Raw genomic sequence first — 72,089 nt, forward strand, 5'->3', positions numbered from 1 at the left:
TTGTAAACTTATAAAACACACATGAGTGATTCGTAGTTATATTTTGCTTACGAAGTATTAAATCAGCCGTATTTTATGCTTAAACTGCTGTTTTCGGTATATATTCTATATATGGTAATACAGAGGCGGGGCGTATATTATGACGTCATAACTCATTATCCCTTAATTAGCATATCAAAACGATGTGTTGCCTTATCTGTCCTGCGTGCTTCATTAAAAAAGGAAGCAAATATAATTCATACTACCAATACATATCTTCAAAAAAGTGGAGGAGCTTTTTTTTTATAAAATCAATCTATTCTGTTAAGATCAATTCATTTCTAAGCAGGTATATCTTCTTGGGTAAGGTTTCACAATTAAAGGTTTAGATTCAAGGTTAAGGTTCTCTAACATTAACTTATTCTGATACCAAAAGGTATACCTGTCCGCAATAACATTACTAACATTACAACTTACGCTTGACAATTTTTAAAATCTTAAATGTTGAAACAATCATTGATCGACAAACGTATCATCAAGCTTTAGCCCCCCCCCCCCCCACTCCCAAACAGAAACAATACATGGATGAATTGCTAGGGTAAGATAAGATTAAATGGTAAGGACAGCCCCAATTGTAAGGTTAAGGTATAGGTTTATGGTTAAGAATACTGATTTTGTTTAATATATATTTTGCTTTGTAGAAAAGACATGCCAATAACATGTCGAATCTTTATGAAGTAAAGTTATCATTATGTACAGTAATGTATGTATAAAATATTGTGGAAAGCACCCTGTAATACGACCATTTTATTCTGCTTGGCTTAATTTATTCAAAAAGAAGAACATAGTTTTTGGCAAATCTCCCTCTCTCTGTCTCTCTCCTGAAAGTTTGACGCCTTTGGTAAGTATGACCTATTGTTACAAAAAAATAACAATAAAATATCCATTGTAAATGACTAGATGAATGAATACGAACTACCAATTTGTAACTAACTCTCTCTCTCAAGATTAAGAAATAAAAACACCTATTGTAAATTACTAGCTAACTGGGTTTAACGTGTTATCTTACACGTTAACCTAAACTGTAATCAACCCATGAACAACACGTTTATCTTGAACCTTCAACCTTATTGTGCGTTCTTGCAAACATTGTCGACTTTCATCGACACCTTCAAAAACATGCTGTCATTGTCTTCCCAGATATTTTCTTTCACGCCTTCTTCGAAAATCATTTCTTTTATGTGTTCATCTTCGCTAGCCAAGGGTGACGATCCACGGTGTTTCTCTATTCACCCTTGGCAGATTTAGTAGCTTTAACCGCGCCGTCTATCGGTTTGTAAAGAGTTACCTGCCTTAGCTTTAATAATTTTTATCCAATGAAAATTCGTCTTACTCGATAAACATGGCGGCCTCTACGAAACGTGTTAACGAGAAGCTGAAATTTGCAGTCGGTTCCATTTAGACTATATGACAGAGACGCAGAATAGAAGTATACTATCGCTTCAACAAGGACGTGACGTGTTTCTGAGTACGAGAACTGGTAGTGGATAATCGCTGACTTACGAATGTTTCCCACTTGTATACCCAAATACATGCGTGTTAGTTATTGCACCTCGAATTAATATTATGACCGAACAGTGTAATAAAATTAACAAAGCTCGGTTTTAAGGCAACATTCATTGGAAGAGATGCTATGGAAAACACTGAAATAGAACGTGGATCATATGACTTTGTGTATGGAAGCCCGGAGATGCTCCTAGCCAGTACGAAGTGGCGTGAGATGTTGAAATCAACGATATACCAGGAAAAATTAAAGCTGATCGCAGTAGACGAGGTGCATACAGTTTTACAATGGTACATTTATGAATTATTTATTTAATACTGCAATAACACAGTATTAAAAAATTGATATGAGATTTAAACTGTTGGATGTCTACATCTAAGTATAGTACATTGGTAAAGCTAAACAATTGACCACATTTCTGGAGGGAACGCCTCATAGAACACTTGAAAAAACTCAGTTTTCTAGTTCCTACAAGTCTTTTATATTTTAAAATGACATGATCTTGTAGTACATAATTTTAGGTGCTAGTGCTCAGTTTTAAAGATTACAATATAACATGATTAATATTATGAACACACCAATAACATATTAATTATCTTACTTACTATAAAGTTATTTTCTTTCCCTTTAAGTAATTATTAGATCTCTGAGAGTTTGCTTTAGACGTTCTCCATGTACATTGTACATGGTATTAATGTAGTAATGTTGTATACTCAAAGACAATATTGCAGTAAACAAATTGAGACTGATTCTGTTAAGAAACATCCCAATATCTATGTATACATCACATGTTAATCTAATACTTATTGTTGATTTTTATTTCCAGGGGTGAAGGTACTGATCAAGAGGAACCATTTAGAGAATGGTTTTCACAGATTGGACAATTGAGGTCGTTATATCCTGAAGTACCACTTGTTGCTCTAACAGCAACTTCCGGGCCCTCAAATAGGAGAAAGATGATGAAAATGTTGTGTTTTCGTGCAGGATGTGAAATTATCACAGAAAGCCCCGACCGACAAAATATCAAGATATCATCTCTTCAAATAAATGACAATATTGAATCTACATTCATGTGGTTGCTGGATGACTTGATAAAATCGTAAGAAAAGCTTCCAAGACACATTATATTTTGTGAAACAATATCCACAGTTTCTAAAGTGTATGCTACTTTTTACAAGTTCTTTAATAAAAAAAAAGAACACTTTGAAATGTATCATAGCAAGACACCAGACAACAAAAAAGATGAAATTCGAATGGATATGGCCGAAGATGGACATATTCGAATACTAATCTGCACAAACTCTGCCGGAATGGGTGTGAACTTTCATGGGGCAAATAACATCATACATTATGGATTGCCAAGGGAAATGGACACATTTGTACAACAGATGGGACGCGGAGGACGGGATGGATCATTAGCCAATGAACTTGTCCTTTACAAGGCACATAAGGGTCACTTGAAAAATGAGGAGTCTGACCTTGTCAAATTATGTAAAGATAATGCAGAATGTAGACGCAAGTTATTATGTGAAGGATATGTTCACAAAGCAGCAATCATAATTCCATTACACAACTGTTGTGATATTTGTGAGCGAAAATGTGAATGTGGTCATGCAGAATGCCCAAGAACACACCCTGCATTCAACCAACGTTCCAAGGATGCTGATTCAGATGAAGAAGATATGAAAAGACAAACCAGTGAAAGTGAGAAATCACTGTTGCACCATAAACTCAATCTGCTTAAATATGAGCTTTCAGATTTTCATTCAACACAGATGATAACAGATATGATCTGTGGACTGACAGATGAGGTGATTGACAACATTGTGAAATACTGTGACACATTATTTAGTCCTGATGATGTCATGCGAAATTTCCCATATGGAACTATGGCATTGCAATTAAAATATGTTCAATTATATCAGATGTCTTTGGGGATACAGATATGTATACAATTAATGAAAGTGAGGACGATTTTTAATATGTTGCAAAAGTGTACTTCCTACAATATATTTTTTTCAACTTGTTAATGAATTGTTCTTGATGATTATTTGATTTTCTATAATACATTTGAAATAAACTTTGTCAATTTCAGTGATTTGCTTTTATTAATGGTCCTCTCATAAAAACATGAAATGCAGATACCAACAATACTACTTTCAACATCAGTGCACAAAATTCTCGTTACAATATACACTTGTACTCATAGGCCATTCTCGGGGTGAGAAGACAGAGACAGTTTGCCATGAATCGAAATAACCACAGTTGATATTTGGTATGATTTCCCGCCCTTGATAACAGCATTTGAAATTTTGAATTGCTGAGAACTCTATCGCCATCCCCCATTTTGTAAGCATCATTTGTATCGCGTAATAGGAGGGTGCATTTCATAAAAGATGCATGATATATCGCAACATGGTCAAATTTGGATGACGAGTCGTCAGGTTCTTCCAGATCAGCCATTCCATGTTCCTTTTGCAAGTGTTTTTTCATGCCATTCAGTGTTTTGTACTTCTTATTACAAGGTTGGCAAATGAATTTGTTCAGGTGATTGTCGTACATAGAATTTATGTGGTTGACTTGTGCATCTAGTGCCTGAGCCTTCATAGAGATAACATTCAATCCTACAAAAAAAAGAGTGGTTTGTTATCAAGACAAATGTCACTTGAGAAATTAAAATTTCATAAAATATATGATTTATAAACTATAAGTAGGGACATAACTAATCATGTATTACCATCAGATAATTTAATGTATCTATCCAAAATCCCTCGTGCAATGGAGTAAATGAACTGTCGTTGTTCTTCATTAGGAAGAGCCTCAAACAATGGCTGTCTGAATTTAGAAGCTTCCTCAACATCTTTTATCTCCAAATACTTCAGTGCTGCTGCAACTAAATGTGCGTGAAGGCAGTCTTCCACGAAAGCAAAGTATGATCTGCAATTTGTTTTAAATTGTAATGAACACAAAGGAGCATTTATGTAGATACATACTGTATACACATGTACTATAAATGTACAGTATTTAGGTGCATATGGCTAATAATAAGTCAACTAATATATATATATATATATATATATATATATATATATATATATATATATATATATATATATATATATATATATATATCTGATTTAGGCATTGAGGAGACCATACCCTAAAATGTAGTTTAGGGAGACAATATACAAAATTTTTATATGTGCATATTTTTTATTGCAAATAGTCATTTAGAGGTCTTCAAGATTCAAATAACTTTACATGTGTTTTAATTTTTCAATATATCTTGTCCTTAAAAAAATACAGCAAAAATGGTCTCCATAATATTTTGTTACTCTCTCATAAGGCTTAAGGAGACCGTGCATATATTTTCATATATATTTTTTATGGCTTAAGTAGACCATTCTTTTTTCCCATAATTTTCATGATTTGCAAGTGCTCTATCATTTTTTATCGCCACGCAACATAGAATTAAGATATAATGCAAGGTCACTGTGTACATGTGCATGTATATGTAAGCTTTGTTAATATCTCACATAGTTGATGGTGTGGACTTTTAATATTCATAGATGGTCATTTAGAGGTCTGTGGAATGGCAATAATCTCACATCGGTTTTAATTTTTCATTACTATTAGCCCTTAAAAATATACTATATTGTCCCTCTAATATTTTGCTACTGTCTTATGCGGCTATGGGATACCGGTAATACATTTTTATTAATATTACTTAATTAGGGTTTAGGTAGACCATTCTTTTTTTACCATAACATTCGTGATTTGCAAGCCCTTTAATTTTCACTGTCCGGTTTTTTTTCGCATGTCACGAAATTTGCGAAAATGGGGAAAATATGTAGCATTTTAAAGGACCTGGTTCACTTCCCTTAAAAATTGGCCCTCTTTCAAATTAGCTAATTTTTTTACAATATCAACTCAAGAACGTGTAGAATAAGAATTTATCAAAATAAATTTAGTCAGACATTTAGTCACCCCACACAAGGTTGTTGAATATAGCATGGTTACGCTATCGTTACGTCGCATATTTGCAACGTCATGACGTCACATATCTTTAAGACCTGGGCAATTTAAGAAAGTGGAATGTTATATTAATCCATACTTAATTTGAAATAGATTCATTTTGTTTCCAAATTAACAGTTCACAGTTTCATTTTTTTATTTCAACAATTTAAATTTTAAAGACTTATCAGCCAAAAAGTCGGGATAAGTATCCAGAACTAACAAAAGAATCAAAATAACACAGACCTCCATCAAATCTTTTCTATCAAGTCAACAACAGTTTGTTGGGATTATTTTTATTAATATTTAAACAAGTTAGATTTAACAATTTTCAAGACTCATTATCAAAAAACATTATTCCATATTATATTGATTCTCTTTTTAGAAAAATACAGCTATAAATGGAATCTTTGTTAAAGCACAAATGACATTTTTATTTCATCAAAGAACTTCTTTTGGGGTTTTTTCCGTCGAGAACAACAGAAGTTTTCTTGTGGTTGATGGATGTTCAACTGCCAACAGAAAGCTTTGGAACTTATGGCGCATGTTTGGTTCAAGTCATTAAAACATTTGAGAGACATTCTTACTAAAATACTAGTTACACATGCAAGTCAAACTTCACAAAATTCTTGATATATATCAATGAGTTTAAGTACTTTTATTTCAAATAAGCCCAAATCAAGATCAGATAGACAATATATTTACATGCCTATATGTTTTTTTGAACATGCTCAAAAGAAAAACCAGTACCTATGCCAAAAAGCATTTTAAAGTTTGATTTATATTATACTGTATACAGTCTTTTTTTCAATGCAATACATGAGCCAAATAAATATGAATTAAATTCGTACCTCTGGTCAAGATATGAGGTTTGATAGACAAACAGTTGGTCTACATGTATATGTTGCTCTGAAGTCAACAATGTAATACCATGAAATCTAAAAGTGATTATCCTTTAAATATTTCCAACAAAATGCGGAATGAAAATGAAAGGCTAGGCCCTATGAAGTGTTTAATTTTCTCAGCGCATGTAACATATCCAATGTACCTTTTAAGGTACAATTCTGAGTAAACTGGCACATATCACTACAAAATGTGTGATCATGGTGATAGCAAAGATAAATTAAACATACTTCATCTCCCCAAAAACATATTCAATAAAGATGATCAAATCATTTGTAATTTCTAACCAATTGTAAAATGATTTAATGAACATGCTTACAAAAAAGCTGTCTTGTTGAATTTTAAAAAGTCTAAATAAATTCATATTATTCGATTTCTTCACTGTCTAGCAAAACTACTATGAGGAAACAACCTTGGGGGATGAAATAATTATTTTATGCATAAAACTGAGGATTAAACAAGATACAGTGTATCAAGAAAATTATCACTGTACAAATAAATTATACAATAAACTATACAAAGAAAGTTTATACTACTACAATTTTTTTCTCTGTAACACACACAACATTAATTGAAAAAAAAATCATACCTCCATGAAAAATGACAATAACAAACTGTCAGAATGTTAACAAAATTAATTTGGTAATTAAACAGTTTACTTTCAAGAGTAATACCATAATTATAGTGCAATTCCAATTTAAGTACATGTACTGGGTAACTGAATCAGATATTTTGAGTACATGAATTACACAAAAAATATTAATTGACATTGATTAAACTTATAGCATATCTATACATATGGTTGGCCACTTTCCGCCTTTGACATAAAACCACCCTAGCTAATTTACTTGAAAAAAAACTGTTGTTTACATCTGGGGCAGATTATTTCTGCATGCATCCAACATTAAACTCACACAAAAGTTTTCATGTAAATCCGCTTCCCTAAATGAATTAAGGTTAATATTAATTCAGTCTACTTAAACAAAATAGACTGCAGAATATTATAACAATAACTGAATAGATCATAATAAAAATTGAGGCAATTGGCAATGCAGGTAGCATGTATATACATGTACGGTACACATTTATATCTATGAAGAACAGGCAGTCTATTGTTCATTCAAGCACTCTGAGGAATCATCCTCTGATTCTGATTCATCAATTGCATCTGGAATAACAGCTGCATCATCAATGAACTTGCTCCAGTCCCTTACAGATCTTAAGGACTCCATGTCACGTCCTAAACCAATATACCATAAAACTGCGGCAATGTGGGCACACATACCCACTACTCTTGCCCCAGCACGACATCTACAATACCATCCAATCACGCTTCCCTCATCATATCGTATCCAAAGAAGGTAAGACTTTGAGGAAATATGCCGGCTCCTAATCCTGACTCTTATCAAGGACGGGTCTTCTTTATGAACCATGATATCACATCCATTCCCAAAGTGTTCCTCTGCGTAACTACTAGCAATGGGCCACAGGTCAACTCTCGAAGTTGATCTTCATCAAGACGAGGAAAATCCTGAAGCTCGTCAGGGTGTTTCCAGATCGCTGAGCGGGTATCCAGTTTCCTTTCTTCTACTTCCTCTTTTAGTTGATTGATTTGTCTGGACAGGTACTGCATCTTAGCTGCTACAAGAGAGTCTTCCTCAGTGCAACCTAAAGATAATTCATGAAATGTAATATACATGTACATGTAACAAAAAACTAAGAGACCCAAGGATCTAACAGCGTGGGTCCTAACAGACACTGAATATAGCATACTCTACAATTGATACACACAATTAAAGATGAAACAAAATAAACTGATAGGTGATATATGTTTATACCCAAAACCAAGTAAAATCGGATGATCAGGGATAAACAAAATACTGTAATACACTCACATTTATTCACTAGCATCATGTACACTTAACAATATTATACTTGTTAAATATAAAGAAGTTCCATTATTCATGCCTATCATTTTCAAAGCATATTTACATACCAGTTGACAAAGGTGGAAAGTACTTGTTTGATATTCCACACACAATCTTGATGAAGTCACTAATGAATGGCACTTGGGACGAAGGAAGGACACGGTAAAAAAACTTCCACCTCTTTATCCTCGCATTAGCAGATTCTACCACCCAGCGTATCTGTAACATAAATAATATAAGAGATCAACTCTATGTGAATATACTAATATATATATAGCAACTCTCTCTTTCTCTCTCTCTTGCTCTGTCTCTTCTCTCTCTCTCTCTCTCTCTCTCTCTCTCTCTCTCTCTCTCTCCTGATTCTTTCTTATTAAATTAGAATAATGCTGTATATAGCATACCTTACCTTGGTCACTAAACGGCTTGTATTTGCATCTGCTGTTGACATTTGCTTTTCACCTTTCTTCATAAATGCAGGCATGGCAGATACTAATCCAAGGTCTTCAAGTAATGTCAGAGAATCCCGAAAGCCTCTGTCTACAACAAACACATCTCTCTCTTCGATCCACTTCAACACATCTTCTTAGTTAGTCTTCATGATGTGGCTCAAGATTGCAGCATCATTGTTCTTCGCTACATATGGTCCAAGAACAGAGAGGTAATAGCCACTAGTTGTTACAACAATCATTGGCTTCACCAATGGACGACCCTTATGCATGCTATATGATTTCCTTTGAAAGGCAAAGTTCATACTTTTTTGTATATAAATATATGTGCCGTCTAAAACAAGAATGGCTTGGGTGCCAGTACCACCAAAAAGAGACTCTGCTAATGGCCTGGTATGCTTATTTATAACATCCTCTCTGGAGATGTGCTGAAACCCAACATTGTTTGGTACAAATGTCTCCATCAGTGTTCTCCTCACTACCGAGATTGCGCGACGAATGCTTGACTTTGAAACATTTAATAGTGTTGACAGCATTTCATTGGACAGACCACATCTCATCTTAAGAAGAAAAATTCCAAGGCTGGTTCTAACACTGCGAGTGGATGTGTTCTTTACCTTTCCATCTACAGCTGATAGCAGATCATCAAAGGAGACTTTATTTATTCCAGTGAGGTTGACATACTCTTGGTCACTCAATGCATTTGGATCATCAAAGCCTATTCTTTTTCCTCCATTTAGCAGAGCAATCTCCCTTAGATACATAAGCATATCAACAATAGATGTCCTGTTAAGTGTAGATGTTTCTGAAAATGAAGAAATTTTTTCTAGTGCCTCTTCAGTGAATCTTCCATTGGGAAGATGACGTGTGCAGCATCTTGAACCTGGCGGAATCAATACTCCTTGTTGTAAAAAAAACAGAGTGACGTTCATTTGATGACACCACAACCAACTTTGGCCCAGGTTTTCTGCAGATGAAGCAGCTGGAATAACTGGAAGATGTGGAGGGCACTGTCAGGGTTACTGATGGAGGACTGTGAATGGCAGCATTCCTAGCATTAATTTGCTTCCTCTCTGGAGGAGAGAAGGGAGCTGTGTCTCTTAACTCATGCTCCAAGTTTTGTTGTTCACTTTTCCTCCGCTTAAGATGAGAATGTACCTTCACTCGACACAAACTACACAACACCTCATCCTCAGACACATCGCCTACAGTCCACTTCTGGAGAACTAGTCGTTGTGCAGCTGTCACAGTACGTCGATCTCTCTGGTTTGTTCGTTTCTTACAGCAAACACAAGGATATTCTCTTTTCCTCATATGCTATTAAATATAATAAGCAGTAAATTAATTAATTTGTGCACCACTATAATAAGCAAGTTTACCAACGTCTGTTGACAAATATGTAAGCAGATGTACTAATAATTATATAATGCATTAATTATAATTAATGATAAATATTGGCAAGATTGTATGTAACCAATGGGCCACAGCAACTCAGTTGGTCATGCAATTTAATTGGCTTGCTGTATTTTTGATACTTTTTCTTCTTATATTCTTATATTTTTTTTCTTCAATAAAAGCCTAATTACCCTTTAGATTTTTTTTTTTTTTTACAAAAAATAATCATATTAATAATATCCTACCTTAAAGAGTTCTTTTCCCATGCCTAGGTGAAACTATTGTACTCTAGTTGTTGTGGCAGTCATATCTTTCTTAGGCCATGGTCATGTATTGAATAAACTTGAATCTACAATACCCAATATTGCCCTTTATAATTCATTATAATAATTATATAATGAACCAAATAAACAGTTTATTAGTTTTTTTTTTCATTTTCTATGTAATTTTTGATCATTGTCAAACTTTCCTTTAATTGCCTAACCTGCCAGGGGCCAAGATTAAAGCAAATTTAAGTTTAGATATATTTTTTGAAGTGTCTCATACATTAACATTACATGTACATTCACATGTTAAAATGCTCACACAATTAATATACATGACTCAATATGGGACATCATAGACAATACAATATTAAAACTTCATAATATTTTGTCTTTTCATTCGTTAATACATATAGCTATTAAAAAAATAATTTGTATCAAGTGTTCTAACAGCTACGTACCGGTATACACACGTACAGATATGACATAATATCTTTAGCAAATATATCCAGATATAATTCTAGTTTTAACAGTTTAAAGCTGTAAAATAACTTGTAACCTTAAAAACAAATTATCTATTGGACCATAAACATGAGTATATTTTTCATCACATACCAAAGTTCGTATAATAGTAGTTCCACAAATCTATTTTATAAAGTTGGCTACCTAAATTCAATACGCCAAGTAAATCTATTTATAGTAACAGGTACTTTCCAATTGTTTATAGGGAAACACACGGTGCATGTGTGAAATGCGCTATATACCTCATTATAAAAAAATATGACCAAACGTCCATTGATAAACTGTGATCAAGTCCACAAATTCACAACTGACGACGAAAATTGTCCATTATTGTTATAGGCCTACCCTAAACTGCTACTGTCGTACCAGTACTGTACGAGTGCATATCGATATACATGTACATCTGTAACCTTCAAATTGACCATTAAAAATGCATGTATATGTAAACATACTGAATAAAATGTTCTATTTAATGAGTGTATTAATTTCACAATGTAGGTGGATTAATAAATACTAGTGAAATCGCTTACATAGTGTTACAGTACCAGGAGACGATTTTAATTGTGTGCATTTTGTGTTCAAGTCGTCTCTACATGCAAATGAAGAAGAGGGACAGGTTTAGTTCTTTTTTTCATGGCAGTTTGACACTGTACAATTCTATGGATTTAAACTTACCTATAAACAAAAGTGGCAGTCATGGATTTCTCCAAATTAAACTCGGACACCTCGATCATTCGTCTGCGTTTGTCACTACGGTGACGTCATACTGTTTACACAGTGAAAGGGAAAGAACTCAAAAATTTGTTGTTTTTTTTTTAGAAATTAACATAGTGCGCAGAATTTTACCATCGTGATTTTCGGCATGGAAGTCGCTCCTATAGAGTTTTATTTTTTGGCAAAGTAAGAACTTGGTAAATCAATGCGCACACAGTAAAATGCTGAATTATACTGCCGATTTTACCAATTTTTTCCGGAAATTGTAATTCCGCCAGAGAATTTCACGTAAAAAAATCACCTTCGAGGCAATATCGGCAAAATTTTATTCTATATTTAAATAATACATATATTAAACATATATTTACGGTACAATTTATTTTTCAAGAGTGCAGTTAATTTTTTGGTAAATTTGAGGGCGTAATATCACATCAACTGAACCAAGTTCTTTGCGTCCCTACTGAAGATTATCTTCTCAATTCAATCCATTCTACATGTATCCTAATGTGTTTTAGAATTTCACATTCATAAATGAAAAAAAAAACCATTTCAAGTTCATGAACAAACTTTACTAATCATCAAAACTAATTTCAAATAGATTTCATTTATAACTTATGGACCAGGGTGTAAACATTTGTTCAATTTTGAAAGTTTAAACAATTAATCATTTCAAATTTATTATTAGAGCAATCATTTGCATTCAAAATTCAGTGTACATAACATGTCCATTATTTTGGTGAACTTGCAGTTCAATTACAACAGTTTCATTTTTTTCTGTGCAACAAAATCATGTATGTAAGGATCTGTAAATTTATGAAATCAAAATATTCATAATCTATTTTCAACCTTCATATTTCAAATTTCATACATTTCAAGAAAATAAAGTTTTTAAAATTGATTTACTTAATATTCTTCATAATTCATATATAACAATAAAAAAAGGTGATCAAAGATCACGTATTGAATGAACCATTCATTAATAAATGTTAATGAATAACATTGATAATAAGTACACATGTAAGAAATTGACAAAGTTTAAAAGTTACTCTGGGAGCAAAAATGACTGATCAAATGCATGGCATAAAAAATATTAAAGGACGAACAGGATTATGCAGCTAAAAAAAATTCCAAATTTTCAAACATAAAAACATTAGGATGTCGTCTGCAATACATATCACGTTTAGGGGCCACTTTCTTGCCTTATAAGAAACAAAGGTAGTCACAGATTACAAAGCACCGAGACGAGGCATCACCTTTATAAAGCATCACCTTTATGAGACCACCTTTATCAAATTACCTGAAAATCATAGTTAATGATCTTGGATATCTATGGATACTGTTTCGAAACAATATATTACTATATCATATGTTAAAAAATTGGATAATAATCATATGTTTATTTCATATATTAATATAAGATACACACATATAATAATAAAAATAAAATACTGTAATAAATAATAATGCAATATGATATTGTAACATATGATATGACATAGTGTCATGTTAAATACATTATTGCATTGGATCACATAATACAATATCATAATATATGATACAATGTCATATCACATAATACATCACAATTTTGTAACACATTATATTATATTGTATACTTAAGTATGATATTGTATGATATTATATCATATTTGATACATAATATGATATTGTATCATAAGATACAATATAACTTGATTCAACATTGTATCAAATCATATGATACAATATCATGTGATACAGTAATATATTATATAATACAATATCACTTTATACAATATCGTATCATATGTTACAATATTAGATACTCCAATATCAAATAATACTATTTCATGTAATAAAATAATATATTATATAAACCAATATCATTTTATACAATATCATATCATGTGATAAGATATTATATATTACAATACAATATTGTATCATATTATACCATATTAAATATGGCAATATAATATGAAACAATAGCATGTGATAAAATAGTATATAATATATTATCATTTTATACAACATTTCATCATAATAAAAAATACTTTACATTACAATATAATGATACAATATCATATCATAATGCACAAAAATATTGATACAATATCCTACTAACTTTTTATAATATAATATATGATATAACATTGTATCATATAAAACAATAGTGTATCAAATCTGACAATACTATATCATATGAATCATGTTATATCATTTAACAACAAACACATCTATCAATCAGGTTAGAGTGAGGTAGGATATTCTTTTTAAACATCCTTGATAATAGAGATCAGGATCTGAAACTGAAGCTACCTCTATGATTTATTTATATAATAGTTAAATTAACTATGCCAGCTATTGTCTATAAATCATGTGACCTGTTCCAAAATAACTAAACCTCATCCAGCATCCAAAACCTATGACTCAGATTCGGCATTCAAGCCTGCCTGATGCATCAGTATCATAAGACGCATCATCAATTCAAGTTTGGTTAAGTTAGGACCAGTAATTACTAAGATATATTTTTTTGGATCCTTGATTATGAAGATCAGGCTCTGCATCTGAAGCTACCTTTGCAATTCATTTATATTATAGTTAAATCAACTATGCAAGTTTGAAATAGTACTAAATAAATTTAATATATGACCTGTTCCAAAAACATAACCTCATCCAGCATCCGAATCCTATGGCTAAGATTCAGCATACAAGCCTTTCAGGTGCATCAGTATCTTAAGATGCATCATCCATGCAAGTTTGGATCAGTAGTAATTTAGAAATTGCTATCAAAGGCCACCTGCACCAAAAACTTTAACCTGTTCCAAAAACCTTAACCTCCAGCATCTAAAATTCATTGCCCAGATTCAGCATCCAAGTTTTTCAAGTTCATAAAAAGGTCCAGATGCATCATCCATGCAAGTTTGGTGAAGATAGGACAAGAAATAACTAAGATACAGGACCTGCAACAAAAACTTTTACCAGGTCCGGACGCCGACGCCAGCAGTATAGCATAAGTTCCGCCGAACTTCGTCTCGGTGAGCTAAAAATAAATTATCATACATGCCCTACGTCTTGTTGTTACATTACAGTTACATTACATGTAAAATGATGAGATTCATGTTTGCTTTTTCATTGATTTCATTTCATTTAATTTTTTAAATGTCCTAAGTCTTGTTGTTTTTCTCTCGTTGAAGATTTTAGATCTAATCTTTAAAAATTTGGTCCTCTCATCAAGCCGTTCGAAACTCCTGGATTTCTCTTTTACCTTGAAAAGATTTTAAAAAAAATATGAACAATCAGAATTATTATATTGTTACATATTCATGTAAAAAGGATAATACCTATGTATAGATTCAAGGCATACCATACTCTGTATGGTTTTTGCTTCCACTACTTCTTGCTGAATATTTTGATTTTCATAAATACATTCATGCTCGAACTACATTCATCCACTTATATGTCAAGATTATCTGTTTTGAAATGCCCCCTCTACCGCTTTAGGCTTCAATACACAACCCAAAATAGAAAGCCTATAGGGATTTTGCATTGCATCGGCCATGAAATAGCCTGGATGACATAATTGAAAAATTGTATGAGGTATTTCAAGTGGGTTCCGAATGGTGAAAAGATGTAAACATATCACATTATAAATCTCCATGAGAAATTTGTTTCTATTCCTGTAACGGTCACCTGAGTAGCATATAACCCATACACAAACTTGTCGAGGAGTCTCATATATGCATTTAATTAATTAGGTTTTATTCTGGAGTAGAAAAATCATAAATTAGTAATGACGGCCACCTCCCTGCCTGAAATCTTTCAAAAAGAACTGTGAAACCTACAATTTTGGCAAAAAACTTAAAAGATCGGGTCTACAAAATCATGAATTCAGTTTCCTTTCAGGTGTGTGGGAGTAAAAAGGATAATTTTTTAACATTATATGCAATAACACCTATATATCCATTTTGGCCCTGCCCTAGAGTTAAAACCCATACTCCAGGGGACATGAAAATTAAAATTTCAGTAGAGGACTTCCTGGTAAACATAATTATAGGTCAGTTTTTTATACAGATGTGTGAGAATAGAGAAGAAAATGTTATAACATTATATGCGTTAACACTATATTGCCTCCCCTCCCCCCCCTCATGTCCTGAACCCCTGACCCAGGGGCCATGAATTTTACAACTTAGGTAGAGGAGTTAGTGGACATCGTAACCATGTATTCAGTTTTTTGCCCACATGTGTGGGAGTAGAGAAGAAGATTTGTTAAGATTTAAAATATTTTACTATATGGCCATATTGGCCCCACCCTAGAGCCTGAACCCCTGAATCGGGGGTCATTAATTTCACAATTTTGGTAGAGGGCTTCATGGACTTTATAACCAGATATATATATATTTATATGGGAGTAGAAAAGAAGATTTTCTAAGATTTAATACATTTTTACTATATGGCCATATTGGCCCCACCCTAGAGCCTGAACCCCCTGACCCAGGGGTCATGAATTTCACAATATGGACATCATAATCATGCATTTAGTTTTAACAAATATATATTGGGTAGAGAAGAAGATTTTCTAAGATTAAATACATATATACTATATGGCCATACTGGCCCCATTCTAGAGCCTGAACCCCTGACCCAGGGGCCATGAATTTCACAATTTATGTAGAGGGCTTCATGGACATTATAACTATGCAACCAGTTTTTTCCTAACATGTGCAGGAATAGAGAAGAATATTTTTTAAAATTTGGCTCTTTTTTTGCAAATTTGGCCCCACATGTGGCGCCCCGTGGGTAGTAGAGCCATGAATTCTACAATTTAGATTCCACTCACCATAGAGATGCCTCACATCAAAAATGGTTATAATCAGCCCTGTAGTTTTTAAGAAGAAGTTAAAAATGTAAAATTGTTAAGGCACGATGCACGATAACGGACGAAAACGGATAGCAATAAACTCAGGTGACCTAAAAATTGCTAATTCATCAAATTGTGGATAGATAGACCAAGCAACAAAGATATATCACCTGAGCTGCTTTTAGTCTTCTTGGCTGCAACTGGGCTTGCAAGAACTTTAGTTCCATTATCATCTTCAATCTCAAAGAAGCACTCTGTAATAACAATATCATGAATATCTTACTTTGCAAATTCTAAGGACAGGCATGCATAAAACGTAATGAAAAGAGAAAACATTATGGATGGGTTTTAATTATTAAACGATGCAAATCAATGTACCATTGTCATCTTAAATAAAGAAAGAAAATTATTGAGAAAAGTTTTTATCATTTCAATAATATGACTTCTATTACCCCCCCACCACCACCACCACTACCACACACAGATTCACACAAATAAAAAAAAAGACTGATCACCTTGTGGTGTAACATCCGATGCATTTGCATTTCCACTCTCGCAGGGTTTGGACATCAAATCTTCTTCAGTCACATGTGATTCAGGTGCTGTACTTGGACCTTTAGGATTGTGCACATGTAACTCCGACACTCACCCTTTTAGATAAATTTCAAAAATGTATACAAATACAAAAATTATTTAGTGAAGAAAAAAAAAAAAGAAATACATACACAGTGATTTACCACACTAAAGCACTGCCCATATGCAAATGTGGGGGTATTTTACCCAGTTTTAAGCTTAAGTGTAAAGTTTCCCTTACATGTAAATAATCCCTTTTACAGTATTGAAAGTGGTACTCAGCAAATGTAATTAAACACTTTACATTTTCATTACTATCTGAACATTTCTTGAAAGTCAAATGGATTTGTGCACTACAGTCTCTGTCACAAGTCACAAGGAAATAACTCCATCTATACATTGTCATTCAAAAGCCAGCATTCAAAACACCTAGCTGAAATAATGTAGCCCTCTCCTGTTTTTTTTCTTTTGTTTTTTTTTTGGGGGGGGGGAGTAAACATCAGTTATAAAAACTCGGAGAGGGCTACATTGTTGCAGCTACATATGTATGACTAACCTATTATCAAACAAGGAAAACATTCACATAATAGATTGAAACAAACCTATCAAGTTGACTTCTTTCATCACAGGAACTGAGAGAGGGAAAACAATGGTATGGAACTGCAAAAGATCAAAGAATCGTTATTGCATAAATAAAGTTTAAAACAAGAAATCTTTTAAAGAAACAGTTGCCCCTTTTGTGGCTTTATCAATCATAAAATGATTACTTTCTTTCAAAAGTCAAAATTAATTATTCTTACTAGACTTTGACCCGTGCGTGCACGGGTTGACATTGCATATGATATCGGACATTTACTACATCGACGCACCGTATTGTTTACAATTACATAACCAAGCTTTAAGCCTACAATAATGCTATTAATTTCACTACACTCTGCTTAGTTATAATAATCTGACAGGAATGCCTCCCATATACCCGTAATGTAGCAGAAAATTGCAGAATCGCTCCGAATCGATTTTTGAGAAAAATAATGAAGTTGTATTGAAAATAACAGTCAAATTATTCATAACAAACCATTCTGAGGCTGTAAACACTTTTCATCTAAATATTTAATTCATATTATTGAAGGATTCAACACTTTTTGCTCGCTTCATAGTTACACACCATGTTGATATTCGGATCTCTTGGGATTTTACTCTAACACAGTGTATTTATATTTAGGAATATTATTACATATAGGAGAATTTATTACATCCATTACATTCCACTCATATCATGGAAATCAAATGCATTATCACAGCATTAGGGAGACCAGACAAACATGTTAATTGTTATACATTATAACGTTGCAACTTTGATTCTAATTCATTTACTTTGTTCAAAATGCTCACTGTTTTCTCTGAGGTTCAAGATGTCCTGTTTTTCCATTGCGTTGCGGCTAGCTCTCAATAAATCTGTGGTGGACTCTGTATAAAAGTACTAATATATTGTATTGTAAATACAAGCTTCAACATTTACTTTTTAAATCATTGCAAATTTTATTCCTTATGACTAATTAAAATAAAAATTACAAATATATTACCGGTACATCCATTACATTCCACTCATATCATGGAAATCAAATACATTATCCCAGCATTAGGGAGACCAAGCCCCAGGATCACATAATAACATTGCAACATTTAGTTTAATTCATTTACCTTGTTCAAAATACTCAGTGTTTTCTCTGTGGGTCAAGATGTCCCGTTTTCCCATTGTGTTGCAGCTAGATCTCAATGAATTTGGGGTGGACTCTGTAAAAAGTACCAATATATTGTATTGCAATTTCAAGTCTCTAAGTTTACTTCTTTATATCATTGCTAAGTTTATTCCTAATGATTAATAAAAATAAATATAACTAGACTCTTGTTGCAAAAGCAACAAAAAGGTCTTCCGTTTTGATATAGAAGTATCAATTTAACTGAAAGACATTGCTTCTCTCACATAAATAAAAAATGGATACGAAAATTATTGTGAATGATAAAAATATCAAAATTGGGTGTACTTCCTGTGACGACCGGAAGTTACGCCGGATAAAACAAAATAGTGTTAACACATGTACATACATAGGTCTATCATTCCACAAAGTTTGGTTGTTCAAGTCGTTACTGTTTTTGAGATCTCGTCGAAATCAGGTTTTTGGTCTCTGGACAGGAAACGGGCAAACGGAAGTGTTCAATGTAAATTGTATTCAATATTTCTTGTATACTTGCCTTTTGTACATTATTTTTCATTTATCTAACTAAAATATATCAAAGGAAAACAGTTAAACTGATAGACAGTCTTTTTTTCTAACTCTTCCGGTATGGACCGGAAGTGACGGAAGACAAAATGAAGCCGGTTAAACACATCTTCAATCAAATGTCTATCATCTATGAAAGTTTCATGTCTTGATCGCTTAAAGTTTCTGATATCTCGCGGGTACAAAATGTGTTTTAAAAAAGCTACCTGAGATAATTGAGATATCTCACCGGAAGTAGAAATTTTTTGTTGATATTACATCGCAGAGATTTCCTATGAATAGATTTATTCTTATATATTTATTCTATTGACAAAAAAATTGATGCGTAAAAAAAAATATTTTTTAAGTGCTTCCGGTGACGACCAGAAGTTATGACGAACAAAACAAAAGTGTTTAAACACATCTACAGCTATAGGTCTATCATCCTACAAAGTTTGAATGTTTAAGTCTTTAACGTTTCTTAGATCTCGAGGTGACAAGCTTTTTGTCGCGGGACAGGAAACGGACGACCGGAAGTGAATTTAGAACATTTTTAATTAAAATCCTCTAGATCTTTTTATTTTCTGTCATTCCTGAAAATTTTATAAAAATCCATCAAGACATCTCTGAGAAATTCACGAGAGAAAAAGGGGAAAAAAAAAAAATAATAATAACTAGACTCTTGTTGCTATAGCAACAAAAAGGTCTTCCGTTCCTCATGTATTAATCTGCACAAAATATCCAGTTATCTTGTAATAAGAAAATGGATACATGTACATTTTGTCTCTCCTCAAAGTTTTGATGTTCAAGTTTTCGTTAGTTATAATTTCTCGTTGAAAAAAGGTTTTTATCTAGGGACCGGAAACGAACAAACGGAAGTGATTTAAGAAACGGAGAGTAGATATTTTAATTCATTTACCTACGTACGTTACTGTTCATCACATTGAGTAAAATGTTTTTGAAAAAGTTAAAAGTTTTAAAAAAAGTTATATTGCTTTTGAACGTTTCAAGTATTAACCGGAAGTGACGTAGGACCCAATGAAACCCGTTAAACACATGTTCAATCAATGTCCATCATCTATATAAGTCTTGATCTATCACAGTTTCTGAGATCTTGTTGGTACTTTGTTTTTAAAAAAGAAGGCTACCTGAGATATTTGAGATGTCTCACCGGAAGTAGATCTTTTTTTTACCATGTGTAGATGACTTTTTGTATTTCTATAGCTAAATGTTACTTCAATGCTAAAAAACCAAAATATTTTTAAAAAAATCAAAATTGGGTGTACTTCCTGTGACGACCGGAAGTTACGCCGGATAAAACAAAATAGTGTTAACACATGTACATACATAGGTCTATCATCCCACTATGTTTGGTTGTTCAAGTCGTAACTGTTTTTGAGATCTCGTCGAAATAAGGTTTTTGGTTTCTGGACAGGAAACGGGCAAACGGAAGTGTTCAATCTAAATTGTATTCAATATTTCTTGTATACTTGCCATTTTTACATTATTTTTCATTTATCTAACTAAAAAATATCAAAGGAAAACAGTTAAACTGATAGACAGCTCGATTTATTTTAACTCTTCCGGTATGGACCGGAAGTGACGGAAGACAAAATAAAACCGGTTAAACACATCTTCAATCAAATGTCTATCATCCATGAAAGTTTCGTGTCTTGATCGCTTATAGTTTCTGAGATCTTGCGGGTACAAAATGTGTTTTTAAAAAGCTACCTGAGATAATTGAGATATCTCACCGGAAGTAGAATTTTTTTGTTGATATTACATCGCAGAGATTTCTTATGTATTGATTTATTCTTATATATTTACTCTATGGACAAAAAATTTGATGCGTAAAAAAATATATTTTTTAAGTGCTTCCGGTGACGACCGGAAGTTATGACGAACAAAACAAAAGTGTTTAAACACATCTACAGCTATAGGTCTATCATCCCACAAAGTTTGAATGTTTAAGTCTTTACCGTTTTTTAGATCTCGAGGTGACAAGCTTTTTGTCGCGGGACAGGAAACGGACGACCGGAAGTAAATTTAGAGTATTTTTTAAAAAAATCCTCTAGATCTTTTTATTTTATGTCATTCCTAAAAATTTTATAAAAATCCATCAAGACATCTCTGAGAAATTCACGAGAGAAAAAGGGGAAAAAAATAATAATAATAAGAAAGAAAGAAAAAACCTAACAATCACTATAAGGTCTTCCGTTGGAAACGGAAGACCTTAACTAGACACTTGTTGCAAAAGCAACAAAAAGGTCTTCCGTTTTGATATACATGTATCAATTTAACTGTAAGACATTGCTTCTCTTACATGCAAAAAAAAGTTGATATGATAATTATTGTGAATGATATATCCAGACGTTACTTACATGTAAAACAACGAGAATGAAAAAAAATCAATTTTTGAAGTACTTTCTGTGACGACCGGAAGTAACGCCGATCTAAACAAAAATGTTAACCATTTGTACAATCATAAGTCAATCTTTCCTCAAAGTTTGGTTGTTCACGGCTCTGCCAAATCTAAGATCTCTTTGAAACAATATTTTTGTCTCGGGACCGAAACGGACGAACGAAAGTGATTAATAAAAACAAAAGCTGGTATTTCTCGTACATTTGCTTAATGTACATCACTGTTTATCAGGCTAGATGAAATTCCAAGAAAGTCAGCTAAACTTGTTAAAAACAGGATTTGTTTGAACCCTTCCGGTAAGAACCGGAAGTGACAGTTGACAAAATTAAACCCGTTAAACACATCCCCAATCAAAATTCTATCAAACAATCTATGAAAGATTCGTGTCTCAATCACTTACAATGACGAAAATATTGCGGACATCAAATTTGTAAAAAGAAAAGCTACATAGAGATATTTGAGATATCTCACCGGAAGTAAAATTTATTTGCCAATTTAAAATTATATAGATGACATATGTAAGATTGTATACTGATATTTTCATTTTATGTAAAATGAATAAAACAAATTTTTGAAGTGCTTCCGGTGACGACCGGAAGCTACGCCGAACAAAACAAAACAGTGTAAACACATGTACATACATAGGTCTATCATCCCACAAAGTTTGATCGTTCAAGTCGTTACCGTTTTTGAGATCTCCAGGAATCAAGGTTTTTTGTCTCGGGACAGGAAACGGACAAACGGAAGTGCTCAATGTAAATTGTAATTAAAAAATTTTTTTTGTACTTGCCCTTTCTACTTAATTGTTCATCGACTTCACTACAAATATCAAAGGAAAACAGTTAAACTGATAAACAGCTCGATTTGTTTGAACTCTTCCTGTGTGGACCGGAAGTGACGGAAGACAAAACGAAACCGGTTAAACACATCTTCAATCAAATGTCTATCATCCATAAAAGTTTTGTGCTTTGATCGCTTATAGTTTCTGAGATCTCGTTTGTACAAAATGTGTTTCAAAAAAGCTACCTGAGATATTTGAGATATCTCACCGGAAGTAGAATTTTTTTGTTGAGTTAACATCGCATAGACAATCTATGCATAGATTTATACTTATATATTTATTTTATGGAAAAAGAATTTTATGCGAAAAAGTAGTTATTTTTGAAGTGCTTCCGGTGACGACCGGAAGTTACGACGAACAAAACAAAATAGTGTGAACACATCTACAGCTATGGGTCTATCATCCCACAAAGTTTGATCGTTCAAGTCGTTACCGTTTTTGAGATCTCGTTGATACAAGCTTTTTCAACGCGGGACAGGAAACGGACAAACGGAAGTGCTCAATCTAAATTGTATTTAATATATCTTGTAAACTTGCCCTTTGTACTTCATTTCTCATCCAGCACACTACAAATATCAATGGAAATAAGTTAAACTGATAAACAGCTCGATTTGTTTGAACTCTTCCTGTGTGGACCGGAAGTGACGGAAGACAAAATGAAACCGGTTAAACATATCTTCAATCAAATGTCTATCATTCATGAAAGTTTCATGATTTGATCATTTATAGTTTCTGGGATCTCGCGGGTACAAAATGTGTTTTAAAAAAGCTACCTGAGATAATTGAGATATCTCACCGGAAGTAGAATTTTTTTGTTGATATAACATCGCATAGATAACTTATGTATAGAATTATAGTTTTAAGTTTATTCTATGGAAAAGAAATTCAATGCGTAAAAACAATAATTTTTGAAGTGCTTCCGGTGACGACCGGAAGTTACGACGAACAAAACAAAATAGTTTAAACACATCTACAACTATAGGTCTATCATCCCACAAAGTTTGGGTGTTCAAAACTTTACTGTTTTTGAGATCTCGAGGTGACAAGCTTTTTCAATGCGGGACAGGAAACGGACGATCGGAAATGAATTTTGAAAAAATGAAAAAAACGCCTAGAGATATTATCATTCTCTCTCATTCCAGAAAATTTCAAAAAAATCTATCCTGCCATCTCCGAGAAATCTTGTGGACAAAAAAAAGGAAAAAAAAAAATAATAATAAACTAGACTCTTGTTGCAAAAGCAACAAAAAGGTCTTCCGTTTTTATATACATGAATCAATTTAACCGTAGACATTGCTTCTCTTACATAGAGAAAATAGTTAATATTATAAGTATTGTAAATTATGTATCCAGACGTTACTTCCATGTAAAACAACGAGATTGAAAAAGAAATCAATTTTTGAAGTACTCTCTGTGACGACCGGAAGTAATACCGAACTAAACAAAACAGGTTACAAAGTTTGGTTGTTAAAAATTTGATTTATTTTAATCCTACCGGTGAAAACCGGAAGTGGCAGTTGACAAAATAAAACCCACTAAACATATCATCAATCAAATGTCTATCATTCATGAAAGCTTTGTGTCTCATTCACTTACGGTGACAAAAATCTTGCGGGCATCAAATTTGTAAAAGGGAAAGCTTCATAGAGATATTTGAGATATCTCACCGGAAGGAACAGTTATTTAAAAAATTTAACATTATAAAGATGACACATCTAAGATTGTATACTGATATATTCATTCCATGTAAAAGAAATAAATAAAGAAAAAACATATTATTTGTAGTGCTTCCTGTGACAACCGGAAGTTACACCGAACAAAATAAAATAGTTTAAAAAAATGTACATATATAGGTCTATCATCCGACAAAGTTTGATTGTTCAAGTCGACATCGTTTATGAGATCTCGTCGAAATAAGGTTTTTTTGTCTCGGGACAGGAAACGGACAAACGGAAGTGTTCAATGTAAATTGTACTAAATATTTCTTGTATACTTGTCTTTTGTACATTATTGTTCATCGAGCTCACTACAAATATCAAAGAAAAACAGTTCAACTGATAAAAAGTTCGATTTGTTTGAACTCCTCTTGTGTGGACCGGAAGTGACGGAAGACAAAATGAAACCGGTTAAACATATCTTCAATAAAATGTCTATCATCCATGAACGTTTTGCGCTTTGATCACTTATGGTTTCTGAGAACTCGTTTGTACAAAATGTGTTTCAAAAAAGCTACCCGAGATATTTGAGATATCTCACCGGAAGTAGAATTTTTTTGTTGATATAACATTGCATTGATAACGTATGTATAGATTTATACTTCTATATCTATTCTATGGCAAAAGAATTTAATGCGTAAAAATAGTTATTTTTTAAGAGCTTCCGGTGACAACCGGAAGTTACGCCGAACAAAACAGAATAGTGTAAACACATGCACATACATAGGTCTATCATCCCACAAAGTTTTATTGTTCAACTTGTCACCGTTTTTGAGATCTCATCGAAATAAGGTTTTTTGTCTCGGGACAGGAAACGGACAAACGGAAGTGCTTAATGTAAATTTTATTAGTTATTTTTTGTATACTTGCCCTTTGCATTTTATTGTTACTCGAGCACACTACAGATATCAAAGACAAAACGTTAAACTGATAATCAGCTCGATTTGTTTGAACTCTTCCTGTGTGGACCGGAAGTGACGGAAGACAAAATGAAACCGGTTAAACACATCCTCAATCAAATGTCTATCATCCATAATAGTCTTGTGCTTTGATCTCTTATAGTCACTGATATCTCGTTTGTACAAAATGTGTTTCAAAAAAGCTACCTGAGATATTTGAGATATCTCACCGGAAGTGGAATTTTGTTGTTGATATAACATCGCAAAGATTACTTTTGTGTAGATTAATGCTTAAATATTTATTCTATTGAAAAGGAATTTAATGCGTAAAGGTTGTTAATTTTGAAGTACTTCCGGTGACGACCGGAAGTTACGACGAACAAAACAAAATAGTTTAAACAAATCTACAACTATAGGTCTATCATCCCACAAAGTTTGGATGTTAAAGTCTCTACCGTTTTTGAGATCTCGAATGTACAAGCTTTTTCAACGCGGGACAGGAAACGGACGACCGGAAATGATTTTTGAGAAAATGAAAAAAACGCCTAGATATATTAACACTTTCTATTAGTCCTGAAAATTTCAAGAAAATCTATCCAGCCATCTCTGAGAAATCTTGTGGACAAAAAAAGGGGAAAAAAAAAATAATAATAATAAAAAACCTTACAATCACTATAAGGTCTTCCGTTGGAAACGGAAGACCTTAAAAACCTTACAATCACTATAAGGTCTTCCGTTGGAAACGGAAGACCTTAATAATAAAAAGAAACATTACAATCACTATAAGGTCTTCCGTTGGAAACGGAAGACCTTAACAAATATATTACATCCATTACATTCCACTAATATCATGGAAATCTAATGCATTATCACAGCATTAGGGAGACCAGACAAACAATTTTATTATACTTTCATGTTAAATGTTAAATACTGAAATCTGATTGGTTTAGACGCAGTTGGTAATCCGTTCTATTACCCTCAGTGTTAGCAACACACTTGGCAATTGGTAACACAACAAACTGTTACATGCGCTTAAATTATGAGCGTACGGTTTGTCGTAGAATTTACTTCATTTCTAAATAAAAGCAGTAAAATTTTCTTTAAAAATAAGACATTCAGTAAAATAAAATGAATAGTGCCTGTTGGGAGGGTATCTATTAAAATTGACACCCCTCGAAAACCATTGTCAACCTCCGCTCACTGCTTTACCTTAGGGTCAAGCTGTCTTGTTTTTCCATTGTGTTGCAGCTAGATCTCAATGAAACTGGGGTGGGCTCTGTAAAAAAGTACCAATATATTGTATCATAAATACATGCTTCTAAGTTTACTTCTTTATCTCTTTGCAAAACTTATTACTAATGACTTATACATGTACTTATAAGTATAACAAATATATTACATCTATTACATTCCACTCATATCATGGAAATCAAATGCATTATCACAGCATTAGGGAGACCAAGCCCCAAGATCACGAGCAATCTTAGACTTGAGTAGTAAATTGTACACTGTCAGTGGCGTAGCTACCATGTATGCTTATATGCCTGAGCATGCACATCATTTGGGGGAAAAATCAGTAAAAAAATAAATAAAAAAAAAAAAATATAAAAAAAGAATTCAAGTATTAAGGTCCATACTTAGTTATTCCATCAACCCGTTTCCGTCACTTGGTCCTACTTTATCCGAAATCAATGCTAAACAAAGACGTATTAAGCACCAAATATAGCCACGCAATATGGTCTTAAAGTACCATATTAAAGAAACAGTACACAATGCATGTACCTAAAAAGGCAAATATTTATTTTGCAGTTGAACTTAGTTTTACACATTTTAAATTTCCCCGATAGAATATCACAGCTTTATTGAGATATTCATTACCATAAACTATGTGAAAATGAACTTAAGAATAAAAGCTTTGAGTGGGTCAAAGGCAAATGTCAAAACAAAAATTCTTCTTTTAACTTTTAATAAGTTTTGTGATTTTATTTTATGCCTAAACTAAAACCAAAACAATTTTAACTGCCTAAAAATAGGCCTAAATAGTAAGCATTCCTTTCAATTTCTGCTTTAATTTTTGGTGTTAAAAATCGTCAGAATCCATGAGCTTCCGGGGGCTTTCGCCCCCTGGGCTTTGTCCTGGACCCACTGGGGGCCTCATGGTGGCCCCCACACCCCCTGCCATTTTAAGCATGCACTTCGTTTCAGGTCTAGCTACCCCACTGACTGTATTAATGTTTCTTGCTTAAAAACATAATAACATTGCAACATTGAATTTAATTCATTTACCTGCTTCAAAATGCTCACTGTTTTCTCTGAGGGTCAAGATGCCCTGTTTTTCCATTGTGTTGCGGCTAGCTCTCAATGAATTTGGGGTGGACTCTGTAAAAATACCAATATATTGTATTGTAAATACAAGCTTCTACGTTTACTTTTTTAAATCATTGCAAATTTTATTCCTAATGATTAAACAAAATAAATATAACTGTTACAAATATATTACATCCAGTACATTCCACTCATATCATGTAAATCTAATGCATTATCACAGCATTAGGGAGACCAGATCAACATGTAGATTGTTATACACAACTACATTTCAAAGTATATCTAGTTAATATAAATGGATTTACTTTAGTCTTATTTAAAATGACTGGACTCTCAGCCTCTTGTTCTTTCAGGTATTTTTTGCAAAGTGAAAATGGACTGCAGATGCAAAATTATTCTTTAAATAATAACATTACCCAAAACCTTCTTATTTTCATCTGATTCAGAATCAGAACTTGGCGAGTAGTTTGATACACTAAATGGGTCAGAATCCACATCAGAGGGAACTGAAAGAAATTAAAACAGTATAGAAAATTTTCTTTCATAAACATTCATCAATTATTAGTTTACCACATTTGGTAATTCATGATGTTTCTTTTTTATAAATCTGACAACAGACCACTGACTAAATCAAACTTTTCAGCCATGGTACAAAAACAAGACTGTACCAATATTCAGTGAAAAATGAATTCCAATTCAGATTGATGCTTAAATTAACTAACCTACCAAATCTGATAATTCTATGTAAATGTATATTTTTCAAGAAGTACATTCTGTAAACAATTTGCAAAATATACATATTTACTACAGAAACAGATTTTGTAATTTATCTAACAAAAAACAATTTTGTTCTGCAAAGGAGACTCTCCACATTAGTGACAGATTCACAATGCACACTGACTTATATTAATAGCTTTTTGTTGGCATGGATGTTAGCGCGAGTGGGTCATGAAGTGGGAAGAAGTTGGGGTGACTGGAGAAAACCCACGTGTCCAAGCAGGCGACCAATGTACCCTATCATATACAACAACTGTCGATCATGGGGATTAAACTTGGGTCGCAGTGGTGATAAGCAGGTGCATTGTCCACTGCACAACTGGACACCTCTTTCAAGCTTTTAATTTAGTAGTGCTTGATAATGAAAACAAAATAAATCTATTCAGGTCAGCACAAGAACCGTATATAATGTTAAAATTGAAAGAAAATCAAACAACTATAAACAAAATAAAGTGAAATAAAACCTAACAAAACCATTACCAAAATCAAAAGGATCACAGCTTTTTCTGAAATCAATCAAAACTAGTACCGGGTAAAAACATGTACATGAACAGGGGCTAGTGTTGTCACGATGATTGAATTTCAATCAATGATCAGTTGAAAAGGTTGTCGATTTATCATAATCGATTTTAGATTTTATAATCAATTATACTCAGTCTGGGTTTATTACATTAATATTATACCTATCATTTTGTTTTCTAATCTGTATTGAATGAAATGAAAACTGTTGTGAGCTGGGAGTTTTCTTCAATCTCAAAAGATGTGTAACATTCTACCTAATAAAAATACAGCAAAAGTCTTATAAGCTTTTAAAAGGAAGTGAAAATAGCACTTATATATTTTAGATTATACATAGCATAAAATTTAGTGCCCCATATTATTGAATTTAATATAATTTGTTACCGATTCGATTATTGACCGATCATCAGTTGGCAAGAGACAACCAATTCTGCTGATTAATTGATCACGATTTTTAACCTATTTAACAACACTAACATAAGTTTTAGGCTTGTTTTTCAATAAAAACATATAAATTATCTATTCTGATACTTTTTAAATTTTTGAGAAAAACCTATTTTTTAGATTAGTTTAAAACAAATCAATGTACGAAAAAATGCAAAAACAAAACCAAAGCCAGATAACAAGATATCCAAAGCCTGATTGTAAATCACTAAACTCTCTCTTAATAATTATTTTTTGTGTATAATTAATCCAACCATTTTCCTACCTTGCTGCGCCACCGCAAGCTTTTCCCATCACAACCATAGTAATATACATGAAGTATCTCTTCCCCAACCACAATGTCTCTCTTAGCAAACAATCATAGGTATTCCCTTCCATTAAACACTCTGAGTTTATGGTGGAGTTTGCATCGTCCTTGCCATCATTTACAAACTGGCAGATACATGTATGGTTGTTCACTCCTGACAGCATCAATACTACAGTGTACATAAAAAGAAATCAAACCTTAAATTATATAAGAAGCATATAATTACTGGTATTTTTGCTTGACTTAATTAGAATTGTTTATAGTTATTTCTAGAAACATTACTGCCATACATAAATGTTAAAATATTACATTTAGCTGCAGGTCTGTATCTCCTGGTCTGAAAAAAAAATTTGGATAAACGTTGCTTCAATTTTTTTTTTCACATCAGGAGCTACATACCTCCAGCTTCATGTAAATATGTATAAATCGTATTACCAAAGTTCTTTTCCATTATATTTATAGATAAATATTTTGTTTTCTGTGCTTGTCTTCAATCTCTCCTCCCCATCCTGTCCTTTTAATGTTTCTCCTGCAGGAGAAAATCTCCACTGACATGACTGGTTGTGCTAATAACTCCAAAACCTACATTAAAACCACAAGCACCTGTGTGAAAGCATTGTTTATATGCAAAGAAAACTTTTGGATTCATAAACATCTACATTAAGCCCCATTCACAATTGGCGTACGAGCACTTTACAATAACTCTTTGCGATCGGAATGTTTTAGATTCGCACGAGCTCTCTCATATATTGCATGAGGTCTCGCATTTGTTGCATGCATTTTAGTGCTTGCATCAAGTCTCCTTAAAAATTGTGGACATGCACACAATTCAGACACGACTGAATGCGATCCAAATCATCGCAGTGCAATGCACGAACAATATATAGTACGAACATTTTACAACATTTTGTATACTCGCAAGAGTGCAGGTGCATGATTTTTAAAGGTCATAAGATGAATCGCTGCTGTAGAGAGAGAGAATGAGAGAGAGAGAGAGAGAGAGAGAGAGAGAGAGAGAGAGAGAGAGAGAAAGAGAGTTGAATGTGATAATAGTCTACCATATATCATATGTGCATGTTCTAGTGAGAACATACATTAAATTGGTAAACAACAAAATATTTACAACCATCGACCATTTCTAATGCTATAAAGTATGAAACATGTCATGTTATTCTAATAAATCAACAATTACAGGGGGAAGGGCGCCCCGGGTGCGCATAAACATTAAAATTAATACAAGTATCAAAAAGTAGTTTTAAAAGTGTTGCTACATTGGTCATGCTTCTGGATTGAATGTTCTTGAGAGCACATTGTGCACAACGCTGTGTAATCAAGACATACATGTTTTGCCTGGTCAACAGATCACACTCAGCCCAACGGGAATCTGCAGACACATTGTTTACATTATTATTAATCATCAAAAGCCAAACATTTTACAAACCTGATAATATCCGAAAAGCCAAACGAGAGTGATACTATGATGTCACATTTGTAAATGTGGGTCACAATTGTAAATGTGGAGTGAGCATCCCGGTTGTAAACATGGAGGCCTGACTATCCTACCTATAATAAGTCAATTCGTACATAGAATAGTCGGCTATCTTTCCACTAGTGAAAAAGAGTAACTGATCTTAATTTGCTTTTAATTCATTTAGGTAACAAGGGGTACATGTACATATATCTACATTACGTACATAATTAATTTAAAACAATATTACTGGTACATATAACTGTAATATAGAAAATTCTTCATGTTTATCTATTTACATAAATCGACATTCTTCGGTTAACTTTTCTGTCCATTTTCAATAAACTAGCTATATAATTACAGGGATTTTTCAGCCTTTTTTTTATTTTGAAAATGCCATTTTTTTTGGAATTGGGAAAATGTATCGACAATTTCACGCAGTTGGGAGAAATCATATGTTGCATACATCATGATTTCTGAATTTATTATCATAATGGAAAATCAAAGAGCTAGACTTTAATTGAATAGAATCTAATTAACTTCACAATATAGATATATGTATAATATTCCTATATTTAGTTATTAGAACAAGTCTTTTTCCCTGAAATAAACACCTTCAACACTGGTCATAAAAGTATTACATTATTAAGAATTTATCAACATATCCCCTTTTAAATTGAGAATGTATTTTTCTGTTTGAAATATTTCATAACATTTACCTTTTACTTTTATATCAGTCTAGTGTGTGTAAAAAAAAAACATGAACCATTTACAGTACTGTACTGTATACCACAAAATAACGATGTTTTAGAAAAACAGAGGAAAATCGGATTAAAAGTTGGCGATGTTTACAGCGTGTTTTGAAACTTTTATGACTGCAGTTTTGTTAAATGGGTTTAATCATTTGTTAATACTGAACATTTATGGACATTCTGGTTATTTTACGAAGTATTTTTTGATAAGAAATAAACATAAGAACTATTTACCAGTTGGGGAAAAATACTGCTATACTAATTGGGATCATAATTTGGACAGCTGCTGAAGTGAACTTATTTCCAATTGGGAATGGGGACGACTTTTGCTCCGGAGAAGGTACTGATAAATCCTTTAATTACATATTACATCAAACGTACAGTGGAAATGAATATCATGCTTTTATTGTTAACTTCGTTTCGAATTTCCTCGAAGATTAATCAACATTTGGTGTAAAATAGTCAAGTTGCACACATTATCGCCCTATTTTATTTGAATATTTAAAAAAAAAACTTCATAAAAACATTACTTTGTTCAATTGTAGTAGGATTATCAAAAGTGCTTACCATAAAATGGCTTTGATTCCTAAAAGGCAGCACGCTGGCGTTAAAAGGTCCATTGTTTTAACCCGAGACGTTCCGAGAGTACTCGGAACAAATGGCAGAGAGCACTTGCCAAATGTTCAAACATGGTCAAGAAATTAACGACTTTTTTTCTAGTTAGGCTTTATACATAAAAAGTGAAAAAGTATTTTGAAAACAAGTTCATTTAGAATAATTAAAGGCTAAAAAAATTATATATGTTAGATTTTTTGCAATATTGCAAGTTTTCGTTGGTCTCCTAAATGCAGAAAAATAGTCATTGCTAATTATACGATGGAGGCAGATTGAATTCCTTTTTACGAAAAAATATAGACAAAAGGCAACTATTGGATGTCGAATAATAGACACATTGATGCATTTTAGGCAAAGACACACCATTCATTCATTTAAAGATCAGCCAATTACATTTTAGACAAGGTCAAAATAATACGGAGACCAAAATATGTCTCCCTAATCTACTGGTCTCCCTAATAAAGATAAAATAATACAATCGGTCTACCAAATGCATAAGTCAGGTATATATATATATATATATATATATATATATATATATATATATATATATATATATATATATATATATATATAAATATAATAATATTACTATTTTCTTAGCGTCCAATTTCTTTTTAGCACAAACATGTTGTCAAGTTGTCTTTGTAGTGTCATATCAGACATGAATACATGTACTGTAATCCAATATTTATTCGCGGCGACTTTATTTCACGAATTACTTCCAATAAACTGGTTTGCGACGACTAATGTGCGCGACCAAGCCTTATTCAGAGCCGTATTTTGTTATTACAACCTACGATAAAGACTGGTTCGCGGCGAGAAATATTCGCGACGACGAGGCTCTCATGAACCTTGCGAAAATTTCTCGCATGCGAATAAATTTTGGTTTACAGTACTTGATTGTGTATTTATATACTGGGATTTAGACATATAGTACATACCTGTATTTGCCAATCACTTCTTCAGCTCCTTGGACATCAATTCTTCCAACTCGGTTCCTAAGGTATGCCAGACTTCCTTTGTCTCCTGCAGATGTTTTCTTGTAGAAAGTTTGGTAGATGAACTATTGAATCAAAAACAATTTTAAATTACTTTAAAGTTCAACCAACAAAACATGATGAAACATCAGTATTAAACATGCCAGAGACATGTCACATGCCAGAGACAATATCTTGAATTAAAGAGAATGACCCAAATGCAACTATATTGTTTTGGTATCTTCATCTTTAAAAAAACTATACTAGTATGTAGATGTAATAAACCATTGCTGTCCAAACAGGACCCCCCCCCCCCCTCTAATAATGAACATTACTTTTTAAATTTCTAAATAATTTGAAAAATAGAGTTTTTTTTAAAAATTGTCCATTCTAATTGAAATTATCATGTGCACATAGATGGCAGTTACATGTATCATGTGTACCAGCTTTTAGATCAAACTGTACAGAAGTTCCCAAGATTAAGTCTGGTAAAATTATATCAACAAAAGACAGGAAAATATTTCAATATACCCTCCCCCCTTTCGTTGGATAAAAAAGCAAACAACATGCCTTTTAAAGTTGAAAAAAACAAGGAAATTGAACTGGAAATGCCGAACTGTTGAGATGAAATACCAATAACAAGTTCATCATTCTGCGAAGGCCTTCAGGTCTATGAATTACTCCAGCTAACTGATCAAAATCTGTGCTACCATTCAACATTGCCAGTTGAGCTGAGTAGGCGCGTTCGTTAGTTAACACGTCCCCTCCAAAAACCTTTCTAGACAGTACAACTGGATTATCTCCTTCAGTATGAGGAATGAAGGTTTCATGTATGTATTGCAGTATACTTATCATATCCTCTGATTTGTTTTCACTTTTATCTAGTATATCAAGGATAGCATAGTCAGATTTTTGGGAACTTTCATGGATATGAGAATGTTCAATAAATTTGGGTAGGCAACTAGCATACTTCTTGAGGCAATTCACATTCTTGACAAGGACATGAGCAATATGAAATATGAAGTGTTCCTCTAGAGATGAGCAGTCTTCAACACTTGGAACAAAGACACTGTTATCTATTCGACAAATATCTCCTAATTGGTAATCATCAGCTAAAGCATCATTTATAATTCTCTTTTCTAAACCAACCAGTAGGAACCAATGCCAACTTTTACGTCTTCGGTCAACACTCATTTGTAAGGGATTCCTGCTGATATCAATATTATCACCTATGATATCACTTGACTGCACTGACACAGACGATGCTTTCATACCTGATTTCTCAATTTCCGCCCTCTCCTGTAGCATCAATTTTTCAATATGTTGCATCTGTCGTTTCAAAAGTTCTTGCTGTTGCTTTGCTGCAGCTGATGTTGACACACAGAGTCCCAGTTTATTTAGGGTGGCTAGTGTCTGAAATATATTTTAATAAAATGTACCATTAATATTTACTTAATTCTTTAAATTACATTTAAAATTAAAGTGCGAATCTATATGTACATGTACACACAATCTTCTTCATACCTGAGTATCATTGATCCTCTATCCTTTAGATTGTGATAATTAGTTTTAATCAAATAATTTAGCATTTTCATAATCATTTTGCATGGATATTATTGTCACAATCCACAAGAGTAAAACAGACTAATAGTAATATTATTCATTCGAATAATTCAATGAAATGAGGAACAATTCAGCTTTAACAAACTATTTTCAACTGAATTACTTTTTTTTCTTCTCAGCGATCAATATCATTAAACATTATTGATACCTCATTTGTGGCACCACCTCGGTCCAGAACTTGAGCAATTATGTGATGCAAGGAAGACATGTGTTTGTTTCGAAAGTTTAACAACACAGCTGAGCCAACAGATGTTCCAACCTCCGAGTCCTTCACCAGTGTTGAAATAATTTTATAGGTCAGAGGTGCTTGAACCTGAAGTTCTTGATTAAAAAGATCCATGCTGAAATTGGCCAAGCTGTCACATTTAATTTGTCTCAAAATTGATTTGGTTTTAGTAGACACAACGGATGACATGTCCTTGTTGATATCTCTCAAAAGACATGCAAGTATGTGTGGCTTTAAACTGGATGAATAAATAGTTCTTGCAAGTTTGTCTTTCGATGCCTTTGTCCTGTACGTAACCTATGTGGAATAATAATAAAGTAGAACCTATAGACTTTTAGCCATAAATTTGTCAAGAAGTATAGTAACACAGACTCAGTTATTTACTATTTACTTATTTACTATTAAATTTATCCAGTTTTTAATTATTTTTTTTCATTTTTTTTTTTGGGGGGGGGGGGTGAAGAGGGAGGATGCTGTTGAATGTTATGTGAATAGGACTCTCTATGCATAGATAAGTTCATTAGTCCCACTTTTTATTTTACACATGCATGGTTGTATGTCCTACCTTTGAAGAAAAGAGTTGTTTCTTTGGTTTCTTTTTAACTTCTTGCTCTCTCTCATGAGCTTGTTGTTCTTTTCCTTGAAAAGGCACAGGTGATTCTGTCATGCGCTGGGGTTCCATTTCATTGGCACAGGCTGCTACAGAGAGGTCACCAGTCCGTTGTGGAGTCAAAGCCAGGGATCGTTTTGTTTTACGGGGGGTAGGAGAATGCACAATACATCGTTTCTTTGTTTTTGGCGTGAATACCGCAGATGATTGTGTGTTGTATTTTTCTCTGAGTGTCTTTAATAGGTTTATTCTTTCTTCTTTTAAAGCTTCGAGCTTTGTTTTCAAATCATACCCAATTTTTGGCAGTTTGTTAAGTTTATTCCAACAGAACCCACATACATACTTCCCCTTATCGTCATTTAGTTGAGGAACGTGGTCGAGGACCTCGCACAGCTGATTAAACACCCCAAAAGTACCTGCCTTCTTCGTCGTCGCTGCTCTGAAGGAACAGAAAAAAAATGAAAAGAAATTTCATTATAGTTTTTCAAGATATTTATAAACATTAATATTGCTTTTAGTGTTTTATGCGTGGTTCTTGTACATAAGGTCATAAAATAAAATCATACGTAAAATAACTATAAATTATACCTCATTTGGTCGTCTTTGACTTTACATGTTCTGCAAAAAAATATGGTAGATTTGCAGCTTAAGATGTAAAGTTAGGCCAGGACTTAAATTATTTACCTAAACGATGGTTATAAACTTTAACCTTAAAATGAAATTTCTCAAAAATGGACCTTGAACCTTAACGTGAACCATAAGGTAATCCGTAATCCTTCACTTTTAACCTTAAAAAAAATGTAACTAAATAAACTATAATTGAACTAGATTAATTGTTTATATACTACCAAATAAGTTTGTACTAAAACTATTGACCTTGACCTTAATCTGTGAGTACCATTTAGTTATAAGAACAATATTATGAAGAGAGAATTTTACTAGGGTACCTAGAAATGTAATCATTCACCCTATCACCCAGGCGCTACTTAAATCCTTTGATATTACCGATGTATATTAACATACACACATTAGGCGAATTTAAAAACACTTAAACTAGCACATACAAAGAAAACTGAGTATATATCATTAGAAATTCAAGTTAATCTGTACAAATTATACCTAAACGTTTTTTTAACACAGCAATAAAAATTGCTGTTATTTTCATATCAATTATATTCAGTTATAAAATAAAAAATTCATAAGTTCACAATAAAGCTTTTTTGTCTACCTGTTTCACGTCCTCTTTCTCCTGCCTTTGGAATTATGCGTTTAAACTTAGCGTGGGTTTTCTACCTTTTTATAAATCCTAAACCATAACCTTAAACCTAAACTATAAACCTTAACCTTTAACCTTAACCTTAATTTTTGATTCGATATTTTAATGTTGAATATTAGCTTTAACCAGTGTTTAGAACTACATGGGATGGTTAGGATTAATAACTCTACTCTGAATTGTTTGTTTAATAAACTAGAGTATTCCGGAAAGAAATACGCCAAATTAATTGGTTTTCTCTTCTTCTACTATATTGTTTATTTCCTGTTTGCTAGGCAGGAGGATAAAACGTACGCTGAAGTAGGACCCCAGGTCACCTGCTTATTCACAACTACCAAATCTGTGCACTCCGCTACAAAATAAAGTGCATTACAACCGCAAAGTGAAAATAGAATAACTAGTACCACTACATAGCCTTTAGAAATGATATACAACATTAAAATATCAAAGTACTTCACCTTCTTACTCTGTATACGTAAGTGTAGCCTGTAGAAAGATGTAGTTTTGCCCCCCCCCCCTCCCACAGCCACCCACCAATAGACTTTTTACTGACACTTTAATATAATGGTAAAATGATTGTATAATAAATTACATTAGCTGACCTCTGGTTTCCGTAATGGGTGCATGTCAAATCAGTTTTGTATAAAAAAAATATCTGCCATTTTCGAGCCCGGTAGTGATGAGAACTGTGTGATATTTCTTTTTTCATACACAGCTGTTTCCGGCATACATCGTACTTAAAACACTGCTATTGAATTTCATTGTTGATTTACCTGATCGAGACAGTCTGATTTTGAAGGATATTAGTACTGTAACCACGAGTAACGGTCTTATTTTAAGAAGCTTACTAATATCGCACTGTACATGTAAAGTTTTAGACTTCTGGAACAAAGGAATGACATCAAATTTGTGTTCTAACTAAAGATACATCATGCAACAAAGGCAACCTTATAAACTTAATGCTCTAGCTAACATCTGGTCTCTTTATTGTCAATACGGAGTAGGTGTTCCCTGTCTACATGTGTTCCATGAGGGTTGGTGTTGGGGTTAACCACTCCCCCCCCCCCCCTCCGCTCCACCTAACACTTCACTGGACTGGATTTCCACTCATCAAAATAAAAAGAAATATTTAAATTGCTAAAATAAACATAGTAAATACGGACCTATTGTGAACTGCATCTGAGAAATAAATGAAGACGAGCAAATCGTCACCCCTTTACCCCCCCCCCCCCCCCCACCAACATCCTTTGACGATAAAAAATAAGGAATAAATGTGATCGAAATGTGTACCGTTTTTGCTTATTTATAGAAATCTGAACTTTTGTGTTCAGTAGATCAGAGTATAATTTTTCACACACCACATTTTAACCTGTTGTCTCCCCAATGATGTACAATATATGGCAAACTCTGGTTTACGTATTTATTATCATCTTTATGTGACACCTGTTCCCTCTAACAAATATGTTCTTCCTAATAAACAATTTAAATATAGTGCATGATTTTCGTCTTGTAAAATGACATAAGATAACCTCTGGTATCCGTATTGATTTTCAAAATATAACATTGATTTAGAAGTTAAGGTGACCTCTTAGGGTTAGGGTTAGGGTTAGGGTTAGGGTTAGGGTTTGGGTTAGGGTTAGGGTTAGGGTTAGGGTTAGGGTTTGGGTTAGGGTTAGGGTTAGGGTTAGGGTTAGGGTTAGGGGAGTGGGTCAAAAAGCACACTTTTTGTAACTTAAAAGCACACTTTTTGTAACTTAAGCCAAAAAAGTGTGCTTTGTAACTTAAAAAAGTGTGCTTTTGTAACTTAAGAGTGTGCTTTGTAACTTATAAAGTGTTAATGGTAACATAAAGTTTCGGGGTTTGCCGAATTTGTCTGTTTTCATTTTTGACCGTTAGCGTATCCTTAAATAACATCGAAAACGGTCTCTAACCCTCTGGGTCCCGTCGCAATATCTTCGATAGTCTCTGAGATAGCTAACCCCGGTAGCGACACTTTTGTAACTTAAGGACCATCACGGATCAGATATCCAGAGTCGGGGGGTGAAATTGTTGAACGCTTATAAATCGTTAAAATAAACATTATATCGTTAACTAATGAGGTTTATCGCATTGTCTGGACATCGAAATACTTGAATTTACATAAACGTATTCATGTTGCTGTCTATTTTTGGAGATTTTCTGACCCGAACTAGTCACTTGATGTATTTTATTATTTGATAGGGTGAATTTTTTGAATGAGTCGAAATCGACAAAAACTCGATTAAATTGTTACTCGATTAGTATTGTCGCATTGCCCTGTCATGGAAATACTTGAATTAATGTCAAGATAGTCGTTTTTCTCTATATTTTTGGAGATGTTTGAACCTGATTGTTATGTATTATCTATGCAGCTCTGACTATGCGGGGCCACTAGGCTATCTGCCCACTTTGCACCAGCTTTCTGTTCCATTATGCCTAGGGAGGGAATTGAACCCTCGTACATAGTCATAGAACTGCATACTACCTACAAACAAACAAAATTTATCTCTGTCTCTCTCTTTCTCTCTCTCAATTAGATTACATAATCACCAATACAGCTGATATGGTGTATTCGAGCACATTTCCTGTTATCAACCAGGAAAAGGAGTGGGTTCAATTCCCACTGTCAACAAAAAATGGTGATACATGCACAATCTTATAAGTATCTTTTGTCAAGCACAACACTTCTTCTTATAGCTATTTGTGACATTTTTTCTAAGAAGCACTTTGAATGTTTTAGAAGCAATTTGTCCTATCATTATGTATACAGTTCTGACTATGTGGGGCCACTAGGCTATCTGCCCGCTTTGCACCAGCTTGTTCCATTATGCCTAGGGAGGGAATCGAACCCTCGTACATAGTCATAGAACTGAACTACTTACAAAGATCTCTCTCTCTCTCTATCTCTCTCTTAATTAGATTACATAATCACCAATAAAGCTGATATGGTGTATTCGAGCACATTTCCTGTTACCCCCCAGGAAAAGGAGTGGGTTCAATTCCCACTATCAACAGAAAATAGGTGATACATGTACAATCTAATGGTTAACTTTTATCAAACAAAACACTTGTTCTTATAACTATCTGTGTCATTTTCTCTAAGTAGCACTTTGAATGTTTTAGAAGCAATTAATTCTATCGTTATGTATACAGCTCTGACTATGCGGGGCCACTAGGCTATCTGCCCGCTTTGCACCAGCTTGTTCCATTATGCCTAGGGAGGGAATTGAACCCTCGTACATAGTCATTGAACTGTACCATTTACAAACAAAGATCTCTCTCTCTCTCTTTCTCTCTCTCTGAATTAGATTTTGTAATCATCAATAAAGCTGATATGATGTATTTGAGCACATTTTATGTTATCAACCAGGAAAAAGAGTGGATTTAATTCCTACTAGCAATAGAAAAAAAGAATACATGTACAATCTACTGGTTAACTTTTATCAAGCACAACACTTCTTCTATTTGTGATATTTTCTCTAAGAAGCACTTTAAATGTTTTTGAATCAATTTATTCTATCATGATTATAATTACAGCTCTGACTATGCGGGGCCACTAGGCTATCTGCCCGCTTTGCACCAGCTTTCTGTTCCATAATGCCTAGGGAGGGAATCGAACCCTCGTGCATAGTCATGGAACTGTACTACTTAAAAACAAAAAATAAACGGTTTAAAGGTTATTTAGCTGATAATCCTTCAGCATATGGAGAAGACCATCTCAGTAGTGTACATGGAGGGGTGGATACTGAACTTATAGCTAAATACATTAAATTTCATCCTGTTTCTACAGGATTAAAAGATAAAAATACCAAAGCAAAGTGATTAAGAATATAGATTTTTAAATGATAAATTCATAACAATGGCTTTCCTACATGGGGTGTAAGTTCAAAATAATATGATTATCCTCTAAACTAATGGTCATTACTTCTATGTATCAAGGTAACTTAGGATAAATTAGGATATAAATACTGATCTATTAAGATTAAGGGGGTTTACTTAGCGGTTAACAATACTGATTTTTCAATGATAAAATGAAAATTATGGGTTTTCTGATGGGGGTTTGATTTCGAAATAAAGGGATTTTTCCTAAAGGTAAAGGTGTTTATTACTTTGTATTGATGTGATATAGGTTAAATTAGGGAACAAATATTGATCCCAAAAGATTTAGGGAGTTTCTTAAGTGATTAACTATACCGATTTTCAACAAGAAATTGAAAATTATGGATTGTTTTAGGGGGGTATAATTTCTTAATGAAAGAATTTTTCCTGAAACTAATGCTGATTATTTCTTTGTATTTATATAGTCAAGAAGAAATGAGGGTGTCTTAATCCCAAACGTTTTTGGGGGTGTACTAAGCGTTTAACTATATCCATTTTTGAACGTTAAACTGAAGAATATGGGTTCTTTCCTAGGGATGTAATTTCTTAATTAAATGATTTTTCATTTAACTAATGGTGTTTAATTCTTGGTATTATTGTAATAAAGGATAAATGAGGGTTGAGGTAACAATTCTGAAACATTTATGGGGTCTCTCAAGCGTTTAAGTATTACCGTTTGTTAATGCTAAAATAGAAAAAATTGGTTCTTTCTTGGAGTTGATATTTCATAATGAAATGATTTTGCCTTCAACTATTGCTGTTTATTTCTTTGTATTCATGTAATGAAGAATAAATACGCATGTAGGTATTCATAACAAAAGATTTAGGGAGTTTCCTAAATGATTTACTACACTGATTTTTTAACGATAAAATGAAAATTATGGGTTTTCCCTGAAGGTGTTATTTCTCAATAAAAGGATTTTTTCCTGAAACTAAAGCTGATTATTTCTTTGTATTAATGCACTAAAGGAGAATTGAGAGTGTAAGTCATAATCTCAAAAGTTTTAGGAGGTCTACTAAGCGTTTAACTATATCCATTTTTTAACGTTAAAATGAAGAATATGGGTTCCTTCATGGGGATGTAATTTCTTAATAAAAAGATTTTTCATTTGACTAATGCTGTTTATTTCTTTGTATTCATGTAATTAAGATTATATAAGGGCGTAAGTATTCATACAAAAAGATTTAGGGAGTCTCTTAAGCGTTTAATTATATCAGTTTGTTAACGTTAAAACGAAGAATATGGGCTCCTTCATGGGGGTGTAATTTCTAAATAAAAAGATTTTGCCATAAATTAATGCAATTTATTTCTTTGTATTCATGTAATTAAGGATATATAAGGGTGTTAGCATTCATACCAAAAGATTTAGGGAGTTTCCTTAATGATTTAATATACTGAATTTTTAACGATAAACAGAAAATTATGAGTTTTCTCAGGGGGTGTAATTTCTTTATAAAAGGATTTTGCCTAAAGCTAATGCTAATTATTACTTTGTATTAATGTATCAAAGGACAAATTGGTGTGTATGTATTAATTTTTAAACATTTATGGAGTCTCTTAAGCGTTTAAGTATATCCATTTGTTAACGTTAAAATGAATAATATGGGTTCCTTCGTGGGGGTGTTATTTTTTAATAAAATGATTTTGCCTTAAACTATTGCTGTTTATTTCTTTGTATTCATGTAATTAAGGATATAAAAGGGTGTAGGTATTCATACTAAAAGATTAAGGAGTTTCCTAACTGATTTACTACACTGATTTTTTAACGATAAAATGAAAATTTTGAGTTTTCTCAGGGGGTGTTATTTCTCAATAAAAGGATTTTCCCTAAAACTAAAGCTGATTATTTCTTTGCATTAATGCACTAAAGGAGAATTGATGGTGTAAGTCTTAATCCCAAAAGTTTTTGAGGGTCTTCTTTGCGTTTAACTATACCTATTTTTGAACGTTAAAATGAAGAATATGGGTTTCTTCCTGAGGATGTCATTTTTTAATTAAGTGATGTTTCATTTAACTGATTTTGTTTATTTCTTCGTATTCATGTAATTAAGGATATATAAGGGTGTTAGCATTCATACCAAAAGATTTAGGGAGTTTCCTTAATGATTTAATATACTGAATTTTTAACGATAAACAGAAAATTATGAGTTTTCTCAGGGGGTGATATTTCTTTATAAAAGGATTTTGCCTAAAGCTAATGCTAATTATTTCTTTGTATTAATGTATTAAAGGACAAATTGGGGTGTAAGTATTAATTTTTAAACATTTATGGAGTCTCTTAAGCGTTTAAGTATATCCATTTGTTAACGTTAAAATGAATAATATGGGTTCCTTCATGGGGGTGATATTTCTTAAAAAAATGATTTTGCCTAAAACAATTGCTGTTTATTTCTTTGTATTCATGTAATTAAGGATATATAAGGGTGTAAGTATTCATACCAAAAGATTAAGGAGTTTCCTAACTGATTTACTACACTGATTTTTTAACGATAAAATGAAAATTTTGAGTTTTCTCAGGGGGTGTTATTTCTCAATAAAAGGATTTTTTCTAAAACTAAAGCTGATTATTTCTTTGTATTAATGCACTAAAGAAGAATTGATGGTGTAAGTCTTAATCCCAAAAGTTTTTGGGGGTCTACTTAGCGTTTAACTATACCTATTTTTGAACGTTAAAATGAAGAATATGGGTTTCTTCCTGAGGATGTCATTTTTTAATAAAGTGATTTTTCATTTAACTGATTTTGTTTATTTCTTCGTATTCATGTAATAAAGGATATATAAGGGTGTTAGCATTCATACCAAAAGATTTAGGGAGTTTCCTTAAAGTAGATCCAGTGTTCTGTGACGTCACACTTTTTTGTAAAACTTTGAATTCTTTAAAAATTGTGCAAGATAGTTTTATTTATTTTATGTGAATATAATCACATGGATGTAATTAGAATTATTGGTAGGTTAAAGATATTTTCGCACTTAATTTTATACTAAATTTCCAAATATATATATAATTTATCTATGCAAAGGGGAAATAACTCTTTTTCTGACTTTTCTCTCAGTTGTATGTCTAAATGCTATAGTTTTTCTTATTCCAACGATTAATTTTAAAATATTTTTGTAATTTTAGTTTTCTGATAAAGTTGACATTATAATTAAACAAGAAAAACAAATTTCTGCCTACAAGATTTTACTTTTAACAGAAAAAATACATTTTTCTAATGCTAAAATATGCTTTAGTTTACGTTTATCTGGCATCTCAAAAAGTGTGATGACATGTATATTTTTTCTAACAATTGATGACATTTAAGTCTATTAAGTCGAAATCAGTTCGGTTTTTCAACTTTCCTCAGAGAATTTTACGAGTATGGAGCTACCTTAATGATTTAATATACTGAATTTTTAACGATAAACAGAAAATTATGAGTTTTCTCAGGGGGTGATATTTCTTTATAAAAGGATTTTGCCTAAAGCTAATGCTAATTATTTCTTTGTATTTATGTATTTAAGGATAAATTAGGGTGTAAGTATTAATTTTTAAACATTTATGAAGTCTCTTAAGCGTTTAAGTATATCCATTTGTTAACGTTAAAATGAATAATATGGGTTCCTTCATGGGGGTGTTATTTCTTAATAAAATGATTTTGCCTAAAACTATTGCTGTTTATTTCTTTGTATTCATGTAATTAAGGATATATAAGGGTGTAAGTATTAATACCAAAAGATTAAGGAGTTTCCTAACTGATTTACTACACTGATTTTTCAACGATAAAATGAAAAATTTGAGTTTTCTCAGGGGGTGTTATTTCTCAATAAAAGGATTTTTCCTGAAACTAAAGCTGATTATTTCTTTGCATTAATGCACTAAAGGAGAATTGATGGTGTAAGTCTTAATCCCAAAAGTTTTTGGGGGTCTACTTAGCGTTTAACTATACCTATTTTTGAACGTTAAAATGAAGAATATGGGTTCCTTCCTGAGGATGTCATTTTTTAATAAAGTGATTTTTCATTTAACTGATTTTGTTTATTTCTTTGTATTCATGTAATCAAGGATATATAAGGGTGTAAGTATTCATATCAAAAGATTTAGGGAGTTTCCAAACTAATTAAGTCTACTGATTTTTTTAACGATAAACAGAATATTTTGAGTTTTCTCAGGGGGTGTAATTTTTTTATAAAAGAATTTTATCTGAAACTAATGCTAATGATTTCTTTGTATTAATGTATCAAAGGAGAAATACGGGTGTTATTATTGATCCCAAAAGTTTTAGGGGGCTTCCGGAGCATTTAACTATATCCCTATTTTAACATTAAAATGAAGAATATTGGTTTCTTTCCAGGGATGTAATTTCTTTATAGAAATATTTGTCCTTAAATTAACACCGATTATTTCTTTGTAGGAATGTATTAATGGATAAATAAGGGTGCAAATATTGATCCGAAAAGATTTCGAGGGTTTCCTTAGTGTTTTACTTTACTGATTTGTTCACGTTAAACCGAAATTATTCAGCTCCTCGATGGGGTATAATTTTATAATAAAAGGAGTTTACTTCCACTTATGGATATTATTTCTGTGTAGTAATATCATTAAAGATAAATAAGGGTACAATCATTGATTACAAAAGACTTAACAACATTTTTTGTAAATGTCTCACATACACACTTTTCTGTATATTCGTTCGTCATTGTATGAAGTTTACAACATTATTCTGAATAGTATATTTCATCGATAACACTTAAAAGAAACTATTATAACAGTTTAAGATGTGTAACTACATTTAGTTTAAACGCTTGACACCCAACATGTATTGTACACAATGTACATATAACATTCGTCAATTATATGTTGTAAATAAACAACTACGGGATCAACAGTTGACAAAACAATCAAGTACAGTATAAAGAACAAATATTTACACTTATTTTATGCAAACCTACCTTGCATTAGTCTAATTTAATCCAAAAACACAAGTATAATCCATGTCACCTTGAAATCATTTTATCACAAATGTTTTTTTTCAACACCGAGCCCGATCGAATCTCGAACCCGATAATTTCCGGCTAGTGTTTTGGGCCTTTTTCTCTGTTGTAATCGGTGTAGAATAACACTGAAATAGAACAAGAATATTTGATTTATTTCCAGTAACTCTTATTGCCATAATCACAAGAATTTATGGTCCCTACAAAAAAAGTGTTACTTGTAACTTAATCCAATATTTTGGTCCTCTAAACCCCAGAGATTTATTTTCAGGAAATTCATGAAATATTGCATCAAATGGACATTTTCTTCATGATTTATTGTTTATTGTAAAGTTCTTAAGAGATTATAACTAAAATATTCCACAGTTAAAGCCTCTGAAAAAAATTGGACCCCCTCGAGTAAGCCCATATTTCTCTACTTTTGGTCAAATAAAGCACATACTGTATGTGGTCTAAATTTGTAATGCTCCTTGTAAATATTAATTTCTGCCTGATTTATTCTTTAATTACATGTATTCAAGAGAATATAACAAATGAATTTCACAATTAAAGCCCTTTAAAAGTTTAAGGGACCTTGGAGTAGACCCATTTTTTTTCAATTTTGGATAAAATAAAGTGCAGACTGCGCAGGGTGTAAACTAAAAATAAGCATCATATTGTTGATTTCTACATGATTTATTGTTTATTGTAAAGCCCTTAAGAGATTATAACTGAAAAACTCTACAGTTAAACCCTCTGAAAAAAATTTGACCCACTTGAAAAAGCCATTAAATTTCAATTTGACGTTAAATATTGGGCATAGTAAGTCCCTTCGGAAACCCTCTAAATCTTAGGTATCAATATTTCAAGCATTATTTGTCCTAATTCACATATATACAAAGGATATAGGACCCTTAGTTAAAAGAATTACCCCTCTGTTATGAATTTATACCCCCTCATTATACCAATAAATTTCAATTTGACATTAAATATAGGGCATACTAAATCCCTTCGGAAACTCTCTAATCTTTGAATACCAATATTTCAACCCTTATTTACCTTAATACACATCAATAAAAAGGAATAAAGACCATTAGTTAAAAGAAATACCCCTCTGTTATGAATTTATACCCACCTAAGAAAACCTATAATTTTTTATTTACCGGAAATAAGATGGTATAATAAATCCTATCTGACCCCCAATAAATCTCAAAGTATGAACAATTCAACCCTAATTTATCCTAATACACATTATAACGAAGGAATAAGAACCACTACAGCAAAGGACTATCTCTTGATTATGAATTTATACCCCCCTCATTATACCAATAAATTTCAATTTGACGTTAAATATAGGGCATACTAAATCCCTTCGGAAACCCTCTAATCTTTGAATAACAATATTTCAACCCTTATTTACCTTAATACACATCAATACAAAGGAATTAAGACCTTTAGTTAAAAGAATTACCCCTCTGTTATAAATTTATACCCAACTAAGAGAACCTATAATTTTCAAATTACCGAAAATAATATAGTACACTTAATTCATTCTGACCCCAAATAAATCTCAAAGTATGAACATTTCAACCCTAATTTATCCTAATACACATTATAACAAAGGAATAAGAACCACTAGAGCAAAGAACTATCGCTTGATTATGAATTTATACCCCCCTGAGTACACTCCTAAATTTTCATTTGACGACAAATATATGGTATACTAAATCCCTCCTGACCCCCACTAAACCTTTAAGTATTAATATTTATACCCTATTTTATCCTCATACACATCAAAACAAAGGAAGAAGCAGCATTAGTTTAAAGAAATACCCATGTATTATGAATTTAAACCCCCCTGAGAATACCCCAAAATTTCCATTTGACGTAAAATATGAAGCCTACTAAATCCCTCCTGACCCCCACTAAACCTGTGAGTATAAATATTTCTAGGCTACTTTATTCTAAAACCCATTAAAACAAAGGATTTAGCAGCATTAGTTTAAAGAAATACCCCTGTATTATGAATTACTACCCCCCAGAAAATGCCCGAAATTCCATTTTGACGTTAAATATAATGAATACTAAATCCCTCCTGACCCCAACTAAATCTTTAAGTATTAAAATTTCTGCCCTATTTTCTCCTAGTACACATGAAAACAAAAGATTTAACACCATTAGTACAAAGAAATACCCCTGTACTATGAATTTATACCCCCCAGAGAATGCCCAAAAATTTCCATTTACTGTTAAATATTTGGTATACTAAATCTCTCCTGACCCCCACTAAACCTTTAAGTATTAAAATGTCTACCCTATTTTATCCTAATACACATCAAAACAAAGGATAAAATACCATTAGCTTAAAGAAATACCCCTGTAATATGAATTTATACCCCTGTGAGAATACCCAAAAATTTCCATTTGACGTTAAATATATGGTATACTAAATCTCTTCGGAAACCCTCTAAATCTGTAAGTATCAATATTTCAACCCTAATTTATCCTAATACACATCAAAAAAAAGGAAAAAATACCATTAGCTCAAAGAAATACCCCTGTATTATGAATTTATACCCTTCTTAGAATACCCAAAAATTTCCATTTGACGTTAAATATAATGAATACTAAATCCCTTCTGACCCCCACTAAATCTTTAAGTATTAAAATTTCTGCCCTATTTTATCCTAGTACACATTAAAACAAAAGATTTAACACCAATAGTATAAAGAAATACCCCTGTATTATGAATTTATACCCCCCAGAGAATGCCCAAAAATTTCCATTAAATGTTAAATATTTGGTATACTAAATCTCTCCTGACCCCCACTAAACCTTTAAGTATTAAAATGTCTACCCTATTTTATCCTAATACACATCAAAACAAAGGATAAAATACCATTAGCTTAAAGAAATACCCCTGTATTATGAATTTATACCCCTGTGAGAATACCCAACAATTTCCATTTCACGTTAAATATAATGAATACTAAATCCCTCCTGACCCCCACTTAACCTATAAGTATTAATATATTTACCCTATTTTATCATAAAAGAAAGGATTTAGCAGCATTAGTTTAAAGAAAAAGCCCTGCAATATGAATTTATACCCCCCTGAGAATACCCAAAAATTTCAATTTGACGTTAAATATAAAGCATACTTAATCCCTCCTGACCCCCACTATACCTCTAAGTATGAATATTTGTATCCTATTTTATCCAAGTACACATGAAAACAAAAGATCTAACACCATTAGTATAAAGAAGTATCTCTGTATTAGGAATTTATACCCCCCAGAGAATGCCCAAAAATTTCCATTTGACGTTAAATATTTGGTATACTAAATCCCTCCTGACCCCCACTTAACCTTTAAGTATTAATATTTATACCCTATTTTATCCTAATACACATCAAAACAGAGAATAAAATACCTTTAGCTTAAATAAATACCCATGTATTATGAATTTATACCCCTGTGAGAATACCCAAAAATTTCCATTGAACATTAAATATAATGAATACTAAATCCCTCCTGACCCCCACTAAATCTTTTAGTACTAAAATTTCTGCCCTATTTTATCCTAGTACACATGAAAACAAAAGATTTAACACCATTAGTATAATTAAATACCCCTGTATTATGACTTTATACCCACCAGAGAATGCCCAAAAATTTCAATTTGACGTTAAATATTTGGTATACATAATCTCTCCTGACCCCCACTAAACCTTTAAGTATTAAAATGTCTACCCTATTTTATCCTAATATACATTCAAACAAAGATGTTAGGACCCATAGATAACAGAAGTACCCTTGTATTATCAATTTATACCCCCCTGAGTATACCCATAATTTTCAATTTGACGTTAAATATATTGTATACTAAATCCCTTCGGAAACCCTCTAAATCTGTAAGTATCAATATTTCTACCCTTAATTATCCTAATGCATACTAAGAGCAAGGAGATATCATGACCAGTTTAAAGAAATACCCTTGTATTATGAATTTATACCTGCCAAAGTAAACCCATAATTTTGAATTTCCCGCTAATTATATGGTGTACTAAATCCCCTGGACCACCTCTTAATCTATAAGCATCAATATTTCTACCCTCATTTATCCTAATATACATTCAAACAAAGATGTTAGGACCCATAGATAACAGAAGTACCCTTGTATTATCAATTTATACCCCCCTGAGTATACCCATAATTTTCAATTTGATGTTAAATATATGGTATACTAAATCCCTTTGGAAACCCTCTAAATCTGTAAGTATCAATATTTCTACCCTTAATTATCCTAATGCATACTAAGAGCAAGGAGATATCATGACCAGTTTAAAGAAATACCCTTGTATTATGAATTTATACCTGCCAAAGTAAACCCATAATTTTGAATTTCCCGCTAATTATATGGTGTACTAAATCCCCTGGACCACCTCTTAATCTATAAGCATCCATATTTCTACCCTCATTTATCCTAATATACATTCAAACAAAGATGTTAGGACCCATAGATAACAGAAGTACCCTTGTATTATCAATTTATACCCCCCTGAGTATACCCATAATTTTCAATTTGACGTTAAATATATGGTATACTAAATCCCTTTGGAAACCCTCTAAATCTCTAAGTATCAATATTTCAACCCTTAATTATCCTAATGCATACTAAGAGCAAGGAGATATCATGACAAGTTTAAAGGAATACCCTTGTATTATGAATTTATACCTGCCAAAGTAAACTCATAATTTTGAATTTCCCGCTAATTATATGGTGTACTAAATCCCCTGGACCACCTCTTAATCTATAAGTATCAATATTTCTACCCTCATTTATCCTAATATACATTCAAACAAAGATGTTAGGACCCATAGATAACAGGAGTAACTTGTCTTATCAATTTATACCCCCCTGAGTATACCCATAATTTTCAATTTGACATTAAATATATGGCATACTAAATCCCTTTGGAAACCCTCTAAATCTCAAAGTATCAATATTTCTACCCTTAATTATCCTAAAACACATGAAAACAAAGGAATAAGGACCCTTAGTTAAAAGAATTACCCCTTTGCTATGAATTTATACCCACCTAAGTGAACCTATAATTTTCAATTTACTTGAAATAATATGGTATACTAAATCCATTCTGACCACCTCTAAATCTCTAACTATGAACAATTCAACCTTAATTTATCCTAATACACATTAAGATGAAGGAATAAGGACCACTAGATCAAAGTATTTCCTCTTAATTATGAATTTATACCCCCCTCAGTATACCAATAAATTTCAATTTGACGTTAAATATTGGACATATTAAGACCCTTTGGAAACCCTGTAAATCTCAAAGTATCAATAGTTCAACCCTTATTTATCCTAACACACATCAAAACAAAGTAATTAGAACACTTATTTAAAGGAATTACCCCTCTGTTATGAATTTATACAAATCTGAGTATTCCCATAAATTTCAATTTGAAGTTAAATATTTGGCATACTAAAACCCTTCAGAAATCCTCTAATCTCTAAATATCAATATTTCAGCCCTTATTTACCCTAATACACATGAAATCAAAGGAATTAGGACCCTTAGTTAAAAAAATTACCCCTCTGCTATGAATTTATACCCACCTAAGAGAACCTATAATTTTCAATTTACCGAAAATAATATGGTATACTAAATCCATTATAACCCCCACTTTATCTATAAGTATGAACAATTCAACCCTAAATTATCCTTCTACACATTATAACAAAGGAATAAGAACCACTAGATCAAAGGATTACCTCTTAATTATGAATTTATACCCCTCTAAGTGAACCCATTAATTTCAATTTGACGTTAAATATAGTGCAAACTAAATCCCCTCTGACACCCTCTAAATCGTCAAGTATGAATATTTTAACACTAATTTATCCTGATATACATAAAAGCAAAGAAATAACCACATAAGTTTAAAGTATCACCCCTTTTTTGAGAATTCGGAGCCCCTTAAATGTTACCATAATGTTAAATAAAAGTTAAAGATATGGTAGCGACATCTTTGAAGTTGTCGATCATGATCATTATCCTTACGTTAATTCAAGTATTTCGACATCCTGTCAATGCGATAACCCTTAAAAGTTAACGGTATTGACTTAATTTTAACGATTTTGATCCGCTCAAAAAATTTACCCTATCAGTGATGATGAGGAAAAAAGTGACAAAAACAGGGTCACGGTACTCCGAAGTTATCTATTATTTTGAAAATCTTTGCGTTATTTCAAGTTTTTCGACATCCAATTAATGCGATAATCCGAAATAGTTAACGATATAATCTTGATTTGAATGATTTATATCCGTTCAACAATTTTCACTTTCCCCCACTTTTCAAGAGATTAAGTTACGAGGCACAGGACCAAGCCCGTGGTTAGACATGTCTTCGAGATCTGGGCCGCTATGGGAAATCTTGGATATTTTGACGCGGAATATGGTCTCGCGACATGAAATAAAGTGGATTACATAAAAAAGTAACCGATACAATCATATTTTAGATCTATTTTGACGCTTTTTGGATTTCCATTTGGACTTAGAAATTTTGACCGAAAATGCAAATTACAAGAGAGCACAGGGTAAACCGTACAAAATAGGATCCTTCTTTGCATATATCTGAGATATATCCACCGAAACATGATAATTTCTCCCCATGAGTTCAGAATATAGGAATAAATAAAAAAATAAGAGCCAAAAAGGGATGTTTTTAGTGGAAAAATAGAGATTTTAGGGGGTCTCAAGGTCATTAACATAAGATAGGTTAAATGTTTGCATATATTTAAGATACATGTGATAAAACATAATGATTAATGCAAAAAAGTCTGCTAACCCTGCATAAATAAAAGAATTAGAGCCAAAAAAGGACAAATTGACAATTGAGTTACCAAAAATGTGCCAGATTGTAAGTTACAATACTCATTAATTAGATGTCCCAGGTGAGCTAAAAGTGACTAAGGTAAATGAGTATTGTCCAAAGTATCATTAGTAACCAATTGTTTTCCAATTACAGCATAAAAAATGCTAACCCCAGCATTGGACCAGTTACTATATAACATGATTAAAAAAATTAAATTACAAAGCACACTTTTTAGAAGTAGTTCTCTGACGTTATTTCCGGTTATTTCTGTACCAAGTCTAGCTAAAGTATACAACTCATTAAAATCTTGCTAATTATACCTGAAAATAACTATTAGAACCAAAAAATAAGCTAACCACAGGTGGTTGAAAAGTGTGCTTTTGTAACTTAATCCCAAAAATCGAAAATTTTGAAAAATGCGATATTTTCCAAAAAAACCGATTTTTGAGCAGGAATAAAAGCATAACAGTGTTCTTTATCTTAATTCCAATCTTTCCACCAAGTTTGAATGCTCTACGACGATAAATAAGAAAAGTGTTGAGGAAGACTGAATTTTTTGCACCATAGTGAAGATGATCTGGAGATTTGTATACCCCACCAGACCTAAATTTTTTCCTGAATTTTGACAGCTTTTTTACTTTTAGGGGGTTAGGTGGGGGTTTGAATCCATTTTAAAAAACAGAGAGCTAACCCCAATTGGCCACCCAGAACGTTTCTAACCCCCTGTAAATAAAGGACCAAAATGAAAAGTGTGATTTGTAACTTAAAAATTTTTTGAGTTCCAAATTTTTGGACCTCCAATAGGGGGTTAGAGGACTTTTTCATTTTAGATTGTAGTTTTGACCTAAATAAACAATCTAAAACAAACAGGTCCTCTAACCCCGGGGTTTAAAGCCCTAACCCCAGCCTTTGAAAGATTAAGTTACAAAAAGTGTACCGCCGACGCTCATTAGGGTTAGGGTTAGGGTTAGGGTTAGGGTTAGGGTTAGGGTTAGGGGTTGGGTTGGGTTAGGGGTTAGGGTTAGGGTTAGGGTTAGGGTTAGGTTAGGGTTAGGGTTAGGGTTTGGGTTAGGGTTAGGGTTAGGGTTAGGGTTAGGGTTAGGGTTAGGGTTAGGGGTTAGGGTTAGGGTTAGGGTTAGGGGTTAGGGTTAGGGTTAGGGTTAGGGTTAGGGGTTAGGGTTAGGGTTAGGGTTAGGGTTAGGGTTAGGGTTAGGGTTGGGTTAGGGTTAGGGTTAGGGTTAGGGTTAGGGTTGGGTTGGGTTAGGGTTAGGGTTAGGGTTAGGGTTAGGGTTAGGGTTGGGTTGGGTTAGGGTTAGGGTTGGGTTGGGGGTTAGGGTTAGGGTTAGGGTTAGGGTTAGGGTTAGGGTTAGGGTTAGGGTTAGGAGAATGGGTCAAAAAGCACACTTTTCGTAACTTAAAGGCACACTTTTTGTAACTTAATGAAAAAAAGTGTGCTTCGTAACTTAAAAAAGTGTGCCTTGTAACTTAAAAGTGTGCTTCGTAACTTAAATAGTGTTAATCGTAACTTAATGTTTCGGGGTTTGGCCACTTTGCCGCTTTTCATTTTTGACCGTTAGCGGATCTGTAGAAAACATCAAAAACGGTTTCTAACCCTCTGGGTCCCGTCGCAATATCTTCGATAGTCTCTAAGATAGCTAACCCCGGTAGGGACACTTTTGTAACTTAATGACCATCAAGGGTCCGAACTCAAAAGTCAGAGGGTGAAATTGTTGAACGCTTATAAATCGTTAAAATAAACATTATATCGTTAACTAATGAGGTTTATCGCATTGTCTGGACATCGAAATACTTGAATTTACATAGACGTATTCATGTTGCTGTCTATTTTTGGAGATTTTCTGACCCGAACTAGTCACTTGATGTATTTTATTATTTGATAGGGTGAATTTTTTGAACGAGTCGAAATCGACAAAAACTCGATTAAATTGTTACTCGATTAGTATTGTCGCATTGCCCTGTCATGGAAATACTTGAATTAATGTCAAGATAGTCGTTTTTCTCTATATTTTTGGAGATGTTTGAACCTGATTGTTATGTATTATCTATGCAGCTCTGACTATGCGGGGCCACTAGGCTATCTGCCCACTTTGCACCAGCTTTCTTTTCCATTATGCCTAGGGAGGGAATTGAACCCTCGTACATAGTCATAGAACTGCATACTACCTACAAACAAACAAGATTTATCTCTGTCTCTCTCTTTCTCTCTCTCAATTAGATTACATAATCACCAATACAGCTGATATGGTGTATTCGAGCACATTTCCTGTTATCAACCAGGAAAAGGAGTGGGTTCAATTCCCACTGTCAACAAAAAATGGTGATACATGCACAATCTATAAGTATCTTTTGTCAAGCACAACACTTCTTCTTATAGCTATTTGTGACATTTTCTCTAAGAAGCACTTTGAATGTTTTAGAAGCAATTTGTCCTATCGTTATGTATACAGTTCTGACTATGTGGGGCCACTAGGCTATCTGCCCGCTTTGCACCAGCTTGTTCCATATGCCTAGGGAGGGAATCGAACCCTCGTACATAGTCATTGAACTGAACTACTTACAAAGATCTCTCTCTCTCTCTCTCTTAATTAGATTACATAATCACCAATAAAACTGATATGGTGTATTCGAGCACATTTCCTGTTACCCCCCAGGAAAAGGAGTGGGTTCAATTCCCACTATCAACAGAAAATAGGTGATACATGTACAATCTAATGGTTAACTTTTATCAAACAAAACACTTGTTCTTATAGCTATCTGTGTCATTTTCTCTAAGTAGCACTTTGAATGTTTTAGAAGCAATTAATTCTATCGTTATGTATACAGCTCTGACTATGCGGGGCCACTAGGCTATCTGCCCGCTTTGCACCAGCTTGTTCCATTATGCCTAGGGAGGGAATCGAACCCTCGTACATTGTCATTGAACTGTACCATTTACAAACAAAGATCTCTCTCTCTCTTTCTCTCTCTCTGAAATAGATTTTGTAATCATCAATAAAGCTGATATGATGTATTGGAGCACATTTTATGTTATCAACCAGGAAAATGAGTGGGTTTAATTCCTACTATCAACAGAAAAAAAGATACATGTACAATCTAATGGTTAACTTTTATCAAGCACAACACTTCTTATATTTGTGACATTTTCTCTAAGAAGCACTTTAAATGTTTTTGAATCAATTTATTCTATCATGATTATAATTACAGCTCTGACTATGCGGGGCCACTAGGCTATCTGCCCGCTTTGCACCAGCTTTCTGTTCCATAATGCCTAGGGAGGGAATCGAACCCTCGTGCATAGTCATGGAACTGTATTACTTAAAAACAAAAAATAAACGGTTTAAAGGTTATTTAGCTGATAATCCTTCAGCATATGGAGAAGACCATCTCAGTAGTGTACATGAAGGGGTGGATACTGAACTTATAGCTAAATGCATTAAATTTAATCCTGTTTCTACTTTCAGGTAACTGTACTCAAGATATAAATCAAGATCAAAGAGAGGATTAAAAGATAAAAATACCAAAGCAAAGTGATTTAGAATATAGATTTTTAAATGATAAATTCATAACAATGGCTTTCCTACAGGGGGTGTAAGTTCAAAATAATACGATCATCCTCTAAACTAATGGTCATTACTACTTTGTATCAATGTAACTTAGGATAAATTAGGATATAAATACTGATTTATTAAGATTAAGGGGGTTTACTTAGTGGTTAACGATACTGATTTTTCAATGATAAAATGAAAATTATGGGTTTTCTGATGGGGGTTTGATTTCTTAATAAAGGGATTTTTCCTAAAGGTAAAGATGTTTATTACTTTGTATTGATGTGATATAGGATAAATTAGGGAACAAATATTGATCCCAAAAGATTTAGGGAGTTTCTTAACTGATTAACTATACCGATTTTCAACAAGAAATTGAAAATTATGGATTGTTTTAGGGGGGTATAATTTCTTAATGAAAGAATTTTTCCTGAAACTAATGCTGATTATATCTTTGTATTTATGTAGTCAAGAAGAAATGAGGGTGTAAGTCTTAATCCCAAAAGTTTTTGGGGGCCTACTTAGTGTTTAACTATATCCATTTTTGAACGTTAAACTGAAGAATATGGGTTCTTTCCTTGGGATGTAATTTCTTAATTAAAATGATTTTTCATTTAACTAATTAATGCTGTTTAATTCTTGGTATTATTGTAATAAAGGATAAATGAGGGTTTAGGTAACAATTCTGAAACATTTATGGGGTCTCTCAAGCGTTTAAGTATACCCATTTGTTAATGCTAAAATAGAAAAAAAATGGTTCTTTCTTGGAGTTAATTGATATTTCATAATGAAATGATTTTGCCTTCAACTATTGCTGTTTATTTCTTTGTATTCATGTAATGAAGAATAAATACGCATGTAGGTATTCATAACAAAAGATTTAGGGAGTTTCCTAAATGATTTACTACACTGATTTTTTAACGATAAAATGAAAATTATGGGTTTTCCCTGAAGGTGTTATTTCTCAATAAAAGGATTTTTTCTGAAACTAAAGCTGATTATTTCTTTGTATTAATGCACTAAAGGAGAATTGAGGGTGTAAGTCATAATCTCAAAAGTTTTAGGAGGTCTACTAAGCGTTTAACTATATCCATTTTTTAACGTTAAAATGAAGAATATGGGTTCCTTCATGGGGATGTAATTTCTTAATAAAAAGATTTTTCATTTGACTAATGCTGTTTATTTCTTTGTATTCATGTAATTAAGGTTATATAAGGGCCTAAGTATTCATACCAAAAGATTTAGGGAGTCTCTTAAACGTTTAATTATATCAGTTTGTTAACGTTAAAACGAAGAATATGGGCTCCTTCATGGGGGTGGAATTTCTAAATAAAAAGATTTTGCCATAAATTAATGCAATTTATTTCTTTGTATTCATGTAATTAAGGATATATAAGGGTGTTAGCATTCATACCAAAGATTTAGGGAGTTTCCTTAATGATTTAATATACTGAATTTTAAACGATAAACAGAAAATTATGAGTTTTCTCAGGGGGTGTAATTTCTTTATAAAAGGATTTTGCCTAAAGCTAATGCTGATTATTTCTTTGTATTAATGTATTAAAGGATAAATTAGGGTGTAAGTATTCATTTTTAAACATATATGGAGTCTCTTAAGCGTTTAAGTATATCCATTTGTTAACATTAAAATGAATAATATGGGTTCCTTCGTGGGGGTGTTATTTCTTAATAAAATGATTTTGCCTTCAACTATTCCTGTTTATTTCTTTGTATTCATGTAATTAAGGATATAAAAGGGTGTAGGTATTCATACCAAAAGATTAAGGAGTTTCCTAACTGATTTACTACACTGATTTTTTAACGATAAAATGAAAATTTTGAGTTTTCTCAGGGGGTGTTATTTCTCAATAAAAGGATTTTCCCTAAAACTAAAGCTGATTATTTCTTTGTATTAATGTATTAAAGGAGAATTGATGGTGTAAGTCTTAATCCCAAAAGTTTTTGGGGGTCTACTTAGCGTTTAACTATACCCATTTTTGAACGTTAAAATGAAGAATATGGGTTCCTTCCTGAGGATGTAATTTGTTAATAAAGTGATTTTTCATTTAACTGATTTTGTTTATTTCTTTGTATTCATGTAATTAAGGATATATAAGGGTGTAAGTATTCATATCAAAAGATTTAGGGAGTTTCCAAACTAATTAAGTCTACTGATTTTTTAACGATAAACAGAATATTTTGAGTTTTCTCAGGGGGTGTAATTTCTTTATAAAAGAATTTTTCCTGAAACTAATGCTGATTATTTCTTTGTATTAATGTATCAAAGGAGAAATACGGGTGTTATTATTGATCCCAAAAGTTTTAGGGGGCTTCCGGAGCATTTAACTACTGTGGAATCATTAATTTTCGTGGGGGCCAATTTTCGTGGATTGCTGAAATTTTATAGGTTCGTGGGGACGTAATTTCGTATATTTTCTTATACCTACAAAACGAAATATGACTTTATAACCCTAATATATTATTCGTGGAGGATGTTAATTCATGGATGAGAGGTACCCACGAAATCCACGAAAATTGAGCCACCACGAATTCTAATGATTCCACAGTATATCCCTATTTTAACATTAAAATGAAGAATATTGGCTTCTTCCTAGGGATGTAATTTCTTTATAGAAATATTTGTCCTTAAATTAACACCGATTATTTCTTTGTAGGAATGTATTAACGGATAAATAAGGGTGCAAATATTGATCCGAAAAGATTTCGAGGGTTTCCTTAGTGTTTTACTTTACTGATTTGTTCACGTTAAACCGAAATTATTCAGCTCCTTGATGGGGGTATAATTTTATAATAAAAGGAGTTTACTTGCACTTATGGAGATTATTTCTGTGTATTAATATCATTAAAGATAAATAAGGGTACAATCATTGATTACAAAAGACTTAACAACGTTTTTTTGTAAATGTCTCACATACACACTTTTCTGTATATTCGTTCGTCATTGTATGAAGTTTACAACATTATTCTGAATAGTATATTTCATCGATAACACTTAAAAGAAACTATTATAACAGTTTAAGATGTGTAACTACATTTAGTTTAAACGCTTGACACCCAACATGTATTGTACACAATGTACATATAACATTCGTCAATTATATGTTGTAAATAAACAACTACGGGATCAACAGTTGACAAAACAATCAAGTACAGTATAAAGAACAATTATTAACACTTATTTTATGCAAACCTACCTTGCATTAGTCTGATTTAATCCAAAAACACAAGTATAATCCATATCACCTTGAAATCATTTTGTCACAAATGTTTTTTTTCAACACCGAGCCCGATCGAATCTCGAGCCCGATAATTTCCGGCTAGTGTTTTGGGCCTTTTTCTCTGTTGTAATTGGTGTAGAATAACACTGAAATAGAATAGGAATATTTGATTTATTTCCAGTAACTCTTATTGCCATAATCACAAGAATTTATGGTCCTTACAAAAAAAGTGTTACTTGTAACTTAATCCAATATTTTGGTCCTCTAAACCCCAGAGATTTATTTTAAGGAAATTCATGAAATATTGCATCAAATGGACATTTTCTTCATGATTTATTGTTTATTGTAAAGCCCTTAAGAGATTATAACTGAAAAACTCTACAGTTAAACCCTCTGAAAAAAATTTGACCCACTTGAAAAAGCCATTAAATTTCAATTTGACGTTAAATATTGGTTATAGTAAGTCCCTTCGGAAACCCTCTAAATCTTAGGTATCAATATTTCAAGCATTATTTGTCCTAATACACATATATACAAAGGATATAGGACCCTTAGTTAAAAGAATTACCCCTCTGTAATGAATTTATACCCCCCGGAGTATTCCAATAAATTCCATTTTGACGTTAAATATAATGAATACTAAATTCCTCCTGACCCCCACTAAATCTTTTAGTATTGAAATTTCTGCCCTATTTTATCCTAGTTCACAAGAAAACAAAAGATTTAACACCATCAGTATAAAGAAATACCCCTGTATTATGAATTTATACCCCCCAGAGAATGCCCACAAATTTCCATTGAACATTAAATATATGGTATACTAAATCCCTCCTGACCCCCACTAAACCATTAAGTATTAATATTTCTACCCTATTTTATCCTAATACACATCAAAACAAAGGATAAAATACCATTAGCTTAAAGAAAAAGCCCTGCATTATAAATTTATATCCCCCTGAGAATACCCAAAAATTTCAATTTGACGTTAAATATTTGGTATACTTAATCCCTCCTGACCCCCACAAAACCTATAAGTATGAATATTTGTACCCTGTTTTATCCTAGTACACATAAAAACAAAAGATTTAACACCATAAGTATAAAGAAATACCCCTGTATTATGAATTTATACCCCCCAGAGAATGCCCAAAAATTTCCATTGAAAGTTAAATATATGGTATACTAAATCCCTCCTGACCCCCACTAAACCTTTAAGTATTGAAATTTCTATGCTATTTTATCCTAATACACATCAAAACAAAGGATAAAATACCATTAGCTTAAAGAAATACCCCTGTATTATGAATTTATACCCCTCTGAGAATACCCAAAAATTTCCATTTGACGTTAAATATAATGAATACTAAATCCCTCCTGACCCCCACTAAACCTATAAGTATAAATATTTGTACCCTATTTTATCCTAATACACATCAAAACAAAGGATAAAATACCATTAGCTGAAAGAAATACCCCTGTATTATGAATTTATACCCCTCTTAGAATACCCAAAAATTTCCATTTGACGTTAAATATAATGAATACTAAATCCCTCCTGACCCCCACTAAATCTTTTAGTATTAAAATGTCTGCCCTATTTTATCCTAGTACACATTAAAACAAAAGATTTAACACCATTAGTATAAAGAAATACCCCTGTATTATGAATTTATACCCCCCAGAGAATGGCCAAAAATTTCCAATGAACGTTAAATATATGGTATACTAAATCCCTCCTGACCCCCACAAAACCTTTAAGTATTAAACTTTCTACCCTATTTTATCCAAGTGCACATCAAAACAAAGGATAAAATACCATTAGCTTAAAGAAATACCCCTGTATTATGAATTTATACCCCTCTGAAAATACCCAAAAATTTCCATTTGACGTTAAATATTTGGTATACTTAATCCCTCCTGACCTCCACTAAACCTATAAGTATAAATATTTGTACCCTATTTTATCCTAATACACATCAAAACAAAAGATAAAATACCATTAGCTTAAAGAAATACCCCTGTATTATGAATTAAAACCTCTCTTAGAATACCCAAAAATTTCCATTTGACGTTAAATATAATGAATACTAAATCCCTCCTGACCCCCACTAAATCTTTTAGTATTAAAATGTCTGTCCTATTTTATCCTAGTACACATTAAAACAAAAGATTTAACACCATTAGTATAAAGAAATACCCCTGTATTAGGAATTTATACCCCCCAGAGAATGCCCAAAATTTCCATTGAACGTTAAATATATGGTATACTAAATCCCTCCTGACCCCCACAAAACCTTTAAGTATTGAAATTTCTATGCTATTTTATCCTAATACACATCAAAACAAAGGATAAAATACCATTAGCTTAAAGAAATACCCCTGTATTATGAATTTATACCCCTCTGAGAATACCCAAAAATTTCCATTTGACGTTAAATATAATGAATACTAAATCCCTCCTGACCCCCACTAAACCTATAAGTATAAATATTTGTTCCCTATTTTATCCTAATACACATCAAAACAAAGGATAAAATACCATTAGCTTAAAGAAATACCCCTGTATTATGAATTTATACCCCTCTTAGAATACCCAAAAATTTCCATTTGACGTTAAATATAATGAATACTAAATCCCTCCTGACCCCCACTAAACCTATAAGTATAAATATTTGTACCCTATTTTATCCTAATACACATCAAAACAAAGGATAAAATACCATTAGCTTAAAGAAATACCCCTGTATTATGAATTTATACCCCTCTTAGAATACCCAAAAATTTCCATTTGACGTTAAATATAATGAATACTAAATCCCTCCTGACCCCCACTAAATCTTTTAGTATTAAAATGTCTGCCCTATTTTATCCTAGTACACATTAAAACAAAAGATTTAACACCATTAGTATAAAGAAATACCCCTGTATTATGAATTTATACCCCCCAGAGAATGGCCAAAAATTTCCAATGAACGTTAAATATATGGTATACTAAATCCCTCCTGACCCCCACAAAACCTTTAAGTATTAAACTTTCTACCCTATTTTATCCAAGTGCACATCAAAACAAAGGATAAAATACCATTAGCTTAAAGAAATACCCCTGTATTATGAATTTATACCCCTGTGAAAATACCCAAAAATTTCCATTTGACGTTAAATATTTGGTATACTTAATCCCTCCTGACCTCCACTAAACCTATAAGTATAAATATTTGTACCCTATTTTATCCTAATACACATCAAAACAAAAGATAAAATACCATTAGCTTAAAGAAATACCCCTGTATTATGAATTAAAACCTCTCTTAGAATACCCAAAAATTTCCATTTGACGTTAAATATAATGAATACTAAATCCCTCCTGACCCCCACTAAATCTTTTAGTATTAAAATGTCTGTCCTATTTTATCCTAGTACACATTAAAACAAAAGATTTAACACCATTAGTATAAAGAAATACCCCTGTATTAGGAATTTATACCCCCCAGAGAATGCCCAAAAATTTCCATTGAACGTTAAATATATGGTATACTAAATCCCTCCTGACCCCCACAAAACCTTTAAGTATTGAAATTTCTATGCTATTTTATCCTAATACACATCAAAACAAAGGATAAAATACCATTAGCTTAAAGAAATACCCCTGTATTATGAATTTATACCCCTCTGAGAATACCCAAAAATTTCCATTTGACGTTAAATATAATGAATACTAAATCCCTCCTGACCCCCACTAAACCTATAAGTATAAATATTTCAACCCTATTTTATCCTAATACACATCAAAACAAAGGATAAAATACCATTAGCTTAAAGAAATACCCCTGTATTATGAATTTATACCCCTCTTAGAATACCCAAAAATTTCCATTTGACGTTAAATATAATGAATACTAAATCCCTCCTGACCCCCACTAAATCTTTTAGTATTAAAATGTCTGTCCTATTTTATCCTAGTACACATTAAAACAAAAGATTTAACACCATTAGTATAAAGAAATACCCCTGTATTATGAATTTATACCCCCCAGAGAATGCCCAAAAATTTCCATTTCACGTTAATTATAATGAATACTAAATCCCTCCTGACCCCCACTAAACCTATAAGTATAAATATTTCTACCCTATTTTATCCTAATACACATCAAAACAAAGGATAACATACCATTAGCTTAAAGAAATACCCCTGTATTATGAATTTATACCCCTCTGAGAATACCCAAAAATTTCCATTTGACGTTAAATATAATGAATACTAAATCCCTCCTGACCCCCACTAAACCTATAAGTATAAATATTTCTACCCTATTTTATCCTAATACACATCAAAACAAAGGATAAAATACCATTAGCTTAAAGAAATACCCCTGTATTATGAATTTATACCCCTCTTAGAATACCCAAAAATTTCCATTTGACGTTAAATATAATGAATACTAAATCCCTCCTGACCCCCACTAAATCTTTTAGTATTAAAATGTCTGTCCTATTTTATCCTAGTACACATTAAAACAAAAGATTTAACACCATTAGTATAAAGAAATACCCCTGTATTATGAATTTATACCCCCCAGAGAATGCCCAAAAATTTCCATTTCACGTTAATTAAAATGAATACTAAATCCCTCCTGACCCCCACTAAACCTATAAGTATAAATATTTCTACCCTATTTTATCCTAATACACATCAAAACAAAGGATAACATACCATTAGCTTAAAGAAATACCCCTGTATTATGAATTTATACCCCTCTGAGAATACCCAAAAATTTCCATTTGACGTTAAATATAATGAATACTAAATCCCTCCTGACCCCCACTAAATCTTTTAGTATTAAAATGTCTGCCCTATTTTATCCTAGTACACATTAAAACAAAAGATTTAACACCATTAGTATAAAGAAATACCCCTGTATTATGAATTTATACCCCCCAGAGAATGCCCAAAAATTTCCATTTCACGTTAATTAAAATGAATACTAAATCCCTCCTGACCCCCACTAAACCTATAAGTATAAATATTTCTACCCTATTTTATCCTAATACACATCAAAACAAAGGATAAAATACCATTAGCTGAAAGAAATACCCCTGTATTATGAATTTATACCCCTCTTAGAATACCTAAAAATTTCCATTTGACGTTAAATATAATGAATACTAAATCCCTCCTGACCCCCACTAAATCTTTTAGTATTAAAATGTGCGTCCTATTTTATCCAAGTACCCATGAAAACAAAAGATTTAACACCATTAGTATAAAAAATACCTCTGTATTATGAATTTATACCCCCCAGAGAATGCCCAAAAATTTCCATTTGACATTAAATATTTGGTATACTAAATCCCTCCTGACCCCCACTAAACCTTTAAGTATTAAAATTTCTACCCTATTTTATCCTAATGCACATCAAAACAAAGGATAACATACCATTAGCTTAAAGAAATACCCCTGTATTATGAATTTATACCCCTCTGAGAATACCCAAAAATTTCCATTTGACGTTAAATATATGGTATACTAAATCCCTTCGGAAACCCTCTAAATCTGTAAGTATCAGTATTTCTTCCCTTAATTATCCTAATACATACTAAGAGTAAGGAGATATCATAACAAGTTTAAAGGAATACCCTTGTATTATGAATTTATACCTGCCAAAGTAAACCCATAATTTTGAATTTCCCGCTAATTATATGGTATATTAAATCCCTTCGGACCACCTCTTAATCTATAAGCATCAATATTTCTACCCTCATTTATCCTAATATACAAACAAAGATGTAAGGACCCATAGATAGCAGGAGTACCCTTGTATTATCAATTTATACCCCCCTGAATATACCCAACAATTTCCATTTGACGTTAAATATATGGTATACTAAATCCCTTCGGAAACCCTCTAACTCTGTAAGTATCAATATTTCTACCCTTAATTATCCTAATACATACTAAGAGCAAGGAGATATCATGACAAGTTCAAAGGAATACCCTTGTATTATGAATTTATACCTGCCAAAGTAAACCCATAATTTTGAATTTCCCGCTAATCATATGGTATACTAAATCCCTTCGGAACACCTCTTAATCTATAAGCATCAATAATTCTACCCTCATTTATCCTAATATACATTAAAACAAAGATGTAAGGACCCATAGATAGCAGGAGTACCCTTGTATTATCAATTTATACCCCCCTGAGTATACCCATAATTTTCAATTTGACGTTAAATATAAAGCATACTAAATCCCTCCTGACCCCCACTAAACCTCTAAGTATGAATATTTCTGCCCTATTTTATCCAAGTACTCATAAAAACAAAAGATTTAACACCATTAGTATAAAGAAATACCCCTGTATTATGAATTTATACCCCCCAGAGAATGCCCAAAAATTTCAATTTGACGTTAAATATTTGGTATACTAAATCCCTCCTGACCCCCACTAAACCTTTAAGTATTAAAATTTCTACCCTATTTTATCCTAATGCACATCAAAACAAAGGATAAAATACCATTAGCTTAAAGAAATACCCCTGTATTATGAATTTATACCCCTCTGAGAATACCCAAAAATTTCCATTTGACGTTAAATATATGGTATACTAAATCCCTTCGGAAACCCTCTAACTCTGTAAGTATCAATATTTCTACCCTTAATTATCCTAATACAAACTAAGAGCAAGGAGATATCATGACAAGTTCAAAGGAATACCCTTGTATTATGAATTTATACCTGCCAAAGTAAACCCATAATTTTGAATTTCCCGCTAATTATATGGTATACTAAATCCCTTCGGACCACCTCTTAATCTATAAGCATCAATAATTCTACCCTCATTTATCCTAATATACATTAAAACAAAGATGTAAGGACCCATAGATAGCAGGAGTACCCTTGTATTATCAATTTATACCCCCCTGAGTATACCCATAATTTTCAATTTGACGTTAAATATAAAGCATACTAAATCCCTCCTGACCCCCACTAAACCTCTAAGTATGAATATTTCTGCCCTATTTTATCCAAGTACTCATAAAAACAAAAGATTTAACACCATTAGTATAAAGAAATACCCCTGTATTATGAATTTATACCCCCCAGAGAATGCCCAAAAATTTCCATTTGACGTTAATTATTTGGTATACTAAATCCCTCCTGACCCCCACTAAACCTTTAAGTATTAAAATTTCTAGCCTTTTTTATCCTAATACACATCAAAACAAAGGATAACATACCATTAGCTTAAAGAAATACCCCTGTATTATGAATTTATACCCCTCTGAGAATACCCAAAAATTTCCATTTGACGTTAAATATATGGTATACTAAATCCCTTCGGAAACCCTCTAACTCTGTAAGTATCAATATTTCTACCCTTAATTATCCTAATACATACTAAGAGCAAGGAGATATCATGACAAGTTCAAAGGAATACCCTTGTATTATGAATTTATACCTGCCAAAGTAAACCCATAATTTTGAATTTCCCGCTAATTATATGGTATACTAAATCCCTTCGGACCACCTTTTAATCTATAAGCATCAATAATTCTACCCTCATTTATCCTAATATACATTAAAACAAAGATGTAAGGACCCATAGATAGCAGGAGTACCCTTGTATTATCAATTTATACCCCCCTGAGTATACCCATAATTTTCAATTTGACGTTAAATATAAAGCATACTAAATCCCTCCTGACCCCCACTAAACCTCTAAGTATGAATATTTTTGCCCTATTTTATCCAAGTACTCATAAAAACAAAAGATTTAACACCATTAGTATAAAGAAATACCCCTGTATTATGAATTTATACCCCCCAGAGAATGCCCAAAAATTTCCATTTGACGTTAAATATTTGGTATACTAAATCCCTCCTGACCCCCACTAAACCTTTAAGTATTAAAATTTCTACCCTATTTTATCCTAATACACATCAAAACAAAGGATAACATACCATTAGCTTAAAGAAATATCCCTGTATTATGAATTTATACCCCTCTGAGAATACCCAAAAATTTCCATTTGACGTTAAATATATGGTATACTAAATCCCTTCGGAAACCCTCTAACTCTGTAAGTATCAATATTTCTACCCTTAATTATCCTAATACATACTAAGAGCAAGGAGATATCATGACAAGTTTAAAGGAATACCCTTGTATTATGAATTTATACCTGCCAAAGTAAACCCATAATTTTGAATTTCCCGCTAATCATATGGTATACTAAATCCCTTCGGACCACCTCTTAATCTATAAGCATCAATAATTCTACCCTCATTTATCCTAATATACATTAAAACAAAGATGTAAGGACCCATAGATAGCAGGAGTACCCTTGTATTATCAATTAATACCCCCCTGAGTTTACCTATAATTTTCAATTTGACGTTAAATATATGGTATACTAAATCCCTTCGGAAACCCTCTAACTCTGTAAGTATCAATATTTCTACCCTTAATTATCCTAATACATACTAAGAGCAAGGAGATATCACCACTAGTTTAAAGGAATACCCCTGTATTATGAATTTATACCTGCCAAAGTAAACCCATAATTTTGAATTTCCCGCTAATTATATGGTATACTAAATCCCTTCGGACCACCTCTTAATCTATAATCATCAATAATTTTACCCTCATTTATCCTAATATACATTAAAACAAAGATGTTAGGACCCATAGATAACAGTAGAAACATTGTTTTATCAATTTATACCCCCTGAGTACAGGAAGAAATTTCAATTTGACATTAAATATAAGGCATACTAAATCCCTTTGGAAACCCTCTTATCATTAAATACAAATATTTTAATCCTTGTTTACCCTAATACACATGAATACAAAGGAATTAGGAACCTTAGTTAAAAGAATTACCGCTGTATTATGAATTTATACCCACCTAAGTGAACCTATAATTTTTAATTTACTGGAAATAATATGGTATACTAAATCCATTATGACCCCCACTTAATCTATAAGTATAAACAATTAAACCCTAATTTATCCTAATACACATTATAACGAAGGAATAAGAACCACTAGATCAAAGGATTACCTCTTAATTATGAATTTATACCAACCTAAGAGAACCTATATTTTTCAATTTACCGAAAATAATATGGTATACTAAATCCATTATGACCCCCACTTAATCTATAAGTATGAACAATTCAACCCTAATTTATCCTAATACACATTATAATGAAGGAATAAGAACCACTAGATCAAAGGATTACCTCTTAATTATGAATTTACACCAACCTAAGAGAACCTATATTTTTCAATTTACCGAAAATAATATGGTATACTAAATCCATTATGACCCCCACTTAATCTATAAGTATGAACAATTAAACCCTAATTTATCCTAATACACATTATAACAAAGGAATAAGAACCACTAGATCAAAGGATTACCTCTTAATTATGAATTTATACCCCATTAGGGAACCCATTAATTTCAATTTGACGTTAAATATAGTGCAAACTAAATCCCCTCTGACACCCTCTAAATCTTTAAGTATGAATATTTTAACACTAATTTATCCTAATGTACATAAAAGCAAAAGAAATAACCACATTAGTTTAAAGTATCACCCCTTTTTTGAGAATTTGGAGCCCCTTAAGTGTTACCATAATGTTAAATCAAATGTTACAGATATGGTAGCGACATCCTTGAAGTTGTCGATCATGATCATTATCCTTACATTAATTCAAGTATTTCGACATCCTGTCAATGCGATAACCCTTAAAAGTTAACGGTATTGACTTAATTTTAACGATTTTGATCCGCTCAAAAAATTTACCCTATCAGTGATGATGAGGAAAAAAGTGACAAAAGCAGGGTCACGGTACTCCGAAGTTATCTATTATTTTGAAAATCTTTACGTTATTTCAAGTTTTTCGACATCAGATCAATGCGATAATCTTAAATAGTTAACGATATAATCTTGATTTGAATGATTTATATCCGTTCAACAATTTTCACTTTCCCCCACTTTCCAAAAGATTAAGTTACGAGGCACAGGACCAATACCCGTGGTTAGACATGTCGTCCAGATCTGGGCCGCTATGGGGAATCTTGGATATTTTGAGGCGGAATATGGTCTCGCGACATGAAATCAAGTGGATTACATAAAAAAGTTACCGATATAATCATTTTATAGATCAATTTTGACGCTTTTTGGATTTCCATTTGGACTTAGAAATTTTCAGCGAAAATGCAAATTACAAGAGAGCACAGGGCAAACCGTACAAAATAGGATCCTTCTTTGCATATATCTGAGATATATCCACCGAAACATGATAATTTCTCCCCATGAGTTCAGAATATAGCAATAAATAAAAAAATAAGAGCCGAAAAGGGATGTTTTTATTGGAAAAATAGAGATTTTAGGGGGTCTCAAGGTCATTAACATAAGATAGGATAAATGTTTGCATATATTTAAGAAACAGGTGTTAAAACATAATGATTAATGCAAAAAAGTCTGCTAACCCTGCATAAATAAAAGAATTAGAGCCAAAAAAGGATAAATTGACCATTAAGTTACCAAAAGTGTGCCAGATTGTAAGTCCCAAAAGTCATTAATTAGAGGTCCCAGGTGAGTTAAAAGTGACTAACGTTAATGAGTATTGTACAAAGTATCATCAGTAAGCAATTGTTTTCCAATTACAGCATTAGAAATGCTAACCCCAGCTATGGACCATTTACTATATAACATGATACAAAAGATTAAGTTACAAAGCACACTTTTTAGGAGTGGTCCTGTGACGTTATTTCCGGTGATATCTGTACCAATTCTAGCTAAAGTATGCAACTCATTAAAATCTTGCTAATTATACCTTAGAATAATTTTTAGAAGCCAAAAATGAGCTAACCACAGGTGTTTGAAAAGTGTGCTTTTGTAACTTAATCCCAAAAATCGAAAATTTTGAAAATTGCGATATTTTCGGAAAAAACGATTTTTGAGCAGGAATCAAAGCCTACCACTGTTCCTTATCTAAATTCCAATGTTTCCACCAAGTTTGAATGCTCTAGGACGATAAATAAGAAAAGTGTTGAGGAGGATGTAATTTTTTGCACCATAGTGAAGATGATCCTGAGATTTGTATACCCCACCAGACCTAAATTTTTTCCAGAATTTTGAGAGCTTTTTTACTTTTAGGGGGTTAGGTGAGGGTTAGAATCCAACTTAAAAAACAGGAAGCTACAGTTAATTGGCCACCGAGAACGTTTCTAACCCCCTGTAAATAAGCGACCAAAATGCAAAGTGTGCTTTGTAACTTAAAAATTTTTTGAGCTCCGAATTTTTGGACTTCCAATAGGGGGTTAGAGGACTTTTTTGTTTTAGATTGTAGATTGGACCTTGTGTAACAATCTAAAACAAAAAAAACCGCTAACCCCGTAGTTTATGACCCTAACCCCAGCCTTTGAAAGTTTAAGTTACAAAAAGTGTGCCGGCGCTGCTAATTAGGGTTAGGGTTAGGGTTAGGGTTAGGGTTAGGGTTAGGGTTAGGGTTAGGGTTAGGAGAATGGGTCAAAAAGCACACTTTTCGTAACTTAAAGGCACACTTTTTGTAACTTAATGAAAAAAAGTGTGCTTCGTAACTTAAAAAAGTGTGCCTTGTAACTTAAAAGTGTGCTTCGTAACTTAAATAGTGTTAATCGTAACTTAAAGTTTCGGGGTTTGGCCACTTTGCCGTTTTTCATTTTTGACCGATAGCGTATCTGTAGAAAACATCAAAAACGGTTTCTAACCCTCTGGGTCCCGTCGCAATATCTTCGATAGTCTCTGAGATAGCTAACCCCGGTAGCGACACTTTTGTAACTTAATGACCATCAAGGGTCCGAACTCAAAAGTCAGAGGGTGAAATTGTTGAACGCTTATAAATCGTTAAAATAAACATTATATCGTTAACTAATGAGGTTTATCGCATTGTCTGGACATCGAAATACTTGAATTTACATAAACGTATTCATGTTGCTGTCTATTTTTGGAGATTTTCTGACCCGAACTAGTCACTTGATGTATTTTATTTTTTGATAGGGTGAATTTTTTGAACGAGTCGAAATCGACAAAAACTCGATTAAATTGTTACTCGATTAGTATTGTCGCATTGCCCTGTCATGGAAATACTTGAATTAATGTCAAGATAGTCGTTTTTCTCTATATTTTTGGAGATGTTTGAACCTGATTGTTATGTATTATCTATGCAGCTCTGACTATGCGGGGCCACTAGGCTATCTGCCCACTTTGCACCAGCTTTCTTTTCCATTATGCCTAGGGAGGGAATTGAACCCTCGTACATAGTCATAGAACTGCA

The 72,089-nt window shown here is 32.6% G+C and overlaps 3 protein-coding genes and 1 long non-coding RNA gene across 7 annotated transcripts in view; all 4 read right to left on the bottom strand.

Annotated features, from left to right (window-relative positions):
- The window catches only part of LOC117690730 (uncharacterized), a 2,259-nt gene extending 2,056 nt beyond the window's left edge, over nucleotides 1–203 (bottom strand). The window contains exon 1 of the long non-coding RNA XR_010712460.1: nucleotides 1–203. This exon is cut by the window's left edge and continues 137 nt beyond it. This is a non-coding gene — a long non-coding RNA (uncharacterized lncRNA).
- A 6,291-nt stretch (nucleotides 204–6,494) lies between these two features.
- Nucleotides 6,495–12,076, bottom strand: LOC105327888 (uncharacterized). The gene is made up of 5 exons (XM_066075851.1): nucleotides 11,690–12,076; nucleotides 10,475–10,578; nucleotides 8,795–10,151; nucleotides 8,457–8,607; nucleotides 6,495–8,128 (listed from the first exon to the last, which is right to left on the bottom strand). The coding sequence occupies exons 3-5, from the start codon at nucleotides 8,867–8,869 to the stop codon at nucleotides 7,866–7,868; spliced, it is 489 nt and encodes a 162-aa protein (XP_065931923.1). The 5' UTR covers nucleotides 8,870–10,151; nucleotides 10,475–10,578; nucleotides 11,690–12,076; the 3' UTR covers nucleotides 6,495–7,865.
- A 2,700-nt stretch (nucleotides 12,077–14,776) lies between these two features.
- On the bottom strand, nucleotides 14,777–32,834 carry LOC136272884 (uncharacterized). Of its 4 annotated transcripts, none has more exons than XM_066075868.1 (13): nucleotides 32,439–32,833; nucleotides 32,106–32,224; nucleotides 31,093–31,214; nucleotides 30,087–30,233; nucleotides 29,610–29,820; nucleotides 28,021–28,110; nucleotides 27,566–27,658; nucleotides 18,843–18,935; nucleotides 18,516–18,608; nucleotides 17,744–17,801; nucleotides 17,084–17,218; nucleotides 16,739–16,822; nucleotides 14,777–14,975 (listed from the first exon to the last, which is right to left on the bottom strand). In XM_066075868.1, the coding sequence occupies exons 7-11, from the start codon at nucleotides 27,618–27,620 to the stop codon at nucleotides 17,185–17,187; spliced, it is 333 nt and encodes a 110-aa protein (XP_065931940.1). In that variant the 5' UTR covers nucleotides 27,621–27,658; nucleotides 28,021–28,110; nucleotides 29,610–29,820; nucleotides 30,087–30,233; nucleotides 31,093–31,214; nucleotides 32,106–32,224; nucleotides 32,439–32,833; the 3' UTR covers nucleotides 14,777–14,975; nucleotides 16,739–16,822; nucleotides 17,084–17,184. The 4 variants fall into 4 exon arrangements, 3 of the variants coding, with proteins under 3 accessions (XP_065931940.1, XP_065931945.1, XP_065931942.1); XM_066075873.1 differs by having other exon boundaries at nucleotides 18,534–18,608; nucleotides 32,439–32,644; XR_010710945.1 differs by lacking the exon at nucleotides 18,843–18,935 and having other exon boundaries at nucleotides 18,534–18,608; nucleotides 32,439–32,657.
- A 556-nt stretch (nucleotides 32,835–33,390) lies between these two features.
- On the bottom strand, nucleotides 33,391–36,518 carry LOC117685206 (uncharacterized). Its single transcript, XM_066087836.1, has 5 exons — nucleotides 36,514–36,518; nucleotides 35,881–36,364; nucleotides 35,238–35,612; nucleotides 34,741–34,879; nucleotides 33,391–33,552 (listed from the first exon to the last, which is right to left on the bottom strand). Exons 1-5 carry the CDS (start codon nucleotides 36,516–36,518, stop codon nucleotides 33,488–33,490), a joined length of 1,068 nt encoding a protein of 355 aa, XP_065943908.1. The 3' UTR covers nucleotides 33,391–33,487.
- Nucleotides 36,519–72,089: the final 35,571 nt, after the last annotated feature.

The sequence above is a fragment of the Magallana gigas genome, chromosome 1 (assembly GCF_963853765.1).
Source record: "Magallana gigas chromosome 1, xbMagGiga1.1, whole genome shotgun sequence".
In the NCBI taxonomy this organism is placed as follows: Eukaryota; Metazoa; Mollusca; class Bivalvia; order Ostreida; family Ostreidae; genus Magallana; species Magallana gigas.

Excerpts from the sequence above, each read along its gene's own strand:
- LOC105327888 (XM_066075851.1), bottom strand. The coding sequence starts at position 8,869 with ATGCCTGCATTTATGAAGAAAGGTGAAAAGCAAATGTCAACAGCAGAT. Across the intron at positions 8,608-8,794 it reads CAAGCCGTTTAGTGACCAAG|ATACGCTGGGTGGTAGAATC; the intron begins GTAAGGTATGCT and ends TTTATGTTACAG. Across the intron at positions 8,129-8,456 it reads CTTTCCACCTTTGTCAACTG|GTTGCACTGAGGAAGACTCT; the intron begins GTATGTAAATAT and ends AATTATCTTTAG.
- LOC136272884 (XM_066075870.1), bottom strand. The coding sequence starts at position 27,620 with ATGGAAAAACAGGGCATCTTGACCCTCAGAGAAAACAGTGAGCATTTT. Across the intron at positions 18,609-18,842 it reads CACTGAGTATTTTGAACAAG|AGTCCACCACAGATTTATTG; the intron begins GTAAATGAATTA and ends ACTTTTATACAG. Across the intron at positions 17,219-17,743 it reads GAAAGAAGTCAACTTGATAG|GGTGAGTGTCGGAGTTACAT; the intron begins GTTTGTTTCAAT and ends TTTATCTAAAAG.
- LOC117685206 (XM_066087836.1), bottom strand. Across the intron at positions 34,880-35,237 it reads GAGGTGGTGCCACAAATGAG|ACACTAGCCACCCTAAATAA; the intron begins GTATCAATAATG and ends AATATATTTCAG. Across the intron at positions 33,553-34,740 it reads GGCGGAAATTGAGAAATCAG|TTCATCTACCAAACTTTCTA; the intron begins GTATGAAAGCAT and ends TTGATTCAATAG.